The sequence below is a fragment of the Stegostoma tigrinum genome, chromosome 2 (assembly GCF_030684315.1).
Source record: "Stegostoma tigrinum isolate sSteTig4 chromosome 2, sSteTig4.hap1, whole genome shotgun sequence".
Classification (NCBI taxonomy): domain Eukaryota; kingdom Metazoa; phylum Chordata; class Chondrichthyes; order Orectolobiformes; family Stegostomatidae; genus Stegostoma; species Stegostoma tigrinum.
In genome coordinates this window covers 100,873,987-100,946,075 of record NC_081355.1, presented here as the reverse complement: position 1 = coordinate 100,946,075, position 72,089 = coordinate 100,873,987, and the positions used below count along the sequence as shown (strand labels likewise).

The 72,089-nt window shown below is 41.8% G+C and overlaps 1 protein-coding gene across 4 annotated transcripts; it reads left to right on the top strand.

Moving 5' to 3' along the window:
- Positions 1 to 28,823: 28,823 nt before the first annotated feature.
- Positions 28,824 to 71,853, top strand: zgc:112332 (uncharacterized protein LOC553712 homolog). 4 transcript variants are annotated; one of them, XM_048520523.2, is made up of 7 exons: positions 28,824 to 29,152; positions 44,533 to 44,642; positions 47,004 to 47,159; positions 50,163 to 50,267; positions 51,304 to 51,513; positions 54,589 to 54,781; positions 66,492 to 71,853. In XM_048520523.2, exons 1-7 carry the CDS (start codon positions 29,139 to 29,141, stop codon positions 66,583 to 66,585), a joined length of 882 nt encoding a protein of 293 aa, XP_048376480.1. In that variant the 5' UTR covers positions 28,824 to 29,138; the 3' UTR covers positions 66,586 to 71,853. The 4 variants fall into 4 exon arrangements, with proteins under 4 accessions (XP_048376480.1, XP_048376488.1, XP_048376496.1 ...); XM_048520531.2 differs by lacking the exon at positions 66,492 to 71,853 and adding an exon at positions 59,282 to 61,380 and having other exon boundaries at positions 28,825 to 29,152; positions 51,340 to 51,513; XM_048520539.2 differs by lacking the exon at positions 66,492 to 71,853 and adding an exon at positions 59,282 to 61,380 and having other exon boundaries at positions 28,826 to 29,152; positions 51,382 to 51,513.
- Positions 71,854 to 72,089: the final 236 nt, after the last annotated feature.

The window sequence follows — 72,089 nt, the reverse complement described above, 5'->3', positions numbered from 1 at the left end:
CTGTTGAAATCAGTCGCAGAAGGTAATTGTACCAACAGTGATGCTGGAGCAGCTGCCCAATTAACATACAGAACGATTTTCCTGATTGAAAAAATCATGTCTAATTATATGCCACTTATTGATGGACTTCAAATGTGCACTCTACCGCTCTATGTCTGATGACAATGTGCCTTGCTTTTGGTCCCATATGAACAGGACACTCAACTGTCCTCCCAAGAGTTAACATTAAGAATGTTCAACATTGTAGTTGATCATAAATCCAGAATGAATGCAAAAAAATGTTGATTTTAACGAAATATAACTTGATGCAGGCTTTTATACCATTCCTTGGTGAATGAATTTGATTGTTAAAATGAGGAAGATCTATGTTAGTAAATGGAATATTTTTAATTCTTTACATCGATCATCAACATTACGTCTCAGACAAACAGATGACACATCAATTATGCGTTGAAACAATGAGTTCTTTGCTCCACATTGTAAGTTTCTTCCAAACTCAGACAAGCACTAGAATCACATTTCCATTTGCAGTAGAAATTGTTCCTGCCAATGTAGCAACAATTAGTGTCAAAGTAATGAGCAATTTTAGACTGCTGATTTGCATACATTAGGAATTGGGTTGGCACTGCCAGAATTAATTCACGTGACATCTCCATCTGTTGGAGAGAAGATTTTTGTCTCATCATTCTGGTTCTGAAGCCAAACATAAATTCCATGGTAGCATTCCACCCATTGAATGTGTCTGGTCCGAGAAATTCAATAGTGTGGCACAGCTTCTATTGCCAAACTCCATTTCCCAGGATGCTGGAAGATGCAGACATACAAATGTGTGTGCTGTGTTTATGCCAGAGGATACTGAATTGATGCCATCCTAACGTCATGCAGTCCAACTGACTGATGCAGCAAGAGGACCTCACGTTTAGGCAATACATGGGCAGGTACAGCCTGCATTGTTTAATCATGAAGAAGGAAGTGTGCTGATGCAAGACAAGCTCAGCAGTAGGACTATTTAAAAGGTCAGGCTTCCCAACTGCAGGTAGAGTAATCTTTGGAAAATTTTACATTGCCAAGTGACTGAAAATATATTGCAGTGCTACCAGGGATGTTTTGATGAGTTCTTGAATTTTCCTTAGGAGTTTCGCCACAGCAGTTTAGCTGAAGACGAATTGACCTATCCATACAAAGGCTGCCGTAGATATGGAAACTGCTATTTCAGTGCCTTTGATTCTGCAGCGTGATAAGGTAATACAGCAGAGGGAGGAGAACCAGCCCTACATGATCCCATCGGACAAGTTCGAGCCACCGTCACAGGACTCAGTTTTTTGGTTAGACAATGTACCAGTATTTCTGTGTGTGTGCCCATTCAACATTGTCCTGTATGTTGCCACATCAAGATCCTCCTCTGTGTCCTATGTCCCTTACCGCATACTGATCCTAACTGTTAACAAGCTTCTATGGAATGTGCCTGTACCTGAGCTGCTGGTTGCGTCAGAGTGTCTGAAAGCAGAATCTCAGAAGGGAAAGGATGGAGTCAGGGAACAGCATTGTGTTAAGGACTCAGGAATCCCGAGGTCACATCATCAGCATCTTGCTTATCTTTCCAGACAGCCAAATAAAGAGGTGTTAGCAGATACAAATCCTGTCACAGCTAAAACAATGTTGCAGCAATCCAACTCTCACAGCACTCAGCAGTTACAGACATCCTTGCCACTTCCGTATTAGGAACCCCTCTGTTCTTCCAGCTGTTCAATTTTGCAAGAGTTTATGCCACAGCCTGCAATCTTTTATCCAGTTCTGCTTTCATACAGAGCTCTCTCTAGAAAGAACACATTTCCTGGACCACGTTGCACAGAAATAATACAACAGGGCTGTTCAGCAGTGGAAAGATCAACTCATGTCACAAGTTTAGATGAGGTGGTTGCATAAGCTTTGAATAAAGTTCAGTAGTATCTATAAGGGTGGGGTTGAGCACAAATTATAACACCCAGACCCAAAAATTATACCACCTATTTTCAGCCCCTTGTCTTTTCATTCTGGAAATAAAATCAGAGTAACGAATCATATCATGTGTGTATTTAAATTGCCTGTTTTATTTGAAATCTGGCTCTGATATTTACTGGGCCAGGATTTCTAAGTAAGAGGAGAGACCTCTGGCTGAGATTTTCAGAATACCTTTAAATTGAACACCACGCTGTGTGTGTTAATGATAACAGTGTGTAGCTGGAGGAACACAGCAGGCCAGGCAGTATAAGAAGAGCAGGAAAGCTGACATTTTAGGTCCTGACCAGCTCCACACTTAGTTATCTCTGGCTCCAGCATCTGCAGTTCTTGCTATCTCACATTGTGTGTGCTTCCTTTTATTTGAAAGCTAGCCTAAGTATTGGACCTGGACTGCTCCAGGACTCCAGGAGAGGCATCAGCCCAATAATAGGTCAAGCTACTGTTGCTTGAGGTAGAATTTGTAGTATTTTGAGTAGCGGGACAGGAAGAGATCAGGGCCAGAGATTAGAGATGATGGGTAGTTAGAGGGTGTTGCAAGGCCATTGATCATAGTGGAGGGTGGTGGTTGGTGATCATGGGCGCTGGCAGGGCAGGGTATTGCTGTTAACTGGTTGGCTGCATGGGACAGTATGTTATCATGAGGAGATGTGGTGTTCCATGATTGCAAGATCAGTGATCAGTAGAGTGGCTGTTGATCACAGAGGGGGCTTTGGTGTCGTTGATTAATGGGATGTTTGTGGATACAATCAGAGAACTAGATAGATTTGAGGCAGCTGAGTCTGAGGTTGACATTCTAACATCCCATCCAAGTGCACTTGCTTTCGAGGGTCATATTGCCCTCATTGTTTTTTTCAGTACAAACGCCAGAAACTTTGTTTGTATAGAGAAATAACTTGTTGTGATCAGAATAAGAATCCCGAACACAGAGCTTTTGTAAAATTGCTTTCATTTTCGTGAATTCAATTCAATTGAAAAAAATCCAGTAAAACAAGAAAGTAAATCTTATTGGTGTCTCATTGGGGAACTGCTCATTGTGACTAATGATGAGCATTCTTTCAACTGGGAGCTTGTTTCGTACCTACCATTCTTGATGTTTAATGGGCGATTTAACCCCTTGAAGAGGCAGGGATTAATTTATACCAATATCAATGCTGAATTTTTCTAATCTGAATTCAGAACAATCATTGCATCACTGAAGTCATTCTGTGAACTTTACAGCTGCTGTTTTCTTGTGCGCACTGATGAATAGCTGCAGTCATTTCTGTCAACAAACAGGCCTTTTGCTTCAGAGATAATAGGAACTGCAGATGCTGGAGAATCCAAGATAACAAAGTGTAGAGCCGTATGAACACAGCAGGCCAAGCAGCATCTTAGGAGCAGAAAAGCTGACGTTTCAGGCCAAGACCCTTCATCAGAAATGGGGGAGGGGGAGAGGGTTCTGAAATAAATAGGGGGAGAAAGAGAGAGAGAGAGTGAGAGAGAGACAGACAGAGAGACAGATAGAAGATGGATACGGGAGAAGATAGGTAGAGAGGAGACAGACAAGATAAAGAGGCGGGGATGGAGCCAGTAAAGGTGAGTGTAGGTGGGGAGGTAGGGAGAGGATAGGTCAGCCCAGGGAGGATGGACATGTCAAGGGGGTAATGAGATTAATAGGTAGGAAATGGGGGTGCAGCTTGAGGTGGGAGGAGGGGATAGGTGAGAGGAAGAACAGGTTAGGGAGGCGGGGACGAGCTGGCTATTTTTGGGATGCAGTAGTGGGAGGGGAGATTTTGAAGCTGGTGAAATCCACATTGATACCATTGGGCTGCAGGGTTCCCAGGCGGAATATGAGATGCTGTTTCTGCAACCTTCAGGTGGCATCATTGTGGCACTGCAGGAGGCCCAGGATGGACATGTCATCTAAGGAATGGGAGGGGGAGTTGAAATGGTTCGCGACTGGGAGGTGTAGTTGTTTATTGCGAACCGAGCATAGGTGTTCTACAAAGTGGTCCCCAAGCCTCCGCTTGGTTTCCCCAATGTAGAGGAAGCCACAACGGGTACAGTGGATACAGTATACCACATTGGCAGATGTGTAGGTGAACATCTGCTTGATGTGGAAAGTCTTCTTGGGGCCTGGGATGGGGGTGAGGGAGGAGGTGTGGGGGCAGGTGTAGCACTTCCTGCAGTTGCAGGGAAAAGTGCCAGGTGTGGTGGGGTTGGAGGGGAGTGTGGAGCAGACAAGGGAGTCATGGAGAGAGTGGTCCCTCTGGAAAGCAGACAAGGGTTTGGAGGGAAAAATGTCTTTGGTGGTGGGGTCAGATTGCAGATGGAGGAAGTGTTGGAGGATGATGCATTGGATCCGGAGGTTGGTGGGGTGGTGTGTGAGGATGAGGGGAATTCTCTTTTGGTGATTATTATGGGGACAGGGTGTGAGGGATGAGTTGTGGGAAATGTGGGAGACACAGTCGAGGGCTTTCTCACTTGTTTCCAGTTTTTGCAGAATGTCAACACACAAAGTTCCAATTTTCATGGCCAGGCAGTGCAAACGATCATGGGGAAAATACCTGGGGGAAAAACAAATCCACTCGTCTAATTGAGGAATGGTGTAAGATCCAGTTGCAAAGCCCAGAATACGAGATATATATCTTAGTTTATATTGTAAGATAAGTTTATCTGACCTATAATCTGAATGTAATTAACTCTAGGCATTCTTATTTAGACTAAACTTTGGCTTCACATGCATATCGTGCTGATCTATAATATAGCAAATATTTGATAAACAAAAATAATTATTGACCATAGATAATGGGAACTGCAGATGCTGGAGAATTCCAAGATAATAAAATGTGAGGCTGGATGAACACAACAGGCCAAGCAGCATCTCAGGAGCACAAAAGCTGACGTTTCGGGCCTAGACCCTTCATCAGAGAGGGGGATGGGGAGAGGGAACTGGAATAAATAGGGAGAGAGGGGGAGGCGGACCGAAGATGGAGAGTAAAGAAGATGGGTGGAGAGAGTATAGGTGGGGAGGTAGGGAGGGGATAGGTCAGTCCAGGGAAGACGGACAGGTCAAGGAGGTGGGATGAGGTTAGTAGGTAGATGGGGGTGCGGCTTAGGGTGGGAGGAAGGGATGGGTGAGAGGAAGAACCGGTTAGGGAGGCAGAGACAGGTTGGACTGGTTTTGGGATGCAGTGGGTGGGGGGGAAGAGCTGGGCTGGTTGTGTGGTGCAGTGGGGGGAGGGAACGAACTGGGCTGGTTTAGGGATGCAGTAGGGGAAGGGGAGATTTTGAAACTGGTGAAGTCCATCCTATCCTCTCCCTACCTCCCCACCTATACTCTCTCCACCTATCTTCTTTACTCTCCATCTTCGGTCCGCCTCCCCCTCTCTCCCTATTTATTCCAGTTCCCTCTCCCCATCCCCCTCTCTGATGAAGGGTCCAGGCCCGAAACGTCAGCTTTTGTGCTCCTGAGATGCTGCTTGGCCTGCTGTGTTCATCCAGCCTCACATTTTATTATCTTGGAATTCTCTAGCATCTGCAGTTCCCATTATCTCTGGTACTATTTTAAGCTCACTGCGAAGCCTCTTCCAGGGATGCCTAATCTGAAGAAGTTACCCTCCTCCCTCCGGACCAACCTCAGGGAATCTCTCTCCCATTGCAACTCTCTAGTAATCTCTTCGGCCTTGAAACTGCTCGACCATGCCCTGAAGCAAACCAGGTACCACAGCCACATCACCTTCCTCAGCACCTGCCTACGGAACCAGATCATCCCCAAGGGACGACAGTCCACATTTCAGCCTTCCCAATTTGGCCCCAACCGTGACCACCTCTACACCCAGAATATTCAGACCCTTCAGAAGCGTTTCTCCCTGCGAGTCCTGAAACAGACACTCGCAGCCATGCGCCGGCATCTCCACACACTGCAATCTAGCCTGCCCCAGCTCAGAGCCTCCCTCTCCCAGACCTGCAAAGGACCTCTGCTGTTTTTCATCCTCCGCAGGATCCACAGACTGAATACCCAGTTTCACTCAGCTTAACTGGACACCAAAAATCGTAAGTACAACCAACTCACTGGCCCCTGCCACCCACAAGAGGATTCCTGCGCCTCCCAAATCCTGACTCTGTCCCTGCCCCTCCCCCACCATGCACCCGCCGCCATTGACCATGAGGACACGGCCCGAGACCCCACGGATGACGTCACATCTGCCTCCGCCGGCCACAGAACTTCCGGAACCGCTGCTGCAGTCACCACCTCCACGTCCAGGTACAACACCCCACACACCACCCTCACCGCAGCTGCTGCCGCCGCCCACCCCGATACTCCAACCGCCGACGGAACCCCGAACACGGCCGGCACCGACGGAACCACGCCCACGGCCGACACCGACGGAACCCCACCCACGGCCGACAGAACCCCGCCCACGGCCGACGGCCTCATCGCTCCGCCCACAACCTCCACAGCCAGCAACCCCAGAGAAGACAGCCACACTGAGCCCTGCCGCATCTTCACCATCCCCCCAGACCTCCCACTGACTGAGGATGAACGGTCAGTCCTTAGTAAGGGTCAGTCCTTTGTCCCCCTACAACCACACACCAACGAATACCAGTCACGGTTGGACATAGAGCAGTTTTTCCGCCGTCTTCGCCTCCATGCCTACTTCTTCAACCGGGAACCTAACCCTCCTTCCACTGACCCCTTCACCCGCTTCCAACACAAGTCCTCCTCCTGGACACCACCCCCAGGCCTCCTACCCTCCCTCGACCTCTTCATCTCCAACTGCCGTCGAGACATTAACCGCCTCAACCTCTCCACCCCTCTCACCCACTCCAACCTCTCCCCCGCAGAACGGGCAGCCCTCCACTCCCTCCGCTCCAACCCCAACCTCACCATCAAACCCGCAGACAAGGGTGGTGCAGTGGTAGTATGGCGCACTGACCTCTACATCGCCGAGGCCAGACGCCAACTCTCCGACACCACCTCCTACCGCCCCCTCGATCATGACCCCACACCCGAACACCAAACTATCATCTCCAACACCATTCACGACCTCATCACCTCAGGGGACCTCCCACCCACAGCCTCCAACCTCATTGTTCCCCAACCCCGCACGGCCCGTTTCTATCTCCTTCCCAAAATCCACAAACCTGCCTGCCCTGGTCGACCCATTGTCTCAGCCTGCTCCTGCCCCACCGAACTCATCTCCACCTATCTGGACTCTATTTTCTCCCCTTTGGTCCAGGAACTCCCCACCTACGTCCGTGACACCACCCACGCCCTCCACCTCCTCCAGGACTTCCAATTCCCTGGCCCCCAACACCTCATATTCACCATGGACATCCAGTCCCTATACACCTGCATTCCGCATGCAGATGGCCTCAAGGCCCTCCACTTCTTCCTGTCCCGCAGGCCCGACCAGTCCCCCTCCACCGACACTCTCATCCGCCTAGCTGAACTCGTCCTCACCCTCAACAACTTCTCTTTTGGCTCCTCCCACTTCCTACAGACTAAGGGGGTGGCCATGGGCACCCATATGGGCCCCAGCTATGCCTGCCTCTTTGTAGGTTACGTGGAACAGTCCCTCTTCCGCACCTACACAGGCCCCAAACCCCACCTCTTCCTCCGGTACATTGATGACTGTATCGGCGCCGCCTCTTGCTCCCCAGAGGAGCTCGAACAGTTCATCCACTTCACCAACACCTTCCACCCCAACCTTCAGTTCACCTGGGCCATCTCCAGCACATCCCTCACCTTCCTGGACCTCTCAGTCTCCATCTCAGGCAACCAGCCTGTAACTGACGTCCATTTCAAGCCCACCGACTCCCACAGCTACCTAGAATACACCTCCTCCCACCCACCCTCCTGCAAAAATTCCATTCCCTATTCCCAATTCCTCCGCCTCCGCCGCATCTGCTCCCACGATAAGACATTCCACTCCCGCACATCCCAGATGTCCAAGTTCTTCAAGGACCGCAACTTTCCCCCCACAGTGATCGAGAACGCCCTTGTCCGCGTCTCCCGTATTTCCCACAACACATCCCTCACACCCCGCCCCCGCCACAACCGCCCTAAGAGGATCCACCTCGTTCTCACACACCACCCTACCAACCTCCAGATACAACGCATCATCCTCCGACACTTTCGCCATTTACAATCTGACCCCACCACCCAAAACATTTTTCCATCCCCACCCCTGTCTGCTTTCCGGAGAGACCACTCTCTCCGTGACTCCCTTGTTCGCTCCACACTGCCCTCCAACCCCACCACACCCGGCACCTTCCCCTGCAACCGCAGAAAATGCTACACTTGCCCCCACAACTCCTCCCTCACCCCTATCCCAGGCCCCAAGATGACATTCCACATTAAGCAGAGGTTCACCTGCACATCTGCCAATGTGGTATACTGCATCCACTGTACCCAGTGCGGCTTCCTCTACATTGGGGAAACCAAGCGGAGGCTTGGGGACCGCTTTGCAGAACACCTCCACTCAGTTCGCAACAAACAACTGCATCTCCCAGTCACAAACCATTTCCACTCCCCCTCCCATTCTCTTGATGACATGTCCATCATGGGCCTCCTGCACTGCCACAATGATGCCACCCGAAGGCTGCAGGAACAGCAACTCATATTCCGCTTGGGAACCCTGCAGCCTAATGGTATCAATGTGGACTTCACCAGTTTCAAAATCTCCCCTTCCCCTACTGCATCCCTAAACCAGCCCAGTTTGTCCCCTCCCCCCACTGCACCACACAACCAGCCCAGCTCTTTCCCCCCACCCACTGCATCCCAAAACCAGTCCAACCTGTCTCTGCCTCCCTAACCGGTTCTTCCTCTCACCCATCCCTTCCTCCCACCCCAAGCCGCACCCCCATCTACCTACTAACCTCATCCCACCTCCTTGACCTGTCCGTCTTCCCTGGACTGACCTATCCCCTCCCTACCTCTCCACCTATACTCTCTCCACCTATCTTCTTTACTCTCCATCTTCGGTCCGCCTCCCCCTCTCTCCCTATTTATTCCAGTTCCCTCTCCCCATCCCCCTCTCTGATGAAGGGTCCAGGCCTGAAACGTCTGCTTTTGTGCTCCTGAGATGCTGCTTGGCCTGCTGTGTTCATCCAGCCTCACATTTTATTATCTTCTAATTATTGACCGTTGTGTGTGTGTGGTGTGTATATATTTATATATACACCACACACACACACAATGATCAATAATTAACACATATATACCAAATTCTATTAGTTATTAGTAAAACTGTATGCTTCCTCACTGCAGACTTATAGAATTCTAGGTTGGCAAATATGATCATATATTTTAAATGTGGTTCAGCTTCATGATAGCGCAATGGAGAAATTGCAGTCTATAGGTTGCTCAGTATTGTATCTTTATGATGGGGAGTTGCCAGTTTTGGACTGGAGTGGACGAGGTCAGGCATCACATCACACCAGGTTATAGTCCAAACAAGCTTTCACAGTATTGCCCTTTTATCAGTTGAAGTGAAGAAAAGCACACAGGCACAGAATTTATAGGTAGAGAGATCAGTAGACAGAGAGATCAAAAGATCAGTACAAATGGTGTGAGTGGAGTGTTGATAGACTAAATATTAAGTCTGTGCAAACGGTTGGAATAACATGACAAGTATAAGAGTCATATGCCAAGGGTCTAACTTGAGTAACAAGCAATCTAAAACTGAACAAAATAATTAAGGTAGACAGATCATAGCAAGTTATTAAGAAGGTGGTGTCAAAACAGGACAGTAAGGAAGATTTTACAGATACAGACAGTGTGGTAGGGTCACATGTTGTATGACATAAACCCAAGGTCATGGTGGAGGCCACCTTCTTGAGTAAGGAACTTGGCTATCAGTTTCTGCTTGGCAATTCTGTGTTGTATATCTCAAAGTCCAGCTTGGTAGAGAGATCATTGAGGCATCCTTGTCTGCACTGGATGAGGTAGACAACATTGGCTTAGTAACATGAGTATCTGCCATATGCATGGTGGGTGGTGTTCCCATGTGTGATGGTGGTGTCCATGTTGATGATCTGACATTCTTGCAGAGGCCACCATGACAGGGTTCTATGGTGTTGTGGTCGATGTTGTCCTGAAGGCTGAGTAGTTTTCTGCAAACAATAGCCTGTTTAAGGTTTGGTGGTTGTTTGAAGGCAAATTTGTCTAGTTTTGGATTACTTGTTACTTTGGTTAGACCCTCGGCATGTGACTCTTTTACCTGTCATGCTATTCCAGCCATTTGGTTTGTATCCAGCATCACCTTATTTTTACTTCCTGGTAAATATCTGTCTGCCACAATTAATTGGATTATAGGTTATCCCTTCATTTGCTTTTCAGCTGTTAACACTTTTCTCACACCATCTGACACTTTTGATTGCCTTTAGAGGCTTATTATTCAGGCTGTTGATGCTCCTCTCACACCAATGTTAGATCTTTTGATCTCTCTGATGCTGATCTCTCTACCTACAAATTCTGTGTCTGTGTGCGTTTCTTCACTTCACCTGTTGAAGGAGCAGCATTCCAAAAGCCTGTGAGTTCAAATAAACCTGTTGGACCATAATCTGTTCTGACCATGTCATTGTGATCCAGTTATAGCTACCCCCATTTTGGAAAGATGTAGAAACTTAGGGAAATAGTTTGGACAGTTAGTTCTAGATTACTAAAGTTGCAACTGCAATGCTGAACAAAGGAGATGGGGGCTAAACAAAGACAAAAACTGGAGGAACTCAGAGTTGTTAGCAGGTTGTAAAGCTGGGGGATGCTATATAAGTCAGAAGGAGCAAAACCATGAAGTAATTCACTTTTAAGGATGGAAATTTTAATGTTAAAGAGTTGGAGAGGTGCAAGCCATTGTAAATTATTAGCAAATACAGATTGAATACAGGCAACAGATATTAGGACAAAGTAATGTTAGTGAATAGTATTGGAATTTAGTTTAGCGAGGGCAGGATTGGTATACACAAATATGAAGGCGACAATGGTATGGATGAGGGCTTGGTTAACAAGTGAGCTGAGTTAGGGGCAGTAAAGTGAGGATGTTACAATGGCGAAAGTAGGAACTATTGTAATGGAAACATGTGCTGGTGGAAGCTCAGCTCAAAGCCAAACCAGCCACCATAGTTACAAGAAATTGAAATCATCATGAGACATTAGCGAAGAAGTATGTGCTTTTTATGATCAGAGATAATGGGAACTGCAGATGCTGGAGATTCCAAGATAATAAAATGTGAGGCTGGATGAACACAGCAGGCCAAGCAGCATCTCAGGAGCACAAAAACTGATGTTTCGGGCCTAGACCCTTCATCAGAGAGCTGATGAAGGGTCTAGGCCCGAAACATCAGTTTTTGTGCTCCTGAGATGCTGCTTGGCCTGCTGTGTTCATCCAGCTTCACACTTTGTTATCTTGTGCTTTTTATGACACAGGATGAACATAATGACTTAATACTCTCAATTATTTGTATCATCGATAGCCACAGGTGGAGTCCGGAAGACTGGAGACTGGCTAACATGGTGTCACAATTTATGAAAGGTGGTGAGGAAAAGCCAGGGAACTATAAACTGGCGATCCTGACATCAGTGGTGAGCAAGCTGTTGGGCAGAATCCTGAAATATAGGACTTCCACATATTTGGAAAGGTAAAGGCTGATGATGGATAGTCAATGTGGCTTTGTGTGTGGGAAATCATGTCTTACTAACTTGATTGAGTTTTTTCCAAGAAGTAATGAAGAGGATTGATGAGGGCAGAGCTGTGAAGTTGATCTGTATGGACTTCAGTAAGGCATTCAACAAGGTTCCTCATGGTAGACCAATGAACAAGGTTAGATCACATAGAATACAGGGCATATTTGTACAGAACTGGCTCAAAGGTAGAAAAATAGGATCGTGATGGTGGAGTGCTTTTCAGATTGGAGGCCTGTGACCAGTAATGTGCCATAAGGATTGGCACTGGGTCCACTGTTTTTCATCATTTATATAAATGATTTGAATTTGAATGTAGAAGGTATGGTTGGTACATTTGCAGATGACACCAAAATTGGAGGTGTAGTGGACAGCGAAGAAGGTTACCTCAGGATACAAAAGGGCCTGGATCAGTTCGGCCAATGAACCAAGGAATGGCAATGGAGTTTAACCTAGATAAATGTGAGGTGCTGTATTTTGGAAAGGCAAGTCAGGGCAGGGCTTATACACTTAATGGTAAGGAACTGGGGGTGTTGCTGAACAAAGAGACCTTGGAGTCCAGGTTCATAGTTCCTTGAAAATGGAATTGAACATTGACAGAATAGTGAAGAAGGTGTGTGGTATGCTTGCCTTTATTTGTCGGTGGGTTAGTATAGGGTTTGGGATGTCATGTTGTGACAGTACAGAATATTGTTTAGGCCACTGTGGAATACGGTGTGCAATTCGGGTCTCCCTGCTGTAGGAAGAATGTTGTGAAGCTTGAATGGATTCAGAAAAGATTGACAAGGATGTCGCCAGGGTTGAAGGGTTTGAGCAGTAGAGGCTGTATAGCCCGAGGCTATTTTCCCTGGAGTGTTGGAGGCTGAGGGAGTGACCTTACAGAGGTTTATAGAATCATGATGGTCATGGATAGGGTGAATACCCAAGGTCTTTTCCCTGGGATGTAGAAAACTAGAGGTCATAAGTTTAAGATGATACTTTAAAAGTAATCCTCTGTATAGAATGTGTAGACTGAGCTACCAGAGGAAGTAGTGGGGGATGGTAAAATTACAACAATTAAAAGGCATCTGGAAGGCGATATGAATAGAAGAAGTTTAGAGGGATATGGCCAAAAGCTGGCAAATGCGATGAGATTACTTTTGGATATCTAGTTGGCATGGTGGAGTGGGACCAAAGGGTCTATTTCCATGATGTACAGCTCTGTGACTCTATCACTCTATGACTTTATTAGCTGGAGAAAATTGCATGTTATTTACATGACAGGATGTTGGAAAAATGGTCTGGGAACAGAGAGGCAGGTGAAGCATCAAGAGAGCTGGTGAAAATGGTCATTGTAAACCTAACACCATGCCTTCAGATTTTCTCATCGTAGTGCAGGAAGCCACGTTGATGTTGAACAAGTAGGAACCATAGATCTTTCAGGAACTTTGTAGGTAATGGTGCCAGTGTAAAAACAAAATTGCTGGAGGTCCTCCGATTATGACTGAACAGATAAAAATTGATCCAAGTGACAGTATTTCCACTGAGCTGTACAACGGACGACATTACACAAGGATGGCATGGTTCATCCTTTCAAAGTCTGCAGAGAGGTCAAAAAAGCAGATAGTCTAATATGGTCACAATATCACATAGTATAATTGTGTTTGTGGTTCGACACATTTTAATGTTGTATACAAACATGAGAATTAGAAATGTCTGTTATCTTCTTGATAAAAACCAAAAGAACTGTGGATGCTGTAAGTCAGGAACAAAAACAAAGCTGCTGGAAAAGCTCAGCAGGTCTGGCAGCATCTGTGAAGGAAAAAAGTTAACATTTCAGGTGCAATGACCCTTCCTCAGTGTTCTGTACTCTGAATATGTTTTTGCAGTTTTTCTGGAATTAATTGCAATACTCAACATGAGGTTTGTATGACTATTGTGTTGAAGCAATAATTCTCCACTTTTGAATTCCAGTACAATAGATGCTGCCAGACATGCTGAGCTTTTCCAGCAACCTTGTTTTTGTTATCTTCTTGGATTTAAATGGTTGTTATGGACCAGACCAGAAACCCTCAAAATATTTTAGAGAAGTAGCCTGGACTCTAATGTTTTCTCAGTTTAAATGTAACTGTCAGGCACTGTGTTCCAGATTCAATTTGATGGGTCAAACTCCTCAACATTAAGTTAAACACAATTTAGTAAAATACTACAGTTAAAATACAACAAAAGAAGAAGAACTGAAATAGCAACCCTATTGGAAAATGTAACAGAATAATTGATGCAATAACTATTACTAATTAACTGTTCTAATATAGTAATACCCGCTACACACAGCCTTGGCAAAAAGCAAACTCAGAAGACAGATTTTGTCTCATATGCAATCCAGCAACCCAGGAGGTCAATCCCCAGCATTTGGCTGTAATTGAGAGAGGGAACAATAGCTTTCACTTCTTCAAGACTCGAACAGCAACTGCCGAAAGCTAAAATCCCTGCTTCTATGGGTGGTAGCACGACTACACCCATTCAGGCTGCTTTAAAAAACACCCAAGGCTTCACAAGTTGTTTACTTTCTCATAGTTTGCTTGCCGTATATCCCCTTATCTCTCTCTCTGGGAGAAACCAAGACAAAACATGCCTCTTAATGCAACAGCATCATCACACGGTTGAGACGTGATATAACCAAGGCATTTAAAATTATTAGGCAAATTAATAAAGTAAGCACGGGAGAAAATAATTCTTCTGGTGGGTGAATCCTGAACATCCAACAATAACTTTAAACTTAAAGTGTAAATACACTGCCAGAAGAAGGAAATATTAGGAACTCATGACATAAGGGCAGTAGAAAGCTGTAACTCTCTCCTTCCTACTAGGACAAGTGAATTGAAAACTTCAAAGCTGAGATTACTGGTATTAAGGGATACAGAACCAAGACAAAGTCAACAAAGTCAAAAGTGAGCTCATTAATGATCTCATTGAATGATAGGAGATACTTAAGGAACTACTACCCTCCTGTTCCATTTCTTTATTTATCCTGGGGTGTAGGCTTTGCTGGCTGGACCAGCATTTATTGCCCATCCTTAGAATATCCTTTGTTTATTTATCCCTATCTTTATGCTCCTGAGTAGGAACAAGATCAATTCGCTTTTCAAAGTTACCTGTCAAAGTTGTTTGTTTATAGTTTTGACCATCACACTCTTGGGATATCAAAGGCCATGGAGAGACTATAGAGATGATTAGCAGAATGATACCAGAGATGAGGGACTTGAGTTAAAGGGAGTAGTTTGAAAAGTTGAGATGGTTCTCCTCATAGCAAAGAAAGGAAGGGGAGGCTTAATGGGGGAATTAAAAATTATGAAGCATTTTAGTCAAGCAAGATAAACTGTTTGCACTGACAAGGGTCAATGTCCAGAGATTATATGTATAAAGCAATTGATACAAATGCTACAGGGAAAATGAGGGAAAATGCCTTCAGAGAGTAAGTTAAGACCTGAAATGCATGTCCTGAAAGGGTGATGGAAGTAGTTTTCACAGGAATTTTCAAACAGCAATTGGACATGTACTTGAAAATGACTAAATTGCAGGAAGTGTGAAATTAAACAGGTCAACTCTTTCCAAAAGAACTAGTTGCTACTCTTTATTTTGTCATACAATGTGAACATCACCATCTAGGCCCCTAATTGTTGCCCATCCTGAATTACCATTGAAAAAAGTAATGATGACCTGCCTTGTTGAACAGCTAAAGTCAACCTGATGTAGATACTTTCACAATTTTGCCAGGATTTTGAGAGTGAAGGAACAATGCGACGTATTCAAATCAGCACTGTGTATGATGTGGAGGGAAACTTGTAGACAATGGTATTCTCATGTGCCTGCTACCTTTGTCCTTCAATGTATTGTTGTTGAAGGCAGTTTGCAAGGGTCTGTTGAAGAAATGTTTGCTCCTTTGCTGCTATAAGAATGAGTGGGCTGAATATCAAATGCACCTCAGATTTGTTTTGTCACAGGGAGGTTATTTAAAATTGGTAGGGCATTCAACCAACCACTGTGTGGGTTGAGACAAAGAGCAATTGTCCCAACAGAGATGGTAAGAACTCCTGATGCTAGAGTCAGAGATAACACAGTGTGGAGCTGGAGAAACACAGCATGCTAGGCAGTGTCAGAGGTGCAGGAAAGTTGACATTTCCATTTGGGGCCCTTCTACAGAGATGGGGGAGAGAGAAGGAAGCTGAGAAATAAATAGAGGGAGAGGTGGGGCTGTGGAAGGTAGGTGGGATGGGGATAGGTGAGTGCAGGTAGGCAGTGGTGGTGATTGGTCAGTGAGGTGGGAGAAGCGGATAGGTGGGAGAGAAGATGGACAAGTTATGTCAGGTCAAGTAGGCGGGGATGAGAGCGAGGGTTGGTTACAGGATGAGGGCAGGGGTGGGGAGATTTTGAAGCTCGTAAAGTCCACATTGAGACTATTGGGTTGTAGGCTCCCAAGGCAGAATATGAGTTGCTGGGTGGCATCATTGTGACATTGGAGAAGACCCAGGATGGACATGTCACCCAGGGAGCGGAAGGGGGAATTGAAATGGTTTTCAACTGGAAGGTGTTGTTATCATGAACAGACAGCAGGTGCTCAATAAAGTGGTCTCCGAGCCTCCACTTGGTCTCACCAATGTAGAGGAGGCCACATCGGGAGCAGTGGGTGCAGTAGATCATATTGGCAGATGTGTAGGTGAACCTCTGCCTGTAGTGAAAGGTTTTTTTTTGGTTCTGTGGATGGAGGTAAGGGAGGAGGTATAGGAGCAGGTGTAGCATTTCCTGTAGTTTCAGGGGAAGGTGCCAGGAGTGGTGGGGCTAGTGGGGAGTGTGGAGTGTATGAGGGAGTCGCAGAGAGCACGGTCACTGTGGAAGGCAGAAAGGGATGGGGAAGGAAATATATCTTTGGTTGTGGAGGCAGATTGCAGGTAGTGGAAGTGGCAGAGAATGATACATTGAATCCAGAGGTTAATGGGGTGATAGGTGACGACAGGGGAGATTCTGTCTTTGTTTTTGTTGCAGCGAGGAGATGTGAGGGCAGAGGTGCGGGAAAAGCAAGAGATGCAATCGACAGCATTTTTGACCACTGAAGGGGGGAGCTGCTATCCTTGAAATTAGAGGGCATCTGGGATGTTTGGGAGTGGAACGCCCCATCTTGGGACCAGACACAGTGGAGGCGCGGGAATTGGGAGCAGGGGATCGCAAAGTTGCAGGGAGGTGGGTAAGGAGATACAGTCAATGTAGCTGTGGGACTTGGTGGGCTTGAAATAGATATTGGTTCTGAGGTGGTCATCAGAGATGGAGGCAGAGAGGTCCAACAGCCTTTGTTTAAGGAATGATCAGAATTGAGGCTCTTTTACAAAGGTCGCATCCCAGTCACAGAATAAATATTGCTGAAATTAAATTCATTCAAAGTTAATGATGCAATTATCTTCGTGAGAAAGTGTTTGGCAAACCTTTATCATTTGCAAACACATGGTTCAACATGTAAAACACATTAAATTGCATCACTATATTACATTGTCCTCATATCAAAAATAATGTCTATTTTTGACATTTTTTATCCTTCCACAGAATCATGTTAATCCACAGAAATCATTTTACCTCTTCAAATGCCACTCAGCAAATGATTGCCACAAATGTCTGCAAAGTTGTAAATTATTTTATAAAGGAGGGTTTCAGACTTCTTCTGCATTTTATACATGGAAGAAATAGTCTATCTGGGTGTAAAATCATTGTGAAGGATCAGGTTATATGACAAATTACTCACAGTTAGTGCAAATATGCTGAAAGGAAAGTGAGGTCAGTAACAGTAAGGGGGAAATTTTAAGATCATGCTTCCAGCAGCAATTTGAAGGGATTGGTTGCAATGCTGTTTATACACCCTCCCTGGCAATGGACAGTAATATTGATAAGGTGTAAATCTGGCATTGTACCTGATCTTGTTGTTTTTGTAAAATTGGGTTACAATCACCTCTGTTAAAATCCAGATAAGGGAAGTTAACGGTCTCTCGATAGCACTCCCTGTAAAGAACTACATGAGGACTGATACTACTGTTTATGATCCTGTTCAAAATGAATTGCATGCACACTATCTCAATTTCTCATGCCTGACTTCAGCTGAAGAGTGCTAGGATATAAATTTCATGTAAACAAATGTCACAGGCACCGGAATCAAATTTCCTCAAATAGGATTGGCTGTAATCCAGGGCCAAACGACTCCCTATTTCTATTGATTCTGCTGAAGAACTCATTTATTTATGGCTGATACTGACAAGAAATACTTTTAGTCTTTTGAATTCAGATTGGTTTGCTGTTTCTGTGCTTGATGTAAAACGATTTCAGTCCTTTACAAGTATGAGGAAAAACACTTCTCCCAAAGGGTGGTGAGACTGTGGAATTCACTGCCCCCAAACTGTGGTGGATGATGGGGCAGTGAGTAAATTTAAGCAGGAGTTGGGTAGATTCTTGATACGTAAAGGGTTCAAGGGTTATGAGGAGAAGGCACGATCAAATGGCAGCGCAGACCCAATGTGCCAAAAAGTCTAATTCTGCCCTTATTTCTTACGAATTTATGTAGTAGTGATAAAGGTTTTGTGCAGCATTGACTGTATTACCACTGCCCATCCAAGCTGCATCATGATCACCCAATCAACAATGTGAAGACAGTTAAGAGGGAAAGAATGTGAAGTCCCTTTGACAATTGCAAAAAATTCTCCTTCATCTGAACCAGTCTGTATTTCTAATAATTTATCACCTGCCAACCATATGTTACACCATCCCATTTAAACTATGAGAGAGGTTTTCCACTCAAATCAGAACTTTTCTTACTTCCTCATCATTATCCTTCACATCCCCTAACATAATCTTTGATCCCTCCCCATTGTTTGAGGCAGATGATGATTCATGGTAATTCACTGAATTAGTAATCCAAAAGTCCAGGCTGATGCTGTACATAAGAACCAAGAGTGGGCATAGGCCATTCAGCTCTTCAAGCCTGCCCTGTAGGAACATGGGTTTACATCACACCATGGGTTTACAATACACCATGGGCAGTGGGTGGGATTTAAATCTAATCAAAAAAAAAATTGGGATTGAAAGCAAATCATCAATAATAACGAACTTAAAACTTGATGGTTCTAAAAATCTATCTCATTCACAAATCCTGTTTAGGGAAGGGATATTGCTGGCTTTACCTGGTTGGGTCCACGTGATTCCAGATACACAGCAAGTGATTCTTTACTGCCCTCTGAATGCCCTTGAAAATCAACCATGATTAAATGGCAGAGTGGACTCGATGGGCCAAATGGCCTTACTTCCACTCCTATGTCTTATGGTCTTAAAATAATTCAGTGAAAGATAATTGGAGATCAGATTGGCAACAAGAGCTGCTGTTGCCTGCATTCGATGTCAAATAAATTTTGAAAACAGTAAAGATTAATGAAGTCTATAAACAGTCTCCCCAATTCTCTGTTGGCTAACTTGAAAACCAGTGGCTTATATGTGCATCCTGTCCTGAACCAATGTGCCTGACCTAACAGAGGTAGCCTGAAGAGAGATGTGCACCAACCCAAAGCTGGGTTTGCCTCCAATATTTTTATTCCAAATATGAAAATGAGCTGACTTAGGAATTCCAGATGAAACTAACTCTCCAGGTCATCAGCAGCAACAGTTTGCTTTTCATGGATGCACAAGAGTTGCAAGACATTTACAAGGGTATTTTGTGACCAAACACATTGCCTATTTTAGTGCATTTTTAAAGTGTCACTTGTGTTTGAGAAATCAATTGCCTTTAAGTTATTGTTTCAACATCAGCAGCAGATCTTGGAAAAAGTTGGCATTCACACTTTGAAGTTTGCTGCATCAAAGACATCAAAAGAAAGCTACGGAACAATTTCCTGAAGAGAAATTTTATCTTAATGTTCATCCTCTTTCTGATAGAATTCAGATCGCTGTGTATCTGATGGAGCTCATTAACACTGTCATCTCATATCACATTTCACTGACTTGCCTGAAAATTAATTTCACTAATCATGTTGCTGTGTAATTTAAATTCTGAAGTGTTTTGTAATAGTACATGTTTAATTTGTTGTGCATAGTTTACGTTTGTGACTAATACTTGGATTGCTATCGGTATTAACAGAGATAAATATCTAAATATCCCTGTTCAGCATTTGATTTTAACATGTTTCAGGTTAATTAGTTTGAAGTGTCAGCTATTCCCTACCCAATTTATATCTGCTCTGATGATCAAAATGTCACACAGACAACTGCTGAAGTGTATTGAACTCCATCTTCTATTTGCTAATGTCTTCACAATCTGGATATGGTTCTGTTCTGTGTTTATTCCTAATGTTCCATTTCCAATTCGTAATTCTGTGGTCATAAGTTTGAGAGAAATGGACATTACAGAAAAACATTGTGCATTATTAACACTCTTGAATAATTCTATGGGCCATTAAAGCTGCAGCCCTGCATATCATTCTTCCCTCTGGGTCAAACCCTACTCCAGGACTTGAACAAAAACATTAAAGTTGATGCTCTGGTACAATATTGACAAAGTTTTGGATATGTTGCCATTTGGATGAGATATTAAGCCAAGGCCCAAACTGCCCTCAGTCAGACAAAAAAAATCCCATGACACTAATTTGAGGAAGTCTAGAGAGTTATCACTGGAGTTCTTGTTAATATTTATTCTTCCTCAAGCAACAGCACAAACATGAATTATCTGATTGTTATCACATTATGCCTTGTGGGAGATTGTGATATACAACTCAGCTGTGGTGTTTCTTATACTACAGAAGTAACTACACTTCAATTTTTGATATTCACTTTGATATCTAGTGGTTATGAAAGGTAAGATATAAATGCAAGTCTTCTTTTCCCTTTTAGTTTGTTATGGAACTTGAATATCTTTTATCGTCAAGCATTAAAATCAATGTTCTTGTGACAAAATATTGAAACAAAGGGCAGAATTTTAACTGCCAAGAGGAAGCAGATTCGGGTATAGATGTAATGCCAAAGGCTGTTGATGCATTCAGCCAACATGATCTTATTCAATTTTGATTGATCTGGGCATTTGTAGTCAAGCACGAAACCCCATGTTGCTGTCGGCAACATCATTATAATATGTCCCCTGTTAACTAGCCTTGCACTTAACCTCAATTCTCCTTGTAACAATTAACACACAGGCTTGCTGAACTCTCTGCATCCTGTTGGAGTCATTTTTGCAAACTCCTGGAGCAAGATCTCCACCTCAGCGCACCAAGGAGACATACATTCTGTGTAAAATTGACTGGCTGGGAAACCATCAAACATTAAATGTTGATGCGCACAGAACTTCTCTGGGGCTGTACTCTTTTATAGGTCAGCAGGTACATTTCAACTACTTGAATGTCTGTTCACCTGTCTTACATGCCATTCACTTTGCGCTGCACTTGTCTGCATTCAGTCTTCACCATGATATAGGAGCAGTGCATGGGCCTTTACCCGTCACCTTTGATCAGCAGCAACAATTGGAGAGGGAATAACAAGATCAATACCTGTAGAAGCACCACATGTTCTCTCCTTAGTCATAAGTGTACACAGGAAATAAGAACAGATATCGAGATAGGAGTCTGGTAGAGTCCTGACACAGGTTTTAGAAGCAGAAAATCAGTTTTCCCACTATGCAGGAAAGCTCAGGAAACACAGGTTTTCACAGCAACTTGTTACTGAAATCTGTTGTCTCTTCACCAAGACTCCTTTGCAATGGCCAAGATGATAGTCACTGGATGGCCACCCTTCACACCCTTCTTCCACAACCACCACCAAAACTCAGTTCTCTGTTTCTCTCCAGAGTTCAGCATTATGTTCTCCTGTGAAGGCAGAAATTAGGGGGAGTAATATGTGTGGGGGAAATGGAACTTGTAGAGACGAGGAAAGGTAAACCTTGAGCATGGTGACTGTGAGGCACAGGCTAAACAAAGACAATGGGATATGGATGAGGGTTAGTATTGGCTGCTCAGATGGGGTCATAAGGACACCAGGAGAAAGCAACGAGTAGAATTGCAAGGTTTCTTTTAAGAATCTGGGAACCTGAAGTTTATGCCACTCACCTTCCCTGAGCTTCTTGGGGCATGGCTCCAGGTTCTACGAATCACACATCCGCTGCTTACTCCCTTTGCTACTGCCACACACTTTGTTTGAGAAGTTGTCCTCTTCCTTCAAACTTTCAAAGCTCATACTTTCAATCCCTCAGACCTCACAGCAGAATTGCCATCTACGAACCTGGCACCCTGGGAGGAAGCCCTCCCAAGTGTTGATCGTGAAGCCACAGAAATCAATGTACAGTTCAGTCATTCTGACCATTAGTGAGGTCCCTCTTATTAGAAATCCACACACCCATGCTGATTTATCGGGAGAACCAGAAGCTTAATATCATGGCAGAGTTAAAAGGGGAGCGTAAAGTTGTTTCGGTTGTCATTATGTTCTCAAACTGCAATTGGTTTCCATTACACTTGTGGGTCTATCTCATTCAGATTCTGCCTATTGAGACAACAAGATATAGAATGAAGGATCAAAGATATATATGGAATAATTATATGACAATATTTGTGGTTTTTATTCTTGCACGAAAATAAAGTAAAATGATTCAGCCAATTACGTAGAGACACAGGGATAGCAGTAGACCATTCAGATCCTCAAGACTGTCCAACCACTAAATTAGGTAATGGCTGACCTCGACCTACTGACCCTAGTTCCATAACCCAAATGTTATCAAAATCTGAACAAAAATCTATCCCTCCCAGTTTGAAATTTTCAATTCATCTATCCTCAAAAGCTTTTTGAAAAGAGAGATTTCTAGTTTCCACTGCACATTATATGATGAAACGCTTCTTGAAACCACATCTAAACACCATGGCGTTACGTCACCTCCTTCTGGACTCGCCTATTGGCGGAAATAGTTCTGATTGATCTGGCTTGTATAATCCTTTGTTTATTTTAAACATACGTAAATTAAGAATTCTGAATGTGTGACAGATAACACTGAATCAGTAATAAGGAGGTAAATGGTTTAACAAAAAGACCAAGTGGGCTGTTGTAGAACTTACACTGATTATTAATTCCAAAGCTCTCTCATTCAAAATACTGAGGTGAAAAGAGGAACAAAAATACCTTTGAAAATGTTGATTGTAATAAAGAAACACAGGCCTAAATTTGAGTTTAAAGACATGTCAGGCGCGCTGTTCTTCCACTGGAGGACAACATTGAAAATGCCAATGGGTGCCTCCAGGGGAACATGTACAAATGCGAACACCAATTAACATTTATTGTACCACTGCAGAGATTCATGGAATGCAATTAAACGTCACTGGTGTGGTTGTGGTTAATTTGGTGTCTCATCTCTGTATGGTAATAATGTGCAAATAGATGGAGATATTTATGATTACCAATATGCAGCAGATACCTGCACTTGAATCAGATCAATAACTGGAGCTCCCTTCATGCAGAAGATGGGATGACAGTGGTTCATTATTAACTTGTTTCTGTTCAGGCAAGTTTCATAGTCCACAAATATACACAAGGTCATACACAAGGAGTAATGAGCTATATGTAGTAACCAGAGATCCAAAGCAAACTTTTCCCACACAGTTTCTTACCAACACCTCTCCCCTCCAAATATTTGCAACTACTGTAAGAAACACCTGTTTGAACCAACAATACTTGATCATTTGGGACTTCAGTGAGTATTACACTAATATTTAATGGTCTTCCAGAGTTTGGAGGAGTTAATCTAAAAAGTGTACCCAGGAGATGGGCATAGACATAACTGAGATAATTTGGTTAGTATTTAAAAATACCTTATAGATCAGTTTTCTTAATTTTGTTGGAGAAGTTTAGTTTTTAAAATACTTCTCTGGAAAGTTGGAAAGGTTATAACTATAGATTCTTCATTCTCTCTATATTGTTCTTCATCTTTGGCCCCTACATCAAACTCTGTATCTGTTCCATTCTCAGCCTCAGCCACTGTCCCAGATTGAACCACATTCTTCTCAATGCCAAGTCTTGCTTGCCCTGCAGCTCACTAGCCTACTCTGGCTACAAGTGCAACCACCCGAATTTAAAGTTCTCATCCTCATGTTTAAATTCTTTCATAACTTTGCCCCTTCCTGGCTTGAAACTTTCTCCAGTAGTACAATGCCATCTCATTCTGTGAATATATTGTGGGAGTTGATCGAAGAAGGATGAGAGGTCACTTGATAGAGGTGTATAAGATGATGAGAAGCATAGATAGAGTGGATACCCAAAGACTTTTTCCCAGGGCGGAAATGACTATTATGAGGGGGCATAATTTTAAGGTGATTGGAGGAAGGTATAGGGGAGATGTCAGAGGTAGGTTCTTTACACAGACAGTGGTGAGTACATGGAATGTACTGTCGGTGGTGGTAGTAGAGTCAAATACATCAGGGACATTTAAGTGACTCTTGGATAGGCACATGGATGATAGTAAAATGTAGCGTATGCAGGGTAGTTTGATCTTAGTGTAGGACAATAGGTCAGCACAACATTGTGGGCTGAAGGGCCTGTGTTGTGTGGCACTATTTTATGTTCTATGAGTTAGGAAAACAACTCAGCTTATGCATGCCCTTGCTTTTTTCTCATAGCTTTCCAAATCTTTTCTCTTCCAATTTCCTTTTGAAAATTACAGTTGAATTTTCTGCCATTACATTCTCATGAAGTGCATTATCAAATGCTGCATTAAAGATTTCTTTCTCATAGCTCTTTCATCAATCATGTTAAATCAATGTCTTTTGGTTCTCGATCATTCTGCCAATGGAAACAACCTCTTTCCACTCTGACCAGACTTCTCATGGTATTCAACACCTCTGTGAATCTGCTGTGAACTTTTCTCAGCTAATGAAAGTAACCCTAGCTCCTCCAAAATATCCTTGAAACTGAAGTCCCTCAACAAAGAGCCATTCTCAAAAATCATTTCTCCATTCTCCACAAACTGTGGTGCTAAGCATTGGACACAATATTCTAGCTGAGGGTGAACCAGGTTTTACAAGTTTCATCATAGCCTCCTGGCCTTTTTGCTACATCCTTGCACTTGCCTAGAATGGCTACAGTGTGGAAGCAGACCATCCAGCCCATCAAGTCCATCCCAACTCTCTGAAGAGCATCACACCCACTCGCAACCCCCTACCCTATCATTCCACATTTCTTATGGCTAATCAACCCAGCCTGAGGCTGGAAGCAAACTAGATCCCTGGTGCTATGCAACAGCAGTGTTAACTACTGAGCCACCACACAGCAATTGCCAGACAGGGTTGTTTCCTCCCAGTGGGGGAATACTTCAGCAGTCATGGACATTTGGCCTTGGATCTTCAGGTAAACACCCTCCAAAGTGCACTTTAGGATACATAACAATGCAGAATCACTGAGCAGAGGCTGATAGCTAAGTTTGGTACCCATGAGGTCGGCTTCAACTGGGATCTTGGGTTCATGTCGTACTACAGGTCACCCCACCACACTACACTCTCTCTCTCTGTCTCACACACACACAAGCATATCCTCTCTCATACACACACTGTCCTCCTCATCCAAATAGATCCTGGGTATGCATAGGGCTTGTCTATACGGAATGGCTGTTTTGATATGTTTAGGGTGGAAGCTAGAGAAATCCAACGTTGTGAGGTTATCTGTGGGTTTGCGGTAGAATGAGGTACAGAGGTGTCTGTCCTTGGTGGGGTGCAAGTATTCAAGAATGAGACTGATTCTAAAGAGTAGGCCACGGTAAGTCTGAAGGTGGGATGAAACTTGTCGTTATCTTTATGTAGTTGTTTCAGTGGTTCCTTGCCATGAGTCCAAAGGAAGAAAATGTCATCAACGTATCAGGTGTATAGAGTTGGTTGGAGGTTCTGTGCAGCAAAGAAGTCTTGTTCAAACCTGTGCATGAAAATGTTGGCATACCGGGGAGGAAATCTGGTCCTTATGGCTGTTCCGTGTGTCTGGATGAAGAGCTGGTTGTTGAAGGCAAAGACGTTGTAGTTAAGGATGAAGTGGATAAGTTGTAGGATGGTGTCTGGAGATTGGCAGTCGGTGGTATTGAGTACGAAGGCTGTTGCAGTGATGCTGTCATCATGGGCAATGCCAGTGTAGGGTACAGATGCATTCATTGTGGCCAGGATCGAGAGTCCTAAAGGCTGTGTTGTCTGCCTAGTCCCTGTGTTCAGGATCTCTCTTCTGCACTTCAGCGGAAATTAGAGTGGGAAGGGAAAAATTCTGTTGCTATGGTCCATGTAGGTCCCAATGATGTGGGTAGAAAGCAGAAAGTGGCTCTGCAGAGGGAATGTGAGCAGCTAGGAGCTAAATTACAAAGCAGAGCCAAAAAGGTGACAATCAACAAATAATAGGAGCATGTAAAAAATAGAGCAATAATTATAGGTGACTTTAATCATGCCGATTGGATTAATCAAATTGGACAAGGTAGCTACAACAACAAATTTAGAGAGTGCACTCAGGATAGTTTACTAGAGCAATATGTCGTGACGGAGCAGGCTATCTTAGACCTGGTAATGCATAATGAGGCAGGTTTAATAAATGAAAATAGAGATGGCCTCAATTCAGTGAGCCTTCTTCAGAATTTCTTCACTAGACTCGATTTCTCTTCACAGATGCTGCCAGACCTGCTGAGCTTTCTCCATTTTTGTTTCTGACTTACAGCATCCACAGTTCTTTTTTTAAAAATCAGAATTAATAAATGATCTCCAAGTAAAAGATACACTAGGAAGTAATAATCATAACATGATAGAACTTAATAATCACGTTAAGTGTGAGAAACTTAGAGTGGGAACAGAAAGATTTAGTTTTCATCCACATGGGTACCAACGATAAATGTAGAAAGAGGAAAAAGGTTCTGCTGAGGAAATGTGAGCAGCTAGGGGCTAATTAAAAAGCAGAACCATAAAGGTAATTATCTCAAGATTAGTACCTGAGCCACAAACTCATTGGCACAGGGTCAACAAGATTAAAGAGGTAAGTGCATGGCTCAAAGACTGGTGTGAGAAAAATAGGTTCCAATTTATGGACATTGGCACCATTATTGGAGAAGGAGAGAGTCAATGGGATGGGTTGTATCTGAATTAAGCTGGGATTGCATGGTTAGTGATGGGATTGATTGTTACCAGAAAATAAAAGGAAGGCACAGAATGTGTGAATGTCATATTGTACCAAGGAATGGTAATAGTGTAGGGAAATTTAACGTTAGAAAAAAAAATTAAAGGCTTTGAATCTTGATGTAGAAGGTGTTCAGAACAAGGTAGACAAACTGCCAGTGCAAATCCAAGTAAATGAATTTGACTGGGGAAACCTGGTAATAGAGAAAGTCAAAACTGGGAACTTAATTTTCAAGAGTCTTTGATCTTTCAGAGGATGGAAAAGTTGATAGTGCTGCAACGTTGACAAGAAATTAATTGAGCACAGTTTTGAGGGATAATTTAGGCTTGGATGATATATAGTCCATTTGGGCAGAGGTTAAAAAAGTATCAACAAGGGAATGAAGACATTGGTTGGAGTAGTGTACAGGTCCCCAGAAAGTAGCCACTCTGTGGGAAAGGCTACAAATCAACAAATTACAACAGCATGTGAAAGGAATAGTGCAATAATTATGGCTCAATGTAATATTCATGTTGATTGGATTAATCAAAATGGAAAGGGTAGCTACGACAATGAATTTAGAGAGTGCATTAGGGATAGTTTCCCAGAGCAATATGTCATGGAGCCAACCAGGCAGCATGCTATCTTAGATCTGGTAATGGGTAATGAGGAGGGTTAATAAATGACCTTTGAGTTAAAGTATTCGAAAGGAGCTTGGCAGGGTAAATAGTGAGAGGATGGATCAATTCAAGGGAGCGTCTAAGACCAGAGCGCATTGCCTCAAAAGAAAGAGATGTGCCATTAAGGAGTGAGGAGGAATTTCTTGTCTCTGATGGTTGTGAGTCCTTGGCATTCCTTGCCACAGAGAGCTATGGGTGCAGAATGGAATGCTGAGACAGATTCTTGAATGGGCAGGTACATGGACATAAGGAATGTCAGATCAGCCATATTACTAATGAATGGCGCAGTAGACTTGAGGGACTGAATGGCATACACTTGTTCTTATATCTTATGGTCTTGTGTAGTTTGTTGTACATCTTCAGCTTCCCCAGTTCTTTGTTGTGTTATATTGGACTAAATCCATTCTCATCCATTGAAATTGTCTGACCAATTATTTTTAGCTGATTGTCAATTGCCCTTTTCCATAGCTAACCCAAACTGCCTGCTACAGTGATCACAGTCCAAGTTCCGGTCCTGAAATTTAATCCACTTGACCCTGGTCACTCACGAAAATCAAAGCCAGGATGCCTGTTCCTTGTTGGAACAGGAGCGTGATGATGTGGAAAATTCTCTGGGTGTTACTTCAGAAATGTTTCTCAACAGACAGTTCGACACTGAAGTTAAGGAACAAAGGCTGTCAACCTGAAAGCTTAACAGTGTCTTTCTCCTCGGCTCCTGCTTTTGACTGCTGTGTATTTCAAACTTTTTTTTGGTTTTCCAATTCTTGATGCTTTGTTAGAGGGTGGGTCATCCATCACTCACTCACCCCTATGGCATCCAGGAGATAGTGGTTGACTGTATTGTCAAAAAATTTTAAGTGTTTTGTGTAATGGCCTTCACACACTGGTGTTCAGCAGTTGAGTTCTGGGATAGTAACCCTTCATCCTGAAGGACAAGAGATGAATCTTAAGCATTGGAATGTAATTCGTCCTGTCTGATCAGGTTTCTGGTGCTGCAGTTCTGAAGGACAGTCACCAGACTCGAAGCTTTCCTGCTCCTAAGATGCTGCGTGGCCTGATATGTCCACCACTTTCTCTGCACAGATGCTACCGGACCTGCCGAGTTTCTCCAGCAATTTCTGTTTACGTTTCCAGTTGCAGGGAAGCATGTTGACGTGGGAGGCTGAGCAAGTCATTTCAACACTCAATCCTCACCCCCTCCCCCAATGCTGCTCACCAGCAAATGGTTGTCCTGTAATTCGTTTCGTAATAAAGGTGTGTCAATGTGGTAAACCGGATATTACAACAAAAGGGCTTTGTCTGTGCAGTGATTTACGCACCTCAGTAATTAACACAAACATGGAGTGATAGACAACCAGATAGAAACAGAGCGAACCTCCTGAGAACTGCAAATAGAAACCTGTTGGCAGCCACCCTGACTTGAGTCCTTTTGAATGAAAGAAAACTACAGTAGGAGCCGCCTTAATGGGCGGATGCGATTGGCGAGTTGAGAGTCATGAGGTTAACAATATTCGCAGCTTCCGTGACATAGGGAGAAGTCAGTCTGTTAGCGAGTGAGGGAGTGGCTGCTGTTTGACTGAGTGTTGGGATCACCGTCAGCATCGGGGAGGCTCGAGTCCAGTGTTGTACACTGACCTCATTCCGTCAACATGAGTGACAAGGGGTAAACAAAAGTTTTGTTCACTTCGTTCGTCTAACTATAGGGTGGTAGTGGAGGTTTTGACAATCCTTTTATCGACAGCAATTTCAGGATTTCGTAAAGGAACCACCAGTATGATCAACATTGAGGTTGGGGAGCAGTAGACTAGCACAGTTCAAGTAGAATTTAAAATTTGAAGGATAATGTATTTTCGTTGAAATGTTTTGGCTTTTTAAGATTTTTTTTCACATGCGCACCAGTTCTCTTCCCATTGTTTCACAGAGGCTGTCACATGTTGTATTCACTATTCTGAGTTGCAGTTTTTGTGTTATTCCATAACTTTGTATTTGCTTTACTGCAATTTCAGTTTCCAAACGTTTGGCTCACCGGCAGCACTGCAAGTTATGGGTTCAAGCCATCTCTGGAACTTAAATACTGTACTTAACATTAGATTGACTTTTCAAAGATAGGAGCTGCTGATGCTGGAGAATCTGAGATGACAAGGTGTCGAGCTGGATGAATGCAGCAGGCCGAGCAGGAAAGCTGATGTTTTGGGTCTGGACCCTTCATCAGAAATGTGGGAGGGGAAGAGGGCTCTGGAATAAATAGAGAGAAGGGGAGGTGATGATAGAAGGTGGACAAGCCAAGGATTCTATCCACCTTCTTATTTCAGTGTTTCTCTCTCTCCCCCCCCCAATTTCTGAAGAAGGGCCCAGACCTGAAATGTCAGCTTTCCTGCTCCTCTGATGCTGCCTGGCCTGCTGTGTTCATCCACCTCTACAGATTGATATTTCAGATGCATTTGCCTGAGAGTCCTTTTGCTCTTGGATACTGGAGCAACCAACTCTTCTGACCCCTTACCACATTTCCCTGACCCCTGAAATACTGCAGACCATATGCTTTGAACCTGGAGTGGAACTTCAACCTACAATCTCTTAACTGGGGTAGGAATGTTACTGCTGAAACAGCTGATACTCACAGAATCAGAGTAGTACAGCACAGAAACAGACCCTTTGATTCAACTTGCCCATGCTGACCATTTTATTCTACGCTAATCTAGTCCGATTTAGCTGCGTTTGGCCCATATCCCCTTAAAACCTCCGGTTCATGTAACCATGCAGATTCCTTTTTAAATGTAATTGTGCCAGTCTTCTCCACTTCCAATGGCAGCTCATTCCATATATGCAGTACCATCTGTGTGATAAAGGTTGCCCCTTGGGTCCCTTTTGAATCTTCCCCTCTCACGTTAAACCAGTACCCTCTAGTTTTGGACTCCCCTACCCTGGGGAAAAAGCCCTTGGCTATTCACCCTACCCATGTCCCTCATGATTTTTAAAACCTCTGTAGGGTCACCCCTGAAAGCTGCCACCCAGGTGGATAGAGTTGTTAAGAAGGCATATGGTGTGTTAGCTTTCATTAACAGAGGGATTGAGTTCAAGAGCCGTGAAGTTATGCTCCAGCTATACAGAAGCCTGGTTCGGCCACGTCTGGAGTATTGTGTCCAGTTCTGGTCGCCTCATTACAGGAAAGATGTGGAGGCATTGGAAAAGGTGCAAAGGAGATTTACCAGGAGGTTGCCTGGAATGGAGGAAAGATATTACGGGGGAAGGATGAGAGAGCTGGGGCTTTTCTCTTTAGAGCAATGAAGGATGAGAGGTGACTTGATAGAGGTGTACAAAATGATCAGAAGTATAGATAGAGTGGACAGCCAGAGACTTTTTCCTAGGGTGGAGGTAGCTATTATGAGGGGGCTTAGTTTTACAGTGAGTGGAGGTAGATACAGGGGAGACGTCAGAGGTAGGTTCTTTACTCGGAGAGTGGTAGGAGCATGGAGTGCATTGCCGGAGGGCATAGTGGAGTCGCCCTCATTAGGGGCATTTAAGTGGCTGTTAGATAGGCAAATGGATGATAGTATAAAGTAAGGGTGGAGTTTAGATAGACTTTAGGATTAGGGTAAAAGTTCCGCACAACATCATGTGCTGAAGGGCCTGTACTGTTCTCTCAGCCTCCAACGCTCTGGAAAAATAGCCCTCAGGAGTTGAACATCTCCTGATGAGGCAGTCCTGGAGAATCAAATCACTTGCTTCCACTCTGGCCCAGTGGATCCTGAGATGGCTGAGTCCAGGATCCGGTCTGCAGACTGTATCCCACATGGCAGCCTGTGCTCTGAAGGGTTGGTTATATGGTTTGATTATGTGTTTGCACCAATGTCTCATCTCTGTCTCTGTACTTTCTGAACAAAGTCTCTTGATTAAATCGTTGCTACTCAGTAAACTTTGACCTTAATCTTGTATTTGAGATCCTGGTCCACCAAATAAGTCTCTTCTGCCACAGCTGGAGCAGGGCTGGTATATTGAAGGTCATGATGAATTGCTTCATTATCTTTACTTTTGCTTTTTTATTTAAAAGAAAGATGTTCCTGAGGTATGGGAAATGGCTCATGTTTTCCAATTGCTTGTCTTGATCTTAACTGGGGTCAGTGTTGTGCTATGGGAGCTGAGCGTCAGAGATTATTTAATAAAAAGCCCAATTTTCTCGCTTCCTTTGGAGAAACAGTCGCTGATGACCTTGAGCTAAGTTTCCAAATGAGCAAATATATGACTGTTAAACATAAAACAAGGAACCACAGATGCTGGAAATCTGAAACAAAAACAGAAATTGCTGCAGAAACTCAGCAGATGAAATGAAAATCAATGGAGTTCTGAATAGTGAGGCAGATTTGTCAAAAGATACAGCAGGATATAGATCAGTTGGAAAGTTGGGCAGAGAAATGGATTCAATCCCAGACTGATATGTGTTGATGCACTTTGGGAATGCAAATTCAAATGCAAAAGGAAAGTATACAGTAAATGACAGGACGTTTTTAAGACCATTGATTTGCAGAGGGATCTTGAAATGCAAGTCTGCATCTGCATGAAAGTAGCAATACAAGACAGTGGTAAAGAAGGCATATGGAAGTTCTCTTTCACCATTCGGGGCTTCTGGTATAAAATTTGGCAAGTTGTGTTTCAGCTGTAGAAAATTTCATTTAGGCCTCGTTTGGAGGATAGTGTGCAGTTCTGGTTATCGAGCTGTAGGGTAGATGCAGAGGCTTTGGAGGGGATGCAAAAGAGGTTTGCCAGGATGTTAGATAACAAGGTGTAGAGCTGGATGAATAAAGCAGGCCAAGCAGCATCATAGGAACAGGAAAGCTGATGTTTTGACAGACTTGGGTTTCTTGAAAATATAGCAGTCAATACTGTTCCTTTTGTGCCCTTGAATTTGCCATGAATTGAAGATCATGTGTTTTTGTAGAGTTGGCATTATACCTTGGTAAGAAATGTAAATATTGCTATCTCTGTGTGTTGTAGTGTGATTTTGAGATCATAACTTAATTAGACTCCCAGATTTGGCATGTCACACTCGGCATAAATTTATCAGCATTGTGCAGCAGTAGTACTTTGATCTTTTTCTCTCCTTTAAGAGTTTTTTTGTTGCCAAAATACTTTGTTTTCAGTAGAGTGAAAAACTGTTGTTGCTAAATCAGTGAAGGGTGTTATTTTTGATAAGTAAACTGAAGGAACTGTAGATGTCTGCAGTGAGACTTTGTCGCCTCCTTCCAATGTTGTCACTAACCTGAGCTTGCTTCAGATATTGCGTTCTGATGCCGCTCTTGGTGATTAAATGCATGACAAGGTTGCTGACTTGATCACCGAGCTGGTTTGTTTTCATTCAGACGTTTCTTCATGCTGGGTCACATCATTAATGAGGCCTCTGAGGAAGCGATGTTTTTCTACTCCACTTGGAATTTATACTGTCCGGTCTGTTATGGTGATTACTGTCATTTCCGGTTTTGTTCTGTATGTGTTTGTATATGGGGTCCTATTCTATATGTTTGTTGATTGCATTATGGGTTGAGAGTCACGCCCCTCAGAATTCCCGTGCGAGTCTATATTTGGCTTGTACGCACATCAGCTAGCAGCAAAACGACACACCGAACTTTCCCTGATTTCGGTGTGCTCAGACAATGAAGGCCGTCAATTTAACTGGGACAATGTAACCATCGTAGCCAAAGCCAAATATAGACACACACAGGAATTCCTAGAGGCCTGGTTCTCGATCCATAATGCAATCAATGTATAGAATAGGACCCCATGTATAAACCCATACAGAACAAAACCAGAAATGACAACACTCACCATAATAGACCAGACAGTATAACTTCCAAGCGGAGTAGAAAAACATCGCTTCATCGGAGGCCTCATTAATGATGATACCCATCATGGTGATGAAACATCTGAATGAAAACAGGCCAGCTCAGCGAGCAAGTCGGCAACTTCACCCACAACCCGAGCTACAAATCTTTGCAAACACCTTAAATGCATGACATTAACTATAATCAGGTTCTTTGGAAAGCTCCTTGCATGAGCAAATGGTAACTCTAGTGCACTGCTGTAACAAAAATCTCATTAAGGCCAAATTAGTAATATGGAATAGTATTCCTATGATATCACTTTTTAAAAATGTAACCATGATCAGGATAGCGTGTTATGGTATGGGTACAAGAGACTTCGTATACGGTATCCTCAATCAGGTAACTTTTTTTAATCAGATGTTGAGAGATATTATTACATATCTCTGATGCAAGTGGGACTTGTATACAGGCCTTCTCGCTCAGAAGTAGGGGCATTACCAGTGCATAACAAAAGCCCACCTCCTCAGTCAGGAGACTTTGTGGTGAATTGGTTTCATCAGTGATGGATGTGATCTCTTCTCCTGAAGGAGAGATTTTATTTGGTTCATGTCATCTGCTACTGACGATGAGTGAGTTCCAATAGGTTATCAAATGCACTTGTGACAAATTAGCCTATTTTCTTTGACTATTAATAATAACTTAATTCCTTTTGTTTGGATTATGTCATGGCATTAGTGAATCTGCTTTATCGAATCTGGTTCTCTATAATCTCCTCCAGCTCCTTCACCCTTTTTAAGATGTTGGTAGTCCTTGCATTTTGGCTGTTAACATCCTTGAATTTTAATTTTTCCATGCCTTCAGTTGCTGTGGTTCTAGCTATTTTCTAATTAGTCTGTTCAGACTATAGCATACCTCTGCAGCAGGTAGAACTTGAACCCAGGCCTTCAGGCTCAGAGATAGTGTCCCTATCACTGAACTGCAATAACCTTAAGCTTTGGCATTCTTTCCTAGACTCTGACCTTTTTTTAAACTTCGTACTTTGACCAACTTTTTGGTCATCTGACCTATGTCTTAATTGTAGCTTGCTGTCTCTGAAAGGCCTTGGGATGCTTTATTGTATTAAGAGTTTTTCAAATGCAGGTTGTTGATTGGAGTATAACTAAAACAATTACAGAATTGTTCATAATTTAAGTGCATTGGTGATAGGATTTGACCAGCCTAATATATTTCCAGTTTTGAAAGGGAGTAACAGTTTTGAATTAACTGTTTTATCTTTGCCAAAGCCAAAAGATGCATTGCCTAGACAGTTGATTGCAATGTGAGCAAAACTTTAGCTAAGTTCACAATTCTTTAGAAATTGTTAACTTGGTTGTAGAATGTTGGCTAGAACCACTATGGGCATTTAAGTATGTCCTGTTATGTCATCATCAACGTTTCAAAGAGTAATATGCCGAAGACTACTTCTCTCAATGCTGTTTGCAAAGTGGCTAAATAAAATTTAATGGCATGTTTTACATGGAATTTTGTTGCCTTAATCTGACATTCACTTTGGTATCTGGTATCAGGTAATCCCTGTGGATCAGGTTAAGTTGAATATTTTCAATGTATGAGTTTCTTTTGTCTCTCCCTTCTGAAGTTTACACAATATGAGGAAGCAGGTTAGGTTACTTATTAAAAAATGGGTTCCTTGTTCATTGGCTTAATATTCATATTCACATGCAAAATTTATTCCTCCTTCATCTTAGCTGTTTTTGCAAAAATCTGATGCATGATGGAACTTTACCACTGTAACCTTCTATGTGCTTCTAGACTCAAAAATGCTTAATTCTGTCTCATATTAAATCAAAGAATGAAGCTGGAGGGGTCAGAATAGGTGACTTTAAATAACTTAAATGGAGACAACAACTTAAGTGTCAATGTTTAGCACAAAATATATTTTGTTCTCTGACTAGAATCGGCTGATTCCAGCCACAAACAGATTAACTCAAACAAAAATAAAATGCTAGGAATCTAAAGTAAAAACCAAAGTGCTGGAAAAATTCAGTAGATTTGGCAGAATTGGGAGATTTTGAATATAAGCTTTTTTTAATTGAATTCAAGAATTGAGAGTCTAATGATGACCATAAAACCTGTCGATTTGTTGAAAAATCCATCTGGTTCATCAATATCCTTTGGGGAAGGAGATCTGCCATCCTTACCTGGTCTGGCTTACATGTGACTCCAGACCAACAGAAATGTGGTTGACTCTTGAATGCCCTCTGGGCAGTTGGCAATGGACAATAAATGCTGGCCTTGCCATCATCCCCTGAATAGATTTTAAATAAGGCATTCTTGAGTTAAAAAAATGTGAGTTTATTTGCTACTAAATGTGATCAAAATTAACGTGCAACATACCTGGAGAATAAAGAGGTGAGTTTAAAGAGTTATGTAGACTAGTGTCTAAATTTAAATGTAGGCTTAGAGAGCAAGAGCAAACCTAGGCTATTCAATCATTTTTGAGCTTGCTCTGCCATTCAGTACGATCATTGCTGTTCATCTAACTCTTTCCCTCCTATCCTTAGACATCATTCTTAGGGCTAAAACAATCTAAGTCCTCCTTTTGAAAACAATTATTCTTTTGGCGTCAACCACTTTCTATGGCAGAGAATTCCATAGACCCACCACCTGCTTCCGCATATTGTGAAGATTTCTCTTCAGCTCAGTCCTGAATGGCCATATCCTGGAACCTGAAGGGTCTAGGCCCAAAACATCAGCTTTCCTGCTCCTCTGATGCTGCTTGTCCTGCTGTTTTCATCCAGCTCGACACCTGGTTATCTTTAGGCTGTGACACTGGTTGTGGAATTCCATGTCATCAAGGACAACCTGTCTGCCTCTATTAGAATTTTGTAGGTATCTGAGATTAACCCTTCTAAGCTCCAGTGAATACAAGCTGAACCACCTCATTTACACCCAGTCCCTGCTACTGACTTTAAAAGAAATCATTCTGCAATTGTTTGCCAACAGCGAATAGTTGAATGTTGCAGCCATTGCAATGGTGGTTACTGGTGATGTTGATTTCACCTTGAGTTAAATGGTGATTTTTTTTTTGAGATTCCTGGTTTTGATTCTCGATCCCTTTGTCCTAAATCATTGTCAAACTACTTCTTTTCATACTGAGAGAGACCAGGCCTCCTTTCATCTGCAACATAGGGTGACTGGGGGATCGTTCTTCAAACGTGACCACCACAGCATGCTAATGCTCAAACGCAGGCTGGTGCAGCTGATAACATTAAGTCCCACTAGTCCACTTTGGTGGAATTGAAACCACCCTCTTTATAGCCTGTCCGCAAGTATTCTTGAAGGGTAAAACAAATATTTCTGCTAAGAGTTGGCTTACTGTTGAGAGGAGAGAGATACTCATCCCTCTTGTCGCTCCCTGCTTGAAGTTTCACTGACAATTAAACATTTCAAATCCCTGGAAGTTGCCACCGGGTTGATAGTGCTGTTAAGAAGGCTTATGGTGTGTTAGGTTTTATTGGTAGAGGGATTGAGGTCCGGAGCCGTGATGTCATGCTGCAACCGTATAAAACGCTAGTGCAGCCTCATTTGGAATATTGCGTGCAGTTCTGGTCACCCTATTACAGGAAGGATGTGGAATCATTGGAAAAGGTACAGAGGAGATTTACCAGGATGTTGCCTGGTCTGGAGCGCAGGCCCTATGAAGAAAGGCTGAGGGACTTGGGTCTGTTCTCATTGGAGAGAAGGAGGCTAAGAGGGGATTTAATAGAGACATACAAGATGATCAGAGGATTAGATAGGGTGGACAGTGAGAGTCTTTTTCTGAGGATGATGACGTCAGCTTGTAGAAGGGGGCATAGCTACAAATTGAGGGGTGATAGATTTCAGACAGATGTCAGAGGCAGGTTCTTTACTCAGAGAGTGGTAAGGGCGTGGAACGCCCTGCCTGCCAATGTAGTTAACTCAGCCACATTAGGGGGATTTAAACAGTCCTTGGATAAGCATACGGATAATGATGGGATAGTGTAGGGGGATGGGCTTAGATTAGTTCACAGGTTGGCGTAACATCGAGGGCCGAAGGGCCTGTTCTGTTCTATGTTCGTTGGCTTCTCAAAGGACTTTGCCAAACAGTCATTGATTTTCATTTTCTGTGCCAATTCTCCTTTCAATTCCAAAAAGTATTTTAAATGCAAATATAAATGCTTCAGGATTCTGATCATCATTGGCACAGTTACCTTTTCAGATCTGTCGCCATCTATCAGGTTTACCTGGAGATTTCCTTGGCTTCGAAAAATCATATATAGTGCGGAAGAGGCCATTTGACCCATCAGTTCTGACACATGAGAAATACCTGGCCTTCAACCTAATCCCATTTACAAGCACCTAGCCCATAGCCTTGAATGTTATGACCTGCCACGTGCTCATCCAAGTACCTTTTTTTTCAAAAAAAAAAGTATGAGGCAACTCATCTCCATACGCTTCCAGACAGTCACTACCCTCTGAGTAAAAATGTCTTTTTTCACACCATGACTTCCTCCACCCCTAAAACCTCCTGCCCCTCACAGTGAACTTGTATTGTCTCATGACTTCCCCTTGAACTAATGGGAACCCCAGCACACCCGACACCTTTCCCTGCAACCGCAGGAAGTGCTTCACCTGCCACCGCACCCTCCCCTCTTGCTTCCATCCAAGGCCCAAAACAACTTTCCATATCTGACGGGGTTCACGTGTACATCCTCCAACGTGGTCTACTGTATCAGTTGCTGCCGATGTGGTCTCCTCTACATCATGAGTCTGTGCTTGGTCTCACTGGACCATCTGTGCTCTGTACGTGATAATTGACAACACCTTCTGTCACTCCATTTTTACTTTACCATCACCCCCCGCCCCCACCATGCCATGTCTATCCTCCAGTGTCACAGTGATTCCACATGCAAACAGGAGTAGCATCACCTCATGTTCCACCTCGGGAGCCTACAGCCCAATGGCCTGAACATAGAATTTACCAATTTTAATATCTCTCCACCCTGGCCTCATCCCACATCCAGCCCTCTCCTCCCCTCCTCCTTGACCTGGCACAACCTGTCCATTTTCTCACTTACCTGCCCCATCCTTCCCACTGACCATTACCTACCACCCTGCACCTGCACCCACCTACCACCATCCCACCTCCATTTTCCCAGCCCCCTTCCCCCTCCCCAGTTTTGAAGAAGGGTCCTGACCTGAAATGTTGAATTTTCTGCTCCTGTGATACTGCCAGACCTGCTGCGTTCCTCCGGCTCCACACTGTGTTTACTCTCTCCATATCCCTCCTAATCTTGTACACCTGCATCAGATCACCCATCAGTCTTCTCTGCTCTGAAAAACAATCTAAGCCTATCCAACCTTTCCGCATAACATGAGGGGTATAGACAGGGTGGATAGCAAGAAGCTTTTTCCCCCAGAGTGGGGGACTCAATTACTAGGGGTCACGAGTTCAAAGTGAGAGGAGGAAAGTTTAAGGGAGATATGCATGGAAAGTTCTTTAAGCAGAGGGTGGTAGGTGCCTGGAACGCGTTGCCAGCGGAAGTGGTAGACACAGACACGTTAGCGTCTTTTAAGATATATCTGGACAGGTACATGGATGGGCAGGGAGAAAATGGACACAGACCCTTAGAAAATAGATGACAGGTTAGACAGAGGATGTCGATCGGCACAGGCTTGGAGGGCCGAAGGGCCTGTTCATGTGCTGTAATTTTCTTTGTTCTTCTTAAATTTTCCAAGAAGGCAACATCCTGGCAAATCTCTTCTGCACCCCCTCCAGTGCAATCACATCCTTCCTGTAAAGTCATTTGAATGCCTATACGTATGGGGAGATTTACTTTTCCTGTAAGAATTTATTATCTTCCTTCTATCAACTTAAAATTTCTTCTGTCTGTTATTATGATCCCAGTGGTAGTTATAACAGATTAGTCAGATCCCAGTCAGGAACCTGGTTTGGTAAAGCACATTTTAATTTGTTTTAGTGTTAATGACGTGATCGCTCATTGAACCACAGCACTCAATGCTGCAGATTTTGCTTTCCAACAAAATAAAGCTTATTAAAAAGATAATGAGGATAAAATAGAACAATGCAAGCAATCTATTTATGATACAAATTCGAGCTTTAAACGCATCAATACCAAAACTTCTTAGGAGCAAAAGATGCTGCTTGGCCTGCTGTGTTCATCCAGCTCCATACCTTGTTATCTCGGATTCTCCAGCAACTGCAGTTCTTATTATCTCTAATACCAAAACACTCTGTTTTATAAATTGAAAAGAAACAAAATTGCTTTTGTTCTGTACCCAGTACTATTTTCAAAGCACTACTTATATAATGCTGACTCTGGAAAATCTGCATTGGACACTTTTTAAAAGGTTTAAGCCAGTTGTGATTTCAAACTGGAACTGCAGATGACTTCTTCCTGTAACTGTAATAAACTTGAGCTTCCCTGTTTACCCCTAAATAAACATTTCTGACTTTTACCTGGTCTGGAACTATCACAAACGCTTCACTCTAATGACCTAACTCGTTATATATCCTTCCCAAGAGCACTTTTGTACACTGTTCAAAACCAGAAATCCAAGCTTCGAACAGGAACATTGGGAATTTTATGTATAATTTTTATAGGTTCCATCACACGAGCAAAACTATAAAATCTCCCACATTTTTACAGTTTAGTGTTAGGGATACTTCTGTGCTTTTCTGATATACTCCACACATTTTTTTTTTAACAACAAAGCAAAGAAGTTTAAAAATTGTGATATAAATGATAACAAACACACACAAATCTGATCTCTATTTCTTGAGCTACACAAGTATCTAAACATACTAAAGATTAACAACTAACTTTTTTACACCTGTGTATTCTGTTGTCAGTAGTCAAATCGTGACATTATGTACCTTTCCAGGCTGAAAGAAGGATATGCACTTCAACTGTCCATTCTATGAAATGGATGAAGAACAGTCGATGTTTTTCTTGAAAGTAGTCAGAGACAAGATTATTCAATGCCGAATTTCTTTTAAGACTTTGCCCAGTGTACATTGATATATTTATTCCAAGCATTTCTGAAAATACTGTGCATTACATTGCTTTGTTAGCAAATTCGATTAGGGATCTGATTTGGTTGTTTGTGTTACCATTGGGATAATACAGTGAATTCCACAGATGTTGGTATGTTAAGACCAGGTGAAAAGTGGTTGAATAGGTTCCCTCTCTGTCCTTTGGTTGTCTGTAGCAGATATCTATTTTTCAATTGCTTGTCAGATTTAATGAGTATTTTAATGAAGTATTGTGACTGTGAAACACATTCATCTTGTAAGTTCCAAAAGAAAGGGAAATCATATTTATTGTCCTTTTAATAGCGAACAAATGCACCCTAGAGACATTTGCGCATGTACACAAACAGGTTAAGAGCTAAAAGGGTAGGTTAAATTGTTTTAAATGTGCAAAATCAGTCATAAACAGTTTCTCTCTGCATTCAATAGTTTCAGGCTGTTGTATATTTTATATTCTTTAATTCTGTCTGAGCAGAATTAAAGTCTTGTTAGATGGTCTCTGTATTTTCCTCTGAAGTTAGCAATTGTGTGGTTTATATTGAAGGCATTGTTTGCTGTGTTTGGCTGGTCTGGGCAAGTGTTTACAGAACAGTTAGAGAGACTGAGTTCAGCTTCTGTTAGCCCCTGACTTGCAACAAAAAACAGAAGTTGCTGGAAAAGCTCAGCAGGTTTGGCAGCAGCTGTGAAGAAAAATCAGAGTTAACATTTTGGGACTGGTGACCCTTCCTCAGAGCTTGCAGTTCATTTATGCTCTACACTCTAACTCTGGACCAAGTTAGCTTACTATCACATGACCTCTATTCACAATCTAACAAGTTACTAGATACGTTTGGCCAAACTTAGGAAAACTCTCTCTCTTTCCTCTTTCGTCTTTGTGTGTTAGTTGTTTCCTGTCATGAGTTGTCTGAATGATCTGTGAAGAAGTCCGTCCGTCCTGTTATTTTGTTTTTTTTCTAACACCCCTGTGATGCACCTTGGGGCATGTGTTGCTGGCATGAAATAAATATGGAGGTCAGTGCTGAGTAGTGTCCCGCAGGGCTCTGTTCTTGGGCCTCTGCTCTTTGTAGTTTTTATAAATGACTTGGATGAGGTGGTTAAGGGGTGGGTTAGTATGTTTGGTGATGGCACAAAGGTTAGATGTGCCGTTGATAGTATCGAGGGCTATTGCAGGCTTCAGCGAGACATTGACAGAATGCAGAGCTGGGCTGAGAAACGGCAGATGGAGTTCAACCTGGATAAATGCGAAGTGATGCATTTTGGAAGGTCGAACTTAAATGCTCAATATAGGATTAAAGGCAGGATTCTCAGCAGTGTGGAGGAACAGCGGGATCTTGGTGTTCGAGTGCATAGCTCCCTCAAAATTGCCACCCAGGTGGATAAGATTGTTAAGAAAGCATATGGTGTTTTGGCTTTCATTAATAGGGGGATCGGGTTTAGGAGCCGCGAGGTTATGCTGCAGCTCTACAAAACCCTGGCGAGACCACACTTGGAATACTGTGTCCAGTTCTGGTCGCCCTATTATAGGAAAGATGTGAAGGCTTTGGAGAGGGTGCAAAGGAGGTTTACCAGGATGCTGCCTGGACTGGAGGGCTTGTCTTACGAGGAGAGGTTGACTGAGCTCGGACTTTTCCCTCTGGAGAGAAGGAGGAAGAGAGGTGACCTGATCAAGGTGTACAAGGTAATGAGAGGCATGGATAGAGTCGATAGCCAGAGACTTTTCCCCAGGGCAGGATTGACTGCCACGAGGGGTCATAGTTTTAAGGTGTTAGGAAGAAGGTATAGAGGAGACGTCAGAGGGAGTTTCTTCACCCAAGAGAGTTGTGAGCGCATGGAATAGTTTGCCAGTGGTAATCGTGGAAGCGGAGTCATTAGTGACATTTAAGCGACTGCTGGACATGCACATGGACAGCAGTGAATTGAGGGGAATGTAGGTTAGGTTATTTTATTTTTAGATTAGGAATATTCCACAGCACAACATCGTGGGCCGAAGGGCCTGTATTGTGCTGTACTTTTCTATATTCTATGTTCTAAAACATAAATGTGGATGCTGGAAATCTGAAACAAAAACAGAATTGCTGGAGAAACTCAGGTCTGGCAGCATCTATGGAGAGAGAGAGAGAGAGAGAGAGAATTAGTTTCAGGTCCAGTGACCCTTCAGAACTATAAATACCAGAAATATAAGTCATTGTTTAGTAGGTTGGGTGGATTTTAATATCCATTTATGTCCCATTCAGTCTTTAAGATCGAAATTGAGAAGGGGCAAAAATTACTATGCACGCTTGTTCCTACCTTGTTGATGTTAACATTCAAGATATGTGGGAAAATAGTTTGTCGTCTTGAATCAGATCCATTTTTTATGGATTACTGAAGTGAAAACACGTTTCCAAAAAGTAGTAAGGAGGTTTCAGTTTTCCTATGCTGTGCCTAATACCGGTTTTAAGAGCACCTATTTTTGAAGTTCTACTGTGGACTGAGCACTCTCATTTGGCACACAATATCAGGAACGTTTCCGGTCCCTATGCCATGCTCCAGCCTATTCTGAATCTGCACAGATTAAAAGGAGAGGAAGTGCAAATGAAGTTTGATCCTCAAGCATCTGAAAAGACAGTTTAACAATTCTGGTTGGAACCTCTCTGTCAAAAGAGTTATTTTAAAATTCTAGTGTTTGTTCTTTTCCTCTCTGTAATGAAGTGAATGACGTTGGATCACTTGCAATCACCAGCTCAATGATTATCAGCCAGTAATCTCAGTTTTGATACTAAAAACCTAACGTTGTGCTGTCATGGTTGACAACGAACTTTTACTTCTGCAGTGCTTTTTAATATCTTGGAAGTTTCTACTCCAGACAGCTGTGGTCTCTGCACTGATGAGTATACACAAAATGTGTGATCAGTAGATTTCTGGGCACTGTTAGAATGATACAAAAATCAGCCATATCTTGTTGAATAGAGCAGCAGAACATGAGGGATCACCTAACCTATTTCATGTATCTGTTGTGTTCTAATCAGCATAGAGAATATCTTGAGGCATTAAAATGGAAACACTGGATGAAGGTTGGCACTGAGCAAAAGGAAAAGATATTTTGGACAGGTTACCCAAGTCTAGATCCTCTCTGACATGATGAAAATGATGGAAGTGGCCAAGTACACCCATACCCATTTTTAGTGGGGGTGAGATTGAGGCATGTTTCACGTGTACATGTTTTGATGGAGGTGGCTGCTGTAGAAATTGGTAGCTGTCTTCACTCCTGCAATTTTTGGTGACCCGAATATCCAAAACATGGCAAGCGCAAAGTAAACCTAGTCGAAACAGCTCGGGTACTCCTTTTGGCTATATTTTTAGAACGCCTTTTAGGGAAGGTAGTTGGCCTCGAGAACAAGTTTTAAACTCTAACCGTCAAGTCAATGGACGTGTCATAGGAAGTGAATGAAAGTGCCAAATGGATCTAGCAGAAGAAATTATTGAAGAGAATTGCCAAAAATGGCAAGACGATTAAAATTCCAGTCATGTTAAATCATTGGGGGGAAAAATTGTCTGGAGTACTAAAACAATCAGTGTTAATCACACTGCAGAAATAAATCTGAAGATTGTTATTATCAGATTAATACAGCATGATTGATTTCACAACCTTTTATTATCATGTTCGGATGCCAGCCATTTCACAGTTTGATAGCACCAAGACCAGCATTGTTTGTTATAAGGATTAAGCACTAAATGCCTTACCAGACATATTATCTTAGTAGATGAAAAATGTTATTTGTAGTAGTAACTTGTTATGGAGCTTTATTTTTAAAAATTCAAGTTTGTAATAGTCACTTAAAACCTGATGTCATTTAATCTCAACATGGGTGCTGAGGCCTTTCCATCGATAGATGGCCTAGTAGGTGGGAATATGAGCTGGGATGAGGTACCCCAAAGTTGGCCCAAGGGCTGTAAAGAGGCATGGAAGATGGCACATCAGTTTGAAGGCAGCGGTGGCTCAGAATCTCAGAATTTGAGGAACAGCTTTCCTGCAAAGGTCTGGGCAGGTGGAGGTTACAGAGGTTTGGGAGATATAATAAAACTCACTGTAATTCCAGACATCAGATAATGAGTCTTTGAATAAAATCAGATCTATGATTAACATTTTTGTTTTGAATTTTCATTTGTCAACAGTAAGCCAGCGCAAAGATGTGCAGGAAAGAGACTGGATGAGCAGATTATATTAATAACTGGTGCTAACACTGGAATTGGCAAAGAGACTGCAAGAGACCTGGCTAGAAGAGGTGACTAGTAATTTAACAACTTGTTTACTGTTTAATGACTTGAAGTTCACTGAATTTTCTGGGGCTAAATGTGGCTTTTCCAGCTGTTACTTATCAACATTGAGTGACAAAATCTTTCCTCTCAATTTTAAGTGTGACATAAGTTTATTTTCGGAAGCATTTTGGACTTTGTCTTTGGTTTAAATAGAAGGAATCCTTACAGATTCCCACTAAATAGAAATCTTAATTTATCTGAAAGTAGACCACTGATCATACGTTTTTCGTCTTGAAAGATTGGATCAAACTTTTCTGTGTTTCTGACATAGTGGTACTAACTATAAATATAAAATAAATTTCTTCACCTAAATTTGAATGTAACTTGATATAAATAGTAACCTACTGAAATGATTACTTATTCCTATAGTATCCCATGTTTTAGATTAGATTAGATTCCCTACAGTGTGGAACCAGGCCCTTTGGCCCAACAAGTCCACACCGCCCCTTGGAGCATCCCACCCAGATCCAGCCCCCGTAATTCACACACCCCTGAACACTATGGGCAATTTAGCATGGCTGATCCACCTAGCCTGCACATCTTGGACTGTGGGAGGAAACGGAGAATGTGCAAACTCCACACAGACAGTCACCTGAGGCTGGAATTGAACCCAGGTCCCTAGCGCTGTGAGGCTGCAGTGCTAACCACTGAGCCACTGTGCCGCCAAATATGCATTGATTACATTTTGACAGTTGAGGTTATTGTATTAGTAAAAACATCTATTGTTTATATTAGAATAGAATAGAATATCGTTTATTTGTTTCGATAATGTATTTAGTGAATAAATTTCACATTTAGTGTTGTTTTAAGGAGTTTCTTTCTGAGTACAGAAAATTGGTCAGTGTTTTCTGTTAGCCTGACTTCATCAGAGAATAAAATTGGGACTTCCAAAGTTGTCAAATCTTAGTGAGACACAACTATCAGCACAATTCCCCAGGTGCGATAATGAGAAACATACACCATTTAATAACCACCACAGTGACCCTAATGCTGGATAAACAATTAATGACTGCATTTCCAAACCTGCTACTTCAACTGCAGCTGCTTTCAGTGATGCAGTTAGCTCTGCTTATTTTGTTTTTTTAACCCCCTGACTTGTTTTATTTAGTCCTGTATAGTGCAACAGTTTGATTTACTGGATGTTCCCCTATTATACAAAACAGGGAACGTGGACGCAATTTTGATTAGCTGAAATATTGTTTGCAAGCATTGGAAAAAAAAAAATTGATGTCCAGCAAAACCATAATATTCCACATATTAACAAAAGCAAATATTGTGCATCTAAAATCAGAAAGTGCTGGAGAGCCGCAGCAGGTCTGGCATCTTCCATTGAGACAAAAAGAGTTAATGTTTTGAGTCTAAGACCAACTTAATAGATGCTGCCACATGGAACTACGGTTGCCAACTCCTCATATGATGTGCTGTTAGGAAATTAAGTGTTAGATTTAAAGAATGCCTTTTACCTTATTTAAACATGACTGATTTGGTCTTAGACAGCACATTTATTTGTGCCTTCTTTAACAGTCGATCATTAGTAATTCCTTGATTTCTGAATTTGTTTTAAATTAATGGCCCAGATCTTCCAGTCAGCAAAAGAGCATCTCACTGACCCCATATAAAACTGTGGCCTTAAGATCTTCCAGGTCCAGCTCAGGTGTCGATTCATCAGCAAGGTGAATCGGGAGGCCTGTGGTAAAGGGCAGTTGTGACAAAGTTACTTGCTGTCCATTGTGACAAAATGGAGACACGTCCCTTGAGGTCTGTCATCAGCTCATTGAATTTCAGTTGTTCTTAAATGGCTTTGTCATCTGATGTCCCTTCTTTCCTTCGCCCAGCGCTGTACTCATCCCTGTGCTGTACACTCCGAAGCTGTTGACCAACACCCCTGCACCAAGACAGTGCAGGCCCGGGTTTGACATCAGTTTGGACCAAAGGTGATCAGTGTCAGCAGAGAGGAGAGGATGGTGAGCAATGCCAGGGGAGTTGAGGGCAGTGTTGGGAGGGGAAGCAACCAGGGGTTTGGGAGCTGTGTCGTGGTTGCTAGAATCCTGTGACACAGTCCATCTGTATCTTAGAGTTGTCACTAGCAGTTCATTAACAGCAAAAATAAAGGGGAAACATGCTCAAGTTTACATGCCAGCACATCCTGGTGGGAGTTATATTTGTTTTATTGTACTTTGTTGACCTCTTTTAACATAAAATTGAGTCAAACAAGAATATGTTTTGATTGAGATGTGATGACATCTGTGGTAGTGCTGAGCACACCTTCCGCGTAAGTAGTTTATTTTCTACTTTTGCCCTTCTGTTATATGTCTTTATACATACAGGAGCTGTGATTATCATGGCATGCAGAGACACTGAGAAAGGTGAGGCTGCAGCTAAAGAAATAACAGAGGAGACGGGAAATGGTTATGTAGTGGTGAAGAAGTTGGATTTAGCTGACACCAAATCTATTCGGGAGTTCGCTAAACAAATTAATGAAGGTGTGTGTTCTTATTTCAAACTGTGATAACCTTTTTATTTTGGTATACTATTTTGTGAAAGTGCCATTCAAAAGTTGCAGGTTGCAAACCTGTGCAATTAGAATGAACCAGATAATTTCTGGTTGGGATGCTCCTTTCAAGTAATCATACCTCTGTGTTTATGGGAAAAGTGTGGGTGAGACCATAATTGGATGTTGTGACCCTGCAGGTATTGATGGTAGGATCTCCGTTTAAATAAATTGCTGAATTTGTCAACTGACCTGGCCAATGCATGACATGGGCAACTCTGATCCCCAACATTTATTGGGGTTTTGGATTTACGCAACCACACCTTTATGGTAGGGAAAGTGAGGGTGAATAATCAAGAGGAAAAAAGAACTGATGGTGTTCAGTCTGAACACCTCTGGCTTCCTAGTAAACCTGTAAACTTAATGTTTCATGTTAATTACCCATCATCAAAAGTTTAAAATCATTAACTGTCTTTACAGATGCTGCCCATTTCTAGCATTTTGCCATTTATACTTTGGATTACTGTCATTGACAGCATTTTGCTTTGGCATCAAAATTGTCTATTTCAGCTAAATGGTTTTGCATTTCTATAAATAAGTACAATATGATAGGAAGTGAGGGTGGAAATCGCTTTCTCAGTTTGGAGCATTGCATTTTGGTACTGAGACTCCTTGGAAAGCTTAGTAATCATACGTACTTAAAATCATGACATATTTAACTAGAAGGGACCGCTTTTAGAGCTCCACCTGCCAATTCTAGCTTGTCTATACTACTTTGCAAACAATTGATTGAGCAATAGAAAGACTCTTTCAGTCAAAGTTAGAATTAATGTTTGTCTGGCTTCCTTGTTTCCAAAAATTGGGCCATGCAATTCCATCAGATTGATTTTGTGATTCCAGACAAACTGTTGCTGTGCATTTGGTTACCAAACCAGAAATGTTAATTGTGTGATTCCCCTCCACAAAAGCTGCCAGACCTGCTGAGCTTTTCCAGCAACTTCCATTCTTTTTGCTTCTGATTTACAAGCATCCCCAGTTCTTTTTCAGTTTTTATTTAGTCCTGGTGTAGGATTGGAGCTCCTGGCCCAGAGATAGGGACACTATCACTATAAGGCCTGCCCTAGAGTTACAATAACTGACCGAATAGGATTATCTCCTACAAATGTAAAATATTGTGGATGCTGCTAATCATAAAGAAAAGGCAAATTGGTGGAAATATTCAACATATCTTATCAACTAGGCTTAGCTTTTGGGTCAATGAACTCTCTTCAGAATCCTCCCGTCTAGTAGAGGGTTTGAGTTATAAGGAGAGGCTGGATCGGCTGGGACAATTTTCACTGGAACACAAGAAGTTGAGTGACCTTTGCGATTTTTAAAATAACAAGGAGTATAGATAAGGTGAATTGCGGATGTCTTTTCCATATGGTGGGGGTTTCAACAGTAGAGTTCCTTTTTCTTTTAAGGTGAGAGGAGAAAGGTTTTATAAAGGATGTGAGAGGCAACATTTTTTTGTGGTTAGTGTGTAGAATGAACTTCCAGAGGAAGTGTTGGAACTGGGTACAGTTGCAACATTTAAAAGACCAGTAGATGAATAAGAAATGTTTAGAGGGATATGGGCCAAACGCAGCCAGGTGGGACTAGTTTTAGTTTGCAATTATGTTTGACATGGACTGGTTTGACCAAAGGGTCTGTTTCCATGCTCTATGACTCTGACTCTACTTAATTGTGTGTGGGTAAAACAATATTTCTGACATTTAGAAATTACAATTCCACAATATATTTTTTCCATGCCTGCAAGTTGTTTTGTTCCAACTCTTACCACTAGTTGTGGAAGTAGGTCATGCAGCCCATTTGAGTCTGCACCTGCCTTTAAATGAAATGTTTACTGATTCAATAAACCTCAACACCAGTTTCTTGCCCATTTTCCCCAGAATCCTCGATTCCCTTACTAATTATAAATGTCTATCTCAGTCTTAAATATATTTGACACCCAGCCTCAAACGTCTGCTGAAGCACAGAATTCCACACATTCACTGCTCTGGTTGGCGGGGGGGGAGACTCCTCCTCCTCTGTCTTAAATGGATGACTCCTTACTCCAGAGATCATGCGCTATGGTCCTAGGGACTCCTCACAAAGGGAAATAATCTTTCTGCTTCGACTATATCCAGCCCCCGAAGAATCTCGGATGTTTCAAGTGAGGTCTTCTCATTCTTCTAAACTTTAATGACTTGACCTCTCCTCTTAAATTCATCCATACCTGGAATCTGCTCAGTGAATCTTCTCTGGACTGCCTCCATTGTCAGACTATTTTTCTTTCATTGGGTAAGTGGTCCAATCTGTTTACAGTATTCCATCTACGGTCTAACCGGTGCCTTGTAGAGCTTTAGTAAGACTTACCTATTTTTATACTCCATTCCCTTTGAAATAAAGGCTGATGCTCCATTTGCCTTCACTGTTACCAGCTGAATGTGGATGTAGTTTTAACAATCCTCCTGGGACTTTTCCAAGGTCTAAGAGTGTTTTAAAAAGTTATTAACAGTGCACTTAACTATCTATATAGCTACTTTAAAATCCTAGGATACAACCCATTAGGTCCAGGGAACTTCTGACTTTAGCCCTATTTAGTTTTCTGAGTTTTTGTAACAATCAGTGTGGTACATGGTAGCTGTTAGGCCAGCTTTCAATTTCAGATTTGATAGAATTAAAATTTCACCAGCTGTCAGAATGATTTCGTGCCATGTCCCCCGAAATTATCCTGAGGCTCTGGATTACTATTCCCATGATATTATCACTATGACACTACCACCCACTTTAAGTTTTGGATCAGATAACGTCCCATTATGAGTGTCCAACTTTTTAAAGAAGAGGATTAACAAGTTTTCGGAATGTGTAATTAAGACCAACATGTTTCTTTTCTAATGATCAGTGGATTAATGATGATTTCAGTGAACTATTAGAGTGGCTTTTAACTGGATTTTGTCTCTCTCTGTCTAAGAATACCAGCACCTTAACATTCTGATCAATAATGCTGGAGTAATGATGTGCCCTTATTCTAAAACAGTGGATGGGTTTGAACTACAGCTTGGGGTCAATCATTTAGGTGAGTTTTGCAGATTTTCTCCTTAAACTTCAAAAACCACCTTTTGATGTGTCAGATGTCATTATTGTAAACCTTTGCTTTATGTAGTTACCTCTTTTTTTGGAAATCTCACTCAGTGTAAGTTTGGATTTGCCATTGTAGTGTAATCATCTCTGCTGGTCAAGCAAAGTGCTGCATTTTGTAAAATGAAAATATTTCATAATGATCATTATCTTATTCAAATGAGCTGATTTGTAAAATCAGAATTTTATTTTGTAGTGATAAATTCTTGATAGTATACAGAAAAAGGCCAGGGTTTTGGCATTTGTTTTAAATCTGCTACAATTGCAATTATGTGAACTACTCTCCTGAAGAGAGACATAGGGAGGGATTTCAATAAAAGGAGTCTGAAAACTCCATGTAGCAATGCGAAGTTTTAACATCTGGCCGAGTCGCAGCTCATCCACTGCTGATGACCTCGTCTGTGCCTGTGACATCTTAGCTCTTCAGGCACATTCTTGGCTTGTCCAAAACTTTTTTACAGGTGTCTTTATTTGCAAAAAGATCCCATTTAATCACACTACCTGGACACTCTGACCTATATTGATTCCTGGTTGAATAACGCCTCAATTTTAAAACTCTCATTCTTATTTTTAAATCTCTCCATGGCTTCATGACTCACCCTCTAATTTCCTCCAGCACCATGACCCACTGAGCTATCTCAATTCCTCAACTCCTCTAACTTTGAGCATCCTGAATTTAAACTAGGCCAACATTGATGGCCATGTCTTCCTCTGCCATGGTTCTACAGTCTGGAAATATCCTCTAAATCTGCCTCTCTCTTCACTTCTCCTTTTAAAAATACTCGTTCAAAACACCCCTTTTGGACAAGATTTTCCACTTTACGTGGGTTGCTGTCATGTTTTGTTGAATTATTCTCCTGTGAAATATCTTGATGATTTTATTGTATTAAAAATGTGGTTTAAATAAACTGATAGATTTTGCATATTAGCTTCTCCAAGTTTTTTCAAACTAATGAATTTAATTTCTTTTTCAGGTCATTTTTTATTAACATTTTTACTGATTGATTTAGTAAAACAGTCCACTCCTTCTCGTATCATCAATGTCTCCTCAGCTGCACACACAATGGGAAGCATTAATTTTGATGACTTAAACAGCGAGAAGAGCTATAATTCAGTGAAGGCTTATGCACAGAGCAAACTAGCCAATATTATGTTTACAAGGGAACTGGCGCGAAAACTTGAAGGTAAAGTCCAGTTGAAATAAATTATGTAGATGGAAGTAGATTTTGAAAACATCATGGTTAATTACAAAAGAGTCTCTTAAAATTGTGTTTTTTTTTTACGATTATTACCACAATATGCCAGTTCAAAAGGCTGCTGTAGAAAAAACAGTATTTCCCACTTTCTGGTAATTTTGAATTATGCTTTTCCTGTACTGTATTGCATTTATAAAGGTTCTGTTTTTCTTTTATTTTTCAATATATTGTTCTAACATATTATCCAGCTTTCATATTTAAAGAATACTTCCAATTTCTGAATCCCTGCTCTACCCTCTTAACCACAAGTCCATCTGCTTCTATTCCAGCCAAAGATTTCTATACAACTCACTTGAGACTACTCCCAAATTTCCAAATATCAAGCCTTCGGCATTTCACTACAATAGCTTTGTGATTTTTTTTTTCTTAAATCCCTTCCCAGATTTTCCTTCATCTCCAGCAATACCGTTTAATGTTTCCCATCTTGGTAATTTTCTGGTGACCACTCTCTCACTTCCAATAGGTATAAACCTGAGCTGCACTTAAAAACAAAACCATTTCACCCCTTTTTTTTCCCCTAATCGCTGTGGTGCACTTGGACTTTTATTTCAGATATATGTTTTAGAAAGTTCTGGCTAAGAACCGCTAAATGATGCTAATACAAAACAAAGAACAGCAGATGCTGGAAACATGAGACAAATATAGAGATTGCTGGAGAAACTCAGGAGGTCTGGCAGCATCTGTGGAGAGAAAGCAGAGTTAACATTTCAAGTTCAGTGAGTTCCCTCCAGAAGAAGAACTCCATCTCCCTCCAGTTGTTTAATACTTTGCTATCTTTCATGACTGAATGTGGCAGGACTTCAAAGCCGAGATCTCACCCTTTTGGTTATGTCGTCACTTAATCCTGTCTATTGCAGCTGCTTCTGCGATTTGGCATGTAAATACTCACGGACTGCAATTCCACTTGGTAGACACCTTATCTTCAGGTTTGCTTGGTACAACTCCTGGCATACAGTCCTCCTTGCTTTGTATCAGAGTGAAACTCATGGCTTAATAGAAATGGTAGAGTGGGAGATACAGTGGGCAATGAGTTTACAAATGTGATTCAATATAATTCTGTTGATGGCCCACAACATCTCATGGATGCCCAGTTGTGAATTACGAGATTTGTTAAAATCCATCTAATTTGGGTATTGTCACAATAATGGAAGGTATCCTCAATGTGATGATGACATTTTATCTCCATAAACACTGTGTATGATGTTCACTTCAATCAATGCTGTAATGGATGGACTGATCTGTGACAGGTTAGCTTGCTAAGGACCAGGTCAAGTAGACTCTCCTGGTTGACTCCTTCACTACGTGTTGTAGATGCACTTTAGTAATTGTGTCTGTTCTAGGCATTGATCAATAGAGGTGCTGCTGAGCCACTCTTGGACATGTTAAGTTTTGAGCTCAGAACATACTATGCACTTGCCACCCTCCGCGCAACCCCCATGCACACATGCTAGTAGCAGCTTTTCCAGTGTACCAAGTTTGGCAATTGCTGACTTGTCTTCCCTATTATTGACATCTTCAAACCCCGCCAAAGTCTTATTCAGTGACCTCCAATTTCTCAGGTTTGACTGCAGATTCACTGTCTGCTCTCTTGGTTCCCTTCTAACCCAGTTACTTCTCTACCAGCTAAATGTTTTCTGCTATTTTCATCCTTGCTATCCTCCTCAAACCTGCTACCAACACTTTCTTCCTCAGACACCTATATTTAACTCTTAAACTACCATGCTATGTTCTACCCCTCACTGTCACTATGAAGAAATCTGCACATCAGTTCTCCAACAAATCTAAAGGGTTTGAGATTTCTTGGCCGAAGGATGATGGAAGATTGGAGAACAGCAGGTATAGGTGCCCCTATTTAGCTTCAAATCCATCTCTCCAACACCTTTTTTTAATTAAAGTTTATTCACAGGATGTTGGCATAGTGGCTGGACTAGTGTTTATTGCCCATTCTGAATTTTCCTTGAGAAAGCATTGAGCTAGCTGCTTGAACTTCTGGAGCCCATGTACATCTAGAGTGCTTAAAATAGGAAGTCCTGGAAAATCTTAGAATTTCACAAGCATCTCTGGAGAAGAAAAGAGTTAATGTTTCAAGTGATACAAGATGTTTAGATTTTCAAACCTTGATGAACCACCTGGACAGATTCGACTAAAGTGAAAGCACATGGAATCAGGATGGGCAACGGAATACACAAAAAGTTGACGACAAACCAGAAAATCCAGACTGTTAAGGATAGCTGCTTAAACTAGCAAAAGAAAGTGAGAGTTTAATGGGAAAAGTTTAATTACATTGTTAATTAAACATGAGATGCTGCATTTAATAGAAAGAATAAGGAGGCCACCAACTATTAGGATATAGGTTTGGTTAGGAATGTTACCAACCTGGCACTCCACCTTATTTGTAAAGACCCCCACTAGACCCTGTTTTCTTCCCCCCCCCTCTAGTGAAGCAGCAGGGGTCAGGTAGAGTTAACCCTGTCAACACTGGAAATGGATCTAGGTAGAGGAAAGCAAATGCTGAGACGGTCTGACTAGCATTCCTGCTTTCATTCTGTGGGATACATCCAAATTGTTTTTAGAAGCTATAGATCCCATGAGGCCTTACCTTTCATTTTCCACCCACCCACCCTCAGCCATTTTCTCCCCTATCCCCTCTACTCTGCTTATGTATCCCAAGCAGCTTAAACTTTGTCTCCCCACCCCCAAACTCTTGAGGTGTAGAGCAGCTATTTTGAATATCATATGGTAATAGGTTTGATGCCAGCACTGACTGAGGGAGGCCCAACTATGGACTCGTTAAGGCCTCAATTGTTGATTTAAAAAAAAACAGTAGCTGACCATGGTCCCTCCCAGCTGAGCTTAATTCCATTGGAGATGGGAAGACTGGGTTTGAGTAAGCTACCGCTCTGCCTAATTTAATGCCCTTCCAGCCTCCAAGCTTTCCACCTCTAGAAACTAAGGTTCCACTCTTCTTGGTGTAAATCGACTCTCCTTCACTTTCTGTTATAGGGACAGGTGTTTCGGTATTTAGTTTACATCCTGGAGTGGTGCAGACAGAACTAGCCCGACACTTGAATCCTGTGGTTCGACTTGGCCTGACAATGCTACGACCTTTCACCAAGTCTCCATCGCACGGTGCAGAGACGACCATTTTTTGTGCTGTGGCCGAAGGACTGGAAGAGGAAACTGGGCAGTACTTCAAGTAAAGTCAATATCTATTACATTCTTTTAATTCTAATAATATCCTTCTAAGGAATGTTCCTCTAGCTTGTACTGACAGACTTCATAAGGAAATAGTTAGAGTCATACAGCACAGACACACTTTAGCCCAACCAGTCCATACCGAATATAATCCCAAACCAAACTAATCCCAAGTGATAATGGGAACTGCTGATGCTGGAGAATCCAAGATAATAAAATGTGAGGCTGGATGAACACAGCAGGCCCAGCAGCATCTCAGGAGCACAAAAGCTGACGTTTCGGACATCCCAAGTGCTTGCTCCTGGCCCATATCCCTGCAAACCTTTCCTACTCATATCTCCATCCAAATGTCTTTTAAACATTGTAATTGTACCCGTATCCACCACTTTCTTGGGCAGTTTATTCCACATGTGAACCACCCTCTGTGCAAAACATTCACCTCATGTATCTTTTTTAAATCTCTGTCTCCTCTCACCTTAAAAGTGTGTCCCCTAGTCTTGAACTTCCCTATCTTAAGGAAGAGACAACTCCCATCAACTCTGTCTGCAAGTCATTATTTTATAAACTTCTATCAGGTCACTTCGCAACCTCCAACCAGCCTATCTAGCCTTTCCTTATAACTCAAATCTTCCACACCCAGCAACATCCTGATAAATCTCTTCTGAACCCCTTCCAGCTTGATAATATCCTTCTTATAATTGAGCGACCAAAACTGGACATAGTACTTCAGAAGAGGCCTCACCAATGTCCTGTACAACCTCGATTATAACATCCCATCTCCTGTACTGAAAAGACTGAGCAATGAAGGCAAGCGTGCCAAACACGCTCTTAACCATCATGTCTATATGTGATGCAAACTTTAAAGGATTATGTACCTACACCCCTAGGTCCCTCTGTTCTATAACACTACTCAAGGCCCCACCATTAATTATATAAGCCCTACCCTTGTTTGTTGTTCTAAACTGCAATACCTTTCAATTATCCAGATTGAACTCCATCTGCAATTTTTCAGGCCATTGACCCATTTGATCGAGATCACTTTAACCTTATAAAACCTTCTTCAGTATCTACTATACCACCAGTTTTGGTGTCATCCGCCAACATACTAAGCATGCCTTCTACGTTCTGATCCAAGTCATTTATATCAATGACAATGACAAACAAAAGAGGACCCCAAACCAATCCTTGTTGAATACCACTGGTCACAGGCCTCCAGTCTGAAAAGCAACCTCCGCCATTACTCTCTGTCTCCTTCTGCTCAGCCAATTTTGTATCCAACTGGCAAGCTCACCCTGAATCCCATGTGACCTAATTTTTACTAATTAGTCTACCGTGTGTTCTCACATTATTGCTGAATGCATACTGAAACATTTTCTGATTACAGTTTGATGCATTGGTCAGTAAGGATGGTGATCTTGGGTAAATGGGACAGAGGCTAGGATTTTTGGAAAAGTGTGAAGACTCTGGAGACCTTTTTTAAAGATGATGTGTAGGACTTAGAGTCTCTGCCCCAGTTTCTAACGGAGCCAATTTTTGTCAATGCTAAGTGCGTAAAGATCCAATTTTTTTTGTTGCAGCAAGGCTCTTAGCCCGTATGTGTGAGACTTGTGAAGTTTTAGAGTAAAGTTTAATAATGGTGAAGGGCAGAGAAAATTTGTAGAACTGTGAAGTTGTTTAAATAGCCTCCCTTTTTTTTAAACAAACTGCCTTCTTTGTTGTCTGAAAGTTGCAAATATTGGGAGCAATTTCAATAACTGTTTGATGCCATTGTTATGAAGATAGCATTTCAAACTTCATTACTGCTTGATTGCTCACCACACCCATCATTTAGGTCAGTGGGGCAGGGGGTATGAAAGCTTAGCTTGATTGACAACTCCATGCCTCCTAAAGGATTGGTTGGCTTTGTGTGCTTATGAATACAAAAGTCAAATCTTAGAATTGTTACTGATCAGAAGGAGGCTATTCACCTATTGTCTCTACCTTGGCTGTCTCTCTGACCAAAATTTTATTTCATGTTGGATTAAGTGCTTTGGATTTAAATGGACTTCCATGAATGAGAGCTTGTTTTACTATAAATTATTTTTAATAACCCTGATCAAACATGTTTATAACTCCAATCTGAGGCAGATTGGACTTGGACCCAGACCAGACCTTCTGGTCCAGACAGTACACCACAAAGCATCTTTCACCCACTTGGCCAGTATATCAGGGGCATAATTGTAATTGAATTTAAATTCACCGGCTCCGGTCATGGAATTTGAACCTGTTTTCAGATTATTAATCTAAGTCCTCTGGACTCTAGTTCAATGATGTTACCATTATGCCACTATCACCTCCCATTGGGAAATTATTCCAATATTGACAGTCCAAAAATGAAGCTGAACTAACCCATTCAATTACCGCCGGATCATTCTCCTCTCGATCACTAGCCAAGAGATGGAAGGGGTTATCAACGGTGCTATCAAGTGGCAATTTCCTCAGAACTAGAGAGAGGGAATGACGTAGTAGTCATGCTACTAGTAATCCAGAAGCCAAGCTTGTTAATCTAGGGGCATGAGTTCAAATCCCACCATTACAGTTAGTGGCATTTAAATTCAGGTCAAGAGCAATAAGGGATGTACAAAAGATGCTGACTTTTCCCTGTAAAAAATAAAGAAAACAAAAATAACCCTGCTCACTGATGGACCCCATCAGGGTCCAGATGTGGACAAAAGAATAGAACTGGAGGTTGTTGTGTTTGACTGCCATTAACGTCAAGATACCCTGTTTGCGACAACAGGGAATCCTAGGAAACTGGAGCCAATGGGAAATAGTCTCCAGTGGTTGGAATCCTACCTATCACAAAAGAGGATGGTTTTGTGGTTATTTAGAGTCAATCATCTCAGGTCCAGAACATTTGTTGCAGAAATTCCATTGAGAGATTTTCCAACCAACCTGTCAGGGATGTTATGAAAAATCTCCTGGAGCTGGTCAGACTTGAAAAGAACATAGAACGTGGAAAAGTACAGCACAGTACAGGCCCTTCGGCCCATGATGTTGTGCCGTGGAATAATCCTAATCCAAAAATAATGCCTGGCCAAAGGGTAGGAACATCACCTCCTGAGGCACAGGAACCCAAGAACCACTTTTAAATATTGTGTACTTGTTATTTTCAGTCTACAGTTGTAGATAATTTTTAATCAACCTATTCAGGTAGGATGCAAATCTGAATCTCCTGGTTCACTGGGGGCATCACAGCAGCTCAGTAGTTAGCACTGCTGCCTCACAGCACCAGATCCTGGTTCGATTCCACTCTGTGGCAGCTGCCTATGGAGTTTGCCCATTCTCTCCATGTGTGCGTGAGTTTCCACTGGGTGCTTCGGTTTCCTCCCACATCCCAAAGAAGTGCAGATTAGGTGGATTGGCCTGCTAAATTGCCTGTTGTATCGAGGGACATGTCAGTTAGATGGGTTAGCCATGGTAAATGTGGGGTTACAGAAGTGGGGTGAAGGGGCACTGGGTCTGGGTGGCATGCTGTTTGGAGGGTCGGTGTGAGTCTGGGTCAAATGGCCTGCTTCCATACTATAAGGATTCTGATGACCAAGAGCCCCTAGTCCATGAATCGTGTCCTAGCTCCAGCCACCTTCAGCTGTTTCTTCATAAGGTCAGAAGTTGGGAAATTCACTAAATTGGATAAATTCCAGCACCATTCATGACTAATCAGTTTTTTTTTGTTAATTTTACCTAATTTTTCCCCAATCGACACATTCAGAGATCTTATTGCACACCTCTGGAGCAGGTGGGACTTGTTCAGTGCAGCAACAATACCAATATGCCACAAGAGGGTCCACTAATCAGTTTTCTTTTGTCATGCGCAAGACCTGAACAACATTCAAATCTGGACTATAAGTGACAAATAACATTTGCAGCATGCAAGTACCTGGAATTAACTGAGTATTCAACTTCAGTTGATTTATGTTCTTGTACTGCACTTCATAAAAGAAGAAGCAATGCATATTGTTTGAACTGTGCAAGTCAGTATAGGTAGAGAGGAAAAAGGCTCCAAAATTTCAAGTTGGATGAATAGAACTAATTGTAAATGGGAGTGAAAGTGTACCTAAGGAACAAATTGTTATATGTACTGTAGCTGCCCTATTTCTGCAGAGCACCAGTTTCCCCCACATTAACACTTGCTCATGAAATATTTTATTGTTCTGAGTGACTGCACATGTGCTCACATACAGTTATAGTGGCATGGTGAAGTTCATTGCTTGAGACTTTGCAATCTCTTGCAAAGAATAAAAGCAAGAGAGCTCTCTCCCTAGTTCGCAACCAGAATTTGTATTTTCATCAATTGAACATCACCACTGATTGACAGAATTGAGAGCAAGTAATCTGCTTCATTTGAAAATTAGGATTGTTGGGATGATAAATGGAGATAAGGGATGTTAATAACGCAGTTTTGTAGTCATAACTAAGTAGATGATTTCAACATTCCTTTTCAATTTCCTTTTCAAACCAGGGATTGTAAGCGTGCAACCTGTTCGCAATCTGCCTACGATGATGAAAAAGCCAAGAAATTGTGGGCAATAAGCTGCCAGATGCTGGAAATTGATTGGCAGTGAGAATATATCTAATCCTCAATCAGCAGCATATCCTATAAATGACGTTTTGGATTCAATTTCCTGGGTTTTTCCTGTCAATAGGATTCAGTTGAATCTGAATAATTAATTACATAATCAGTTTTCCCACTGAAATGATTCCACGATCCTTCCTTCCTCTTAAGGTGTACATTTTATATTATAATTGGATTTACATTTCCAATACTTTTTTTTTTGGATTACATTTATATTAGCTCTTAATGGCTGTGGCTCAGACTCTTGTGTCCTACAATTGTACTTAATATATTGAAATAAAATAGTATTATATCTTTAAATATTGTATAAAATTTAATCTTGTGGAAAAATACTAAATTCATACTTATGCATGAATTTAAAATATTGTTTTAATATTTCTCCTGTGCCTTTTTTTAATGGTTTTATGATTTTTAAGAAAAGAAGTGGGAAAACTTTTGTGTACACATTTCGATGTATAGCACAACCAAAGGTCCTTAGGCCCATTCAGTCTGTGCTGGTCACAAACAGCCATTGTTGATGGAGAGGTAAAAATCAAGGGTCAAGGTGTACAATATGCGAACTCAGTGCAGAATTTGATAATCAGTATATGCTCAGAACTAGAAGAGAAATAGGCCACTGTAAGAAAAATGATTCCTGACTTTAAAGATGCAGTGAGCTGATAAAGACAGCAGCACATGGGCAGTGGTGGAAACCTCATTTATAAACTCAGCAGACATATTGGGTGTATTTTATCTCTTCAATATTTCACTTATCAGAAATCAAAGAAGTTATTCAATGGCAGTGGGGTGATCGAGGAGAGCAGAGGTGAAGCAGAACGCTGAATGAACATGGATACAGATCTGCAATAAAGTAACAACATTCAATCTGAGAGCCATGGAAATTTCACGATAACAGAGCACATGTATTGGGGGGTACATGGTGTATATGAGAATGAATTCTCATAAACACCCGACACCCCAAAACAATCTCGCTGTGTTCAGTTTGAAAGTCTTTTCTCCTGGAGTCTGCAGTTAGAAAGATATCGGAGGCGGTGGATTAAGAAAAAAATCTCTCAATTGGGGAAATTACTGTGGAGCAGGCAGTATCACTGCCCAGGTGACATCACATAGGAACACACAGGATCTGAGTTTATGCAAACCAGAGTTCATCATATATTGTGATGAACCCTCTTCTTCCGAGTATATTAGTGACCTAGACCTTCAGCCATAAGCCTTGCAATTCTGTCCTTTAACCTCTCTGATTCCCTCTCCTTTAAGGTTTTTCTTCAAGCTGGTGTCTTTGATAAAGCTCTTGATCTCTGGCTTTATGTTCTTCGATAACAAGTCTTCTGCTGTAATGTCTGTGAAATTCTTCTAAGACATACTACAGTTAGGATGCCAAAGATATTTCACTGTACATTATTTCAGTGTGATAATCAAGATACTCTTTAGGGAAAAAGAAAGCATCATGTCAGCACCTTCGGCACAGGATGGCAGTGGTTCTTGTGGCTCATTCTCACAAGCTCCACAGACAACTGAGGATTTATGATATCTGCCGGTCTTTCTCTACCCAAGCTTGCCCATTTCCAAGAATGAAGGCTTATTTAAAAAATAAACTCTGTGCAAAATTGAATAAAAAGATTAAAAGTAATTGGGTCCGGCTGGAATCAAAGTTCTTGTGTTAAACTCAGCACCACCTTCTCCAACTCCACTGCAGCTTCTGCTACTATACAAAGAAACAAGCAAGCAGTCCTCATCTCTCCAAGAGTCCCCCAGAGCCTGTTGCCTGGCACTGGGATTGAGGGAAGCAGGAAGAATGCGGAGAAGTGATACTATCGCAGTGATCAACAGTAGACACATTCCTGAGATCGGAAGTCAGTTTAGAAACAATCACTTAAGTCAATTTTAGCCAATACCTAGTAAGAAACACTGGGTTTTCTTTAGGATAACATGCAACTATAATTAACTTTCATGGCTTCTTTTACACTGCAGTGTTTCAGAGGAAGTGAAAATTTATTACAAATGTAATAACTTGTGTAGTTTTAAACAAGATATTAATGCCTTTTGAAATGTAACACACTATTTGACATTATAAATAGCAGACATTTGTGTTCTACTTTTGATGCAGTTTCATGGAGTTAGTTATGTGTTTTTTGACTTGACATGATTGTCTATTTGTCTTCACTCAGTTACTGAATTTGAAATCTTGAAAATCGATGGCAACAATCTGACATCTAATAACATAACCACATTGTAAAAACTGTTCAGCATTTTTTTGAGAACCTCTTGCCATCATACAATTTACATTAGGTGTATTGTAGAACAGATGTACAGTTAATTTTTTTATTCACTCATTGGATATGGGCATCACTGGCTGGTCAGTATTTTTGTCCATCCCTAGTTGCCTTTGAAAAGGTAGTGGTGGTGAGCTGCCTTCTTGAACTGTTGCAGTCCTTGTGTTGTAGGTTGACCCACAATGCCATTAGGGGGGGAATTTCAGATTTTGACCCAGTGATATTAACAGTGATATATTTCCAAGTTAGGATGGTGAGTGACTTCCAGGGACTTGTAGATGGTGGTGTTCCCATGTATCTGTTGCCATTGTCCTCAGTGAAAGTGGTCTAGGGTTTAGAAGGTGCAGACTATGCAGCCTCTGTGAATTTCTGCAGTGTGTCTTGTAGATTGTACACATTGCTGTGGTGGAAGGAGTGGATGCTTGTGGATGTAGTGCCATTCAAACAGGATGCTTTGTCCTGGATACTGTCACGCTTCTTGTGTTGTTGGGGCTGCACTGATTAGGACAAGAGAGGAGTATTCTAGCACACTTGTTCCTTGTAGGTGGTAGACAGGCTATGGGTAATTGAGTTACTTGCTGCAAGAGTTCTAGCGTCTCACATGCTCTTGTAGCCACTGTGTTTATGTGGCAAGCCCAGTTGTTTGTGGTCAGTGGTATTCTCGAGGATATTGATAGTGGGGATTCAGTGATGATAACACCACTAAATATCCAGCGGCAGTGATTTTATATTGACTCTTGTTGGTTGTGGTCATTGCATTTTGTGGCACAAATGGTACTTACCGCTTGGATATTGTTCAAGCATAGTAAGAACTGCAGATGCTGGAGTCAGAGATAACATAGTGTGGAGCCAGAGGAACACAGCAGGCCAGGCAGCATCAGAGGACCAGGAAAGTTGATGTTTCAGGTCAGGACCTTTTTATTCAGAAACAGGGAGTGGACCCTTGATCTGACACAACCTGTCCATCTTCACTCCCACTTATCTGGCCCTCCTCCTCACTGACCAATCCCCACCACTCCCTACTCTCATTCACCTATCACCATCCCACCTACCTTCCCCAGCTCCACCCCCCATCTATTTATTTCTGAGCTCCCTTCCCCCTCCCCACTTCTGAAGAAGGTTCCTGACCCACAACATCAACTTTCTTGCTCTACTTGTTCAGATTTTATTACATTTAAGCAGTATCTGAGAAGTCATGACTGGTATTGAACATTATGCAATCATTGGTGAACATCCCACTTCTGACGTTTTATGATGGAGAGAAGGACATTGATGAAGCAGCTGACTGTGGTTGGGCCCAGGACTCTCCCCTGAGGAACTCCTGTGAAGATGTCTTGGAAATGAGATGACTGACCTTTAACAACCCTTTTCTTATGTGCCAGGTACCGAATTATGAAACACCCACACTGTGGAGGCAGGCCATTTGGTCCATCAGATCCACACTGACCCTCTGCAAAAAATCCTACCCAGACTCACCCCTCCACCCTGTAACCCTGCATTTTCCGTGGCTAATGCACCTAACCTATATCTCCCTGGACACTGTTGACAATTTGGCATCTCCAGTCCTCCTCGTTTGCATGTCCCTGGACTGTAAGAGGAAACCAGAGGAACCCCACACAGACAGATGCCTGAGGGGGTGGGGGGGAATCAAACCTGTGTCCCTGCCACTGAGCCATGACTCCAAAGAGCAGAGAATTTGTCTCCTGATTTCCTGATATCCATTGATTCCTGGCACACCTGGCTGAAGATTGCTGCAAATGCTTTAGCCTTATCTTTTACATTTGGTTTTTGGACATGCCTACCATTGAGGATGGGGATATTTGTAGAGCCTCCTCCACTGTATTGTTTAATTGTTCACCACCATTTGTGACTAGATGTGGTAGAACTGCAGAGGTTAGATCTGATCCATTGATTGTGGGGTCACTTAGCTCTGTCTGTCACATGCTGCTCACACTGTTTGGCACACCAGCAGTCCTGTTTGGTAGCCTCACCAGGTTGATATCTTATTTTTTCTGGTTCTGCTCTCCAACATACTATATTGCACCGTGGAGCCAGGATTGAACCCCTGGCTTAATGGTTAGGGGATATGCCGAGCCATGAGGTTGCAGATTGCATTCTTTGTGGGCAAGGTAGATTGATACATAGCAATATCTTTTGGAGGGGCTTGTTCTTGTATTGGGAGTAGTTAGGGATCAAGGATCGCACCAATATTTTTATATATCAGGGTCAATGGCTTTGTTGGATCAGAAGAAGAAATGATATCATGCCCAACTGATAACTTTAAATTGATTTCTGCAGTAATTTTCAGCATTGGTCTGATTATTTAATAAGTAATGTCCAACAGCAGTATCACAACTAATGTTGGACGTATGGTTCTGGGCCTTTAAATCTAACTGGAGGTGGGGCAGAGGTCGGAGCTACAAATGAACCCTTACTTTTCAAGTGGTCAACCAAGGTTTGTTTGCAAACAACTTGACATGGGTCAGGAATCCCTCAGGAAAGCAAGCAACTTGGTTTGATGCTGAGCTGGACTGATAACAGACCACACATCCTTTATTATGCCATTTTACCAACAGTGAAAGATACAGTTTATGAAAGCTCATTTATATCATCTTGTCCATATATAGAATTATTATGCAGATGCTTTCCTTTTTTTTGGTCCATGGGTCTCCTCAATTTATTCCAATATTTCTTCTGTTTGTCTCTGTGGTCAAAATATAAATCCATGGATGTCCATTCTTTACTACAATTTGTTGAAACACGCTCTTCCATCTCCTTTCCCTGGTCAAACTGCTCAGGAAGGCTGGCCCACTTTCATTCCTTCAGGCTTTTCATCATCATAGAATCTCTACAGTGTGGAAATAGGCCCTTTGACCCAACAAGTCTACACCGACCCTCAGAGCATCTAACCCAGACCCATCCCCTATAACCCACCTGATCAGCAAGCACTACAGGCAATTGGGCCTGGTCAATCCACCTATCCTGCACATCCTTGGACTGTGGGAGGAAAGTCATGCAGACGCAGTGAAAACGTGAAACCTCCACATAGACAGTCGTCCGAGGCTGGAATCAAACCCAGGTCCTTGGTACTGTGAGGCAGCAGTGCTAACCACTGAGTCACTGCACTACCCTTTTGTTCTGTTCAGCGAGCTACGCGTGGATGGATGCCTCTTCATAGTGAGCCGATGTACCCCAATCATTGATTGCTCTGCCAAACAAATATTCAGACCAGGCTGAATTTACAGCGTAATTGAGTTTTCCCCATCGCTGCACAACACTCATCAGTCTGTTTGGACTCAATGGCTGCCACGCGCTGTAATAAATATGGTGATAGCTGAGTGAAATTTTATTTGTGCATCTGCTCTGTTGAGGATATGTACATAAATAAGTAAGGAGGCTAGTGTGTGCGTGCAGTTTTAGCATTAGTTTTTATCACACAGTTGCTTTTGTAGTGATAGGAATGTGTGAGAATTAGAAAGCTTTTTTTTTAAAAGGCAAATTTAAATCCTCCACTTTAAGGATTTTCAAAAGCCGACAGGGAGTGGTGAGAGTAGGGTGCAAAAGGAACTTTAGTGCTTTCTGCCAATTTATTCCAACTTGGCCAGATTGGAAGCTGAATGGCTATGTGCAAAATTGATGGATAGCTAGTGAACATAATTGAAAAGCCAATAAAGGCTTCAGTTGGCCAACTGGAATTCTTGAGTTGGCTTATGAGCATTGGAAGTGCAGCAGTTGCCTGGAGGCAGACAACCCAGGGCAAAGCAAGAGGCTGGTATGAATGGTGGGACAGTGCTGCAAGATGACTTGGAGGCCTCTCTCCCTACACAGCCACACCTGTGAAGGCTACCTTCAAGAGGTAGTTGCCCTCAACCTTTTTATTAATGTTAGAGAGGAATATGTTTCCCATGCGCTTTCTTTCTCACTACAAGGTAAAGCTACCTCTCCTTCCATGCTGGAGGCCTACTTCACCTTCAAGAGCCCAGCACTTCTGCTTAACTTGCCAATGAGCCTGGCCTCCAGCCATTACTTCATGAGTTAGGTCAAATCAGTCAGGTGACTGCTCCCAATGTGACCATGACTTAAGAGTCCCAATCCAAAACACACAATACTACAATAAACTAGTGCAACCCATGTAATTTTGGTCAATGTAATGTGTTTTGTATCTCTTGAGATTATGGTCAGTGGTAAAATTGACAGGTCTTTGACAGTTAAAGGATAACTAATCATCCAACCATTAATTATGCCTTTTGATAAAGCATAATAACTGACAATTAGAGTGCAATACAATCTACAGGTAATCTGGAATTGCATATGCAATATTAAAAGAACCAACTTCAAAGGGATGAGTAAGAAATTTAAACTGAAAGAGCTGTTGTTTCTGAAACAAATTTGGACAAATTAAACACGTTTTCTTCCAAAGAGACACAAATTTGCTACTTTCCAATTATCCTGTTCAGAAATGTTATTACACAGCTCTGGAGCAAACAGGACTTCAACCTGGGCATTCTGGTTCAGAGAATGGAATATTCCCCACTCAGTTGAATGAGTGTCACTGCAGCAATGCTGAAGGAGTTCAACACTATCCAGGACAAAGCAGCCATTCATTCCCTCCTCCACAGTAGTGTGGCAGTAAAGTGTTCCATCTACAAGGAATACTGCAGTAGTTCATCAAGACTCCTGTGACAGTGCCTACCAAACCTGCGATCTCTACCAACTTGAAGGATAAAAGCAACAGGCATGTGGAACAACACTAGAAACAAGTTCCCATGCAATCTAAGCACCATCCTATTTTAGAAATGTAATGCTATTTCTTTCTGTTGCAGGATCAAATTGGTGTACTCCCTTACTGCACTCTGGGGATGGGCTGTAGCAGTTCAAAAAGATGGCTCACCGTCAGATGCCCAAGCTATTTGTTGAGAAACAAATACTGCCTTTATCAGTGACACTCACACTGCAAGGAAGAGCATGAAAAAGCACAGAAAGCTACTGATAGAAAAAAATGAGACACAGACTGTGATCTGGTATTTTTAAACTCATTGAGTTCAAAAGGCTGTAAAGTGCCTTATTGAAAAAGAAATTGCTGTCCTTGGAGTTTACACTGCACTTCAGTATTTTGGTGTTTTTTTTAGTTTTATTTGCAATTTATATCAGCTTTGATATCAGTAAACAGTGCAGTTATCTTTCCTTTAAAAAATAGAAAGCTAACCAGGAAACCAAAGAGGCATTAAATATGTGCATCATAGGAGTAACTAAATATAAATAATTTCCTATTAAGTTCTCAAAGGATCTGTGATAAACCTTCAAAGATATAGACAGTGCTGAAATGAAAGATAAATTGAAGAGTGTGTGGATATGCTTAATTCTAATGTGCAAGTATTTACTACAGAAATGCAGTAACACAGCACTTGCTATGATTTGACAGACAAGCTCAACATCACTGGGAAAATTATCCTTTATAGTTTCAAAATAAATCAAAAGCACAGTCAATAACTGAAATGTCTACAGTCTCTCCATGGTAGTAATGAGGAACTTGATGAATATTTGGACAGTATATTTCAATCACAGATTTCAACAAATAAATCTGCTGCTGACTTTTAAACAAGGGTAGCAAATTGATGGCCGGTAAGCTTTTGTTAAAACTTCATGCTGACTGCTACATGAGCTTAAGACAATTGATGTCCATGGTAAAATCTGGCAGTAGATATAGAAATGGCTATGATAGAGAGGTAGTGTTGCTGTACTCATATGATCAAGGTTAGGTGTGAGAATGGAATTTTTACTGATTCATTGATCAGAACCACCCAACGAATCCGTGCTGGAGTACATTACCCCTCATCACTGAGAGACAAGTAAAACATGTAAACCTTGGAGGAAATACAAAGATGGGCTGATAATAAAGTAAGATGTTCTGACACTCTAAAGGCCTCAGGACCTTGAAAAAAACTTTGTGATGATGTCACAGAGCTGCATGAATTTAGCATAATTAGCATAACGTGACAGCTTTAAAACAGGCATGACTACGTTATACTACACTAGACAACATGACACTCATCTAAATCTTCATAGAGTCTTAAAGTTACATGGACAAATAAACACAAAGAAGGTAGGTGAGTCCTTGCCTAACACAGCCTGGTATATCTATAATCATCAATTATAACCATGTTCAGTATTAATGTACAATAAATAACATTACTTTGAAGTCTAATCCTGAAGACAGTTTTTCCCATTGTCTTTTCCTTGACCAATCTATCTTAGCACCAAACTGAGAGGGGCATCAAACAACATGACAAAACATGTTTCTTGGATAAACCAGAAAAATTCAGGCTCTGAACTAGTATCTCCTTGCACTATATAAGATCTTCTTGCGCTATAGTAGATTACTTGAAGTATATGTGAAGTACAGTTTCAAGTTCAAGTGTAATAACCACATTATTTGACACAGGAATTAATATTTTAGCTCTTCAAGCTTGTTCCATTATCAATTGGCTGATCTATGTCTTAAACAGTTTCAATTTGCCAAGCCATGACAGCTTTTTGGAGAAGCAGTGTTTCGGATTTACAGTAGTCTTTGTAAGAAAAAGTACTTCCTGACATCAGTACTCAATGGCCCATTTTAAATTTACAGCTGAGCCACTTTGTTCTGGGCTTTCCAACCAGTGTAAATAATTTTTCTCTATTTACCGCTTCAGATCTTTTAGTCATTTAGGCATCTCAGCTGGATCATCTCTTTGTCTTCTAAAGTCATATGAATTCAAGCCTAGGCAGTGCAAGCTGTCATAATGATTTCACACTTTTAGCATGTGTATGCTTCCTATGAATTTATGCTCCCTACACACACTCAATATTTGACATGCCCTTCTAGGCTAGAGGAGAGAAGATGAGAATTCTGCAGAGTTCAAAAAATATTTGGACATTGTGATGTGGGCAGCCATACATTACACTAGACAGTGAATTAAATGGAATGAATGTCTTCCCACATCTGCAATCCAGGAAAATACAAATACAATTATTTCAAAATCTGGCTTGATCTTCTGTAGACGGATATTGCTGTAAAAAATAAAGCATTAACAATGCACATTTTTATTACTGTGCAAATTAGTTGGAGAGTTAAGGCAGTAAAAGTAACAGGCCTGTCTTTAATGTTGATGACCATGGTTTTACTCAAGGTTGGAGAGCCAGCAGTGAAAATTCTACGGTCCGCCTCCCCCTCTCTCCCTATTTATTCCAGAACCCTCACCCCATCCCCCTCTCTGATGAAGGGTCTAGGCCTGAAACGTCAGCTTTTGTGCTCCTGAGATGCTGCTTGGCCTGCTGTGTTCATCCAGCCTCACATTTTATTATCTTGGATTCTGCAGCATCTGCAGTTCCCATTATCACTGTGATAATTTCCAATGGAATTTGTTGATTTCAGCAAGAGATTTGAACTTCTAATTGTTAACTGAAGGATAATCTTACATTTTGAAATATGCTACTGTAACAGGTGACTAAAAACGCTACTAACTGAACAATATTTTCTTTTTATAAGCAGTTTATGCTTTAACTAATGCAAGTGACATTCCCCTTGTATACCTATCATCCGTTATGCACTCCACACAATTATAGCAAACAGCCCTCAGTTATTCCTAGATTCCCATATCTCTGTTTCTCCAATGTGACTTCAGATGACCAGCTCCAGGTATTTTCCTAATTTTTTTGGAGAGTTCCTTGAACCTGCCTCCAGCAGTAAAGCATATTCTAATGGCCATAAGACCATAAGATATAGGAGCAAAATTAGGCCATTCAGCCCTTTGAGTCTGCTCCACCATTCAATCATGGCTCATATGTTCCTGAACACCATTCTCCGTAATCCTTGATCCCCTCACTAATTTAGAAACTATTTGTCTTAAATGCAGTCAATGACTTGCTCATCATAGCGTTGTGTGGCAAGGAGTTCCGCAGATTCACCACCCACCTTGGTTGAAGAAATTCTTCGTCATCTTTGTTCCAAAGCACCATCCCCTCACTCGGAGGCTGTGCCCTCGGATCCTAGTCTCTCCTAGCAGTGAAACATCTACTCCACATCAACACTATCTAAACCTCTCAGTATTCTGTAAGTTTCAATCAGATTCCATCTCATCCTTCTAAGCTTTATCAAGTACAGACCCAGAGTCTTCAAGCACTCCTCATATGACAAGCCCTTCATCCCTAGGATCATTCTGGTAAACCTCCACTAAACTCCTCCAGAGCCAGCACATCCATCCTCAGATACACAGGGTCTAAAACTACTCCCAATATTCCAAATGCAGTCTGACCAGAACCATATACAACCTCAGCCGTACATCTCTGCTCTTCTATTCTTGCCTTCTTGAAATAAATGCTAACATTGCTTTTGCCTTCCTAACTGCCAACTAAACCTGCATGTTAACCTTAAGAGAATCCTGAGCTAGAACTCCCAATCCCACCTTACTTCAGATTTCTGAAGTGTTTCAACTTTTCAAAAATACTCTATGCCTCTATTCTTCCTACCAAGGCACATAATCTCACACTTGCCCACATTGCATTCCATTTGCCACTACTCTACCCACTCTCTTAACCTGTCCAAGTTCTTCTGCTGCCTCTGCACTTCCTCAACACTACCTGTCCATCCACGTATCTTTGTATCATCTGCAAAATGAGCAAAAATGCCTGTAGTTCCTTCCTCCAGATTTTAAATGTATCACATAAACAGTTGTGGTCCCAACTGCTGACAGCTGCAGAACTCCACTAGCCACCAGCTGTCAAAGGGCTCCTAGAAATCCAATAGGTCACATCCACTGGCTCTTCTTTATCTAACTTGGTCATTATCTACTCAAAGAATTCTGACGGACTGGTCAAGCATGACTTCCCTGTGACAATGTTGTGCTGACTCAGCCCTATTTTACCATACTCTGCAATCTCATCCTTAATAATGGACTCTAAACATTACTAACGATCGAGGTTAAGCTAACTGCCCCAGATTTTCCTATTGTCTGCTTCCCTGCCTTCTTAAAACAGGATACTATATTAGCTATTTTCTGGAACCCTTTCTGATTCCAGTGATTCCTGGGAGATCACCACCAATGCTTCTACAAATTCCTGAGCTATATCCTTCGCAAGCCTGGGGTGTAGTCTAACCAGTCCAGGTGATTTATCCATTTTCAGACCTTTCAGCTTCCCCAGCACTTTCACCTTAGTGACCACCACTAACCCCCACCTCTGCCAACTGACTCTCTTGAAGTTCTGGTGTGCTGCTGGTGTCCTCTGCAGTGAAAACCAATGCAAAGTACCTATTCAATTCCTCCGCCATTTCTTTGTTCCCCATGACTACTTCTTCAGCCTCATTTTCCAGCAGTCCAATGTCCACTCTTGCCCCTCTCCAATCTTTTACATATCCTAAAAACTCTTGCAGTATCCTTTTCTATTACTAGCTAGCTTACCTTCATTTCATCTTTTCCCCTCATTTTTTTAGTTATCCTCTGCTTTTTTTTATAGATTTAACAAATCTTTGGCTGCCCACTGATCTTCACGGCATTGTATTTTTTTTTTCTTTTGCTTTTATGGCTCTTCTTATAGCATCTGTTGTATTAGCTTTTGCTTCTTAAGTAAGATGTTTGCTACCTAACTGGAAAGAATTCATGCAATATCCAATTCTGAGCATGAAGTAGAGCAAGTGGAATGTGTTGCTATGGAAGAACATGAGGTCATTGTTGATCATAATGTAAGGATTAAGGCTTAAAGGATTTAGAGAATGAGAGAAAGATAAAATAATGGCGAAAATACCCAGCTGGGAAAGAACCAATTTCTGTAATTTGAAAATGCATCAAACATGTTTGGACTTTAAAAAAGAGTGCCAAAGTAAATGGTAAATAATTAATTGCAGGCTTTTGAGGCAGAAATTTAAAAATGAAATTGAAAGGGCAAAAAGAGTATGAGACAGATTAGTGAGTAGCATAAAGTGAAACTGAAAAATTACAGGATAGTTAAATGAACAGTTGACCCAACTAGCTTGTTTATGATTTTAGTTCTATAAGGACATCCATGCTGTATGACACTATAACTTGATAACCTTTGAATTTGTGTCTCTTTATCGAATTGTTATAAAATAGAAATGTTAACAATCTGCTTATAATCAGTTGTAACCTAGCATGAAGTCATGTATGCATTTTTATTTCGTTCCTACTCTGTCATTGATTGGATGAGTGTCAATAAGTGTAAAAGACATTCCATTTGAGTTTCTTTATTAGATAAAGCTTCTTGAATTAAATAAATGAACAAAAAAGAAAATTCTGGGTGACATAGAGCATGACTAATTATAATTACAAGCCAATGAATGTAATGCCAACAGTGGGAAAACTACATTAGTACAAAATTAATTTGTACTTGGGAGAAGCCTGGTTAATAAAAGATGGCAATCACAGATTTAT

Bases quoted from the DNA above. Each gene is read 5' to 3' on its own strand.
- zgc:112332 (XM_048520516.2), top strand. The intron at 44,643-47,003 runs GTGACTAGTAAT...TTATACATACAG, and splicing joins AAGAGACCTGGCTAGAAGAG to GAGCTGTGATTATCATGGCA. The intron at 51,514-54,588 runs GTAAAGTCCAGT...TTTCTGTTATAG, and splicing joins ACTGGCGCGAAAACTTGAAG to GGACAGGTGTTTCGGTATTT.